The sequence below is a fragment of the Astyanax mexicanus genome, chromosome 6 (genome assembly GCF_023375975.1).
Source record: "Astyanax mexicanus isolate ESR-SI-001 chromosome 6, AstMex3_surface, whole genome shotgun sequence".
Lineage (NCBI taxonomy): Eukaryota > Metazoa > Chordata > Actinopteri > Characiformes > Acestrorhamphidae > Astyanax > Astyanax mexicanus.
Window position 1 is genome coordinate 34,565,259 of NC_064413.1, and position 72,089 is coordinate 34,637,347.

Consider the following 72,089-nt stretch of genomic DNA (forward strand, 5'->3'; position numbering starts at 1 on the left):
CTATTAACTCATGAGAGCTGACACCAGCGATGGCAGCTAGAGATGAGGCCATTACTCTTCCAGTGCTCCAACTGGGATCACACTATTTAAAATGTATGAGAGAATTTACCATTAATTTTTGTTTTGGGAATGGAGTGTTCATGTTTGCACAGATAAAGCATTTGATATTCCCTCCTGTTGAAATGAATGAAAATGAAATGAAAATTTCTTGCTGTGTTTGCTGAGTTTTGTTAGTCAAGCATTCTGCATTAAAACAAAGACTTTAGTGTGTTGAGCTGATTTTTTCAGTAGATGGTCATTGAGTGTTTTTAGTGGTGTATGTTTTTTTGAATAAATGAATGAATGTCTTTATTGTCATTATATAAAACAACAAAATTGAAGTGCAATTTCTTTCTTTAAAGTGCAAAAATATAAACTCTAGACAAAACAACTATAGACAAAAAAACGTGTATAAACATTAGACACTGCAGTACTTGACACATTTATATTGCATTGTTAAGTGCAAATATGGCTAGCATAGAAGCTATTTTTTTTGTTTTAGATAACCTTTTATAACATTATGATATTAATAATACACCACTTGTATTCAAGATTGAAGTAAAAAAAACTAAAAGATACTGGGCAGTTATAATCTCACCATTAAAATTGTAATATTCCAAATATTTCAAATTTTATCAAGCAGCAAAATACTTGATGTTGCATAACAACAGGTTCCTCATGTTCCTCCTAGAAATATATTTTGAATACAAGTAGGTGCCCAAATGCCAATAAATGCATTTATCGTCTGACACAGATGTGCAAATGCACATAGACTACTTGTCTAGTCCCTGTTGGAAAAGTATTTTAGACTATATTTTCCCTTCCCTGGAATATCTCCATTCAAAATGCGGTGTAGTCCAAGACCAGGCTTAATCAGAGTTTGTGAACCTGCCCTTATACTGACAATATTTACCGGTACCTTGTACTGTTTTGAGAGTATCCTGCCCAACTCTGCTCATCATCTGTTTTGGATGTGGTTAAAGGGATCGGATTCTTCTTTGTTGACTGAAAATCACACAAAATGACTTGATCTGTCAACATGACTAAACAAGCTGCCACATCTCTTAAATTTATGGAGTGGGTTCAGAGTGAGGAAGTTCAGCTATTCACTATGTTTGAATAGCATTGAAAACTTTTAGGATTGTGCTGGTAGGGAAGATTTAACCATTACAGGATTTTTGTGGACAGGAGTGAAGAACATGAAATGAAGCACGTTATCAGACCAGGCTGCCAGGTTGTTATTGTAAATAAGAAAATGTGTTCTTAATGACTTGCCTGGTGAAATATACTTAAATATACTTAAATAAAGAAAGCTCCCGATGAGCTGTTTTTTCATGGTTGTTTTCTCAGGACCTAATGCACCTATGCTGATGCCATAAAGTAATGATTATTTAAAGGATTTTTCTTACATATTTTTTTAATTCTTTGAAGTTAATAAGAAAATGAAGGATAAATCAACTAATAATGCACCTTCAACAAAACTGCATTTCCTCCTGAGTCTGTTATTCATTGTTCTAGCCTTCATAGTCATTGCCCTAGTCGTTTTTTTTCCTCTGTACCCCTGTGACATTATCACTGTCATTTGAAGTCTGCTGCACATATTACATGTCTTAAGTTGTCCTGACTGCGGTTATGAGAGGGCAGGAGTTTAGTTCAACAGATCCCTCTGGAGAACACATTTTCCGCTGCTGTGTGTTCAGGTTATGTCCTTTGTCGTAATGTTGTCAGGCTAAAAATGAATATTATAGCAGGACTCTCAAAGGTAATGCAGGATTCTGCGGCACCACTGGGCAGGAGACAGTGTCACTCCCTATTTCTCTCTCCCTTAGGGGATTCAGCGATGTGCTAGTGTTTCATTTGTGAATGGGATTAGAGGTGTGTGTCAGATCACATTAGTCGAAACTCTGTCAGCGTCTCCTATGTGTGAAAGAGCGCTGTTACCTGCACTCTTAGTTATTTTCAAACTCGCAGCCCTGTCTTAATTGAAGCCCCCGGGCCTTCCTCTGACAGCCTTGCATCTCTGAACATTCTGTGCATTTTCGGGAGGAATCAGCGCCAAGATCTCTGGCATGATAAGATGACTTTTGCCAGAGGCAGGAAGTATTAAAGACAGGCCAATCTGGGCCGATGCCATGAAGGGGTGAAATCGGGTTTCACCTACTCTCTGGAACATTCCTGATACTTGGAGCTGTGCCTTTGTCATTGCCATTTATTATTGGGAATGAACCTCATTAGGATATTTTAAAAGACCAATGCTCCAAATGAGTGATATTAGCGTAGTTTTCTGGTATAGTTGCTGGAATTATTAGTATGCAGCTGATTGAAATAGCCAACCGATGAGGTGCACCTCTTCAGGCAATTTTTTTTTTAATTTGATGTTTTTGTTACCCCCCAAAAAAACGATTTTGATAGTTTTTAGGAGATCAGAGAAGAACAAACGTTTTCATAAAAAAGGAATACAAATGAAACAATATGATGATCATATGCTTTTCAGTCTGCAAAGGACTTCTTCAAAAGCACAAAGAAGATAAACAAGTACAACACCTGAAGGTTTATACATGCTTGGTTAAAACACTGAAATGAACGATGCCTCCCGTCTGTACTCTGTGTTAGGCTTGTTCATATTTGGGCACATTCTCTAACATGAAACAGATATGGCTGGAACAGAGTGGTACCACAGGAAATCATCAGGGCAGTGTAGTTAATAGTTTAAAGTTAAACAGCCACTGTCATACAGACAAAACAAAGAAGAATCTTGTACTAGTTTTTTCTTTAGGTTGATACCCCTGTTTACATTGCTGCCTTTTTTGTCTTTTTAGTAGTAAGTACATTATCATGACCTCCTCCACCATTACTGGACCATCATCTAGTACCCAAGGTTCAAAGATTGGAACTTATATGTAATTTGTCGTGCTGATTCCATCAATCACAATCATTACCACCCACTGTGCTGTCCGTTGTGGGTGGTTATGTCTTCTATGACATGGCATTTTCCTGGTACACATGAAACTGTGGACTGAGGAATAGTAAATGCCCACAATTTTGAAAATGGAATATGGGCATTCCAAAACTCAAGCCGTGCCCTGAGGTAACACTTCATGATTTAGTTGCATACTGCTATGCAATGACTTTTGGCATGTCAGTGTAAGTTCACACTGTAGGCAGAGTGGTTGACAGATGGGCTACAGTCAGATAATGAGTCAAGTGAGGTACTTGGCAAATATAACTAATGAGCTGACACCTCTATATGGAGGAATATTATATAATGCTGCATATGCCTTACACTTTTAATAAAATACAAAAATACAGCTGCTATAAATGGTTCTTTGGCCATAGAAGCACCCATTCTGGGTCCATAAAGAGACATGTTTTTTGTAAAAAAAGATATGCGAGTGATTTAACCCTGACATACATCTGCTGACGGGTAGAGATGGCACAAATCTGGTTGGGTTGAGTTCAACACCTTCTTTATTAAGATACACTGACTTAATTCTGCTCTATCTAAAAGGTGGGTAGAAGTTAAAGGGTTAAGCCTGTCAATTAATTTAATGATTTACACTGATTATTAGGCTGGATTTGTTTAGATTTTAACTATTTGATTAAATTCTCACGTGGGTGCCGGAGTATATATGTTGTTGTTGTTGGAAAAGTCTTAATGATGAGACATGAATGAAATTCCATGATCCATTTTTGTCTCTCTGTGTACACACTAGCACTGCCCTGCTCTGAGTGGTGTGTTAGTGGCTATAGTGGTCTGCTGAGTGTGACACACTGTTCTGGGATCGGCACCAAAAGCCAACCCTCCTGCCTCTGGAATGTCTGGTATGGATTGTGTGAAGCACCCTGTCTAGTGGTGCTCAGATGATCACACATGCACGCCACAGCAGCGTCTGCTGAGATTATGCCCCGCCCACTTTCTGAAGCTCACTCCTCATAGCTTTGGGGGAGTGGCAATCATTTTACAAGCCATTTTTCTCGCTTTCCTTTCTCTCAGTCTCTGATATTAAGTGAACTGTTGGACATATAGTCTTCTCTGCCTTCTGACTCTTACTGACCTTTGATTTTCTTGTGTTCCTACTGTCCTTCTCCAGTGCCCGTTCTGCCTGAACCATGATACGAATGCCATTTCTGAGTGGCAGCACTCTGCAGACCAGCTCCTGGCTATTGCTTCATTGGAAATGTCATTAGGTGCGCAATGCAGATCGTGGTGTGCAGAACCTTGGTACCAAAATACCAGGAGACTATGTGTTTGTGAAACACCAGGTCTGCTGCACATGACTCATCAACAACACCTCACACGAGCACTATGTTTAGCATCTGCAACAACACAACTGTAACTCTACAATAAATGGCACCACACATGTTGAAGTTTCAGTGGGTGTATTGTGTAACATCTGAGTGTGCCCAAAAAGTGGGTGTGCTGGGTGGAGACAGGGGAAAGAATTCATGCTTGTATATGGACGTGTTTTGTGGATTTGGATTGTGGTAACTTATGTCACTCATGGAATGTCTCAGTGTATTGTGCTTTTTGTCGGCCTTATCCTTAAAAGACATCTCGTGAAGGAATCTTCCATTGTATTCCAGTGAAAGGCATCATTTATGCTGGAATCATATCTATAAAAAGACATTTTATATATAAAAAAAAAGGTTTGTCCATAAAGGTCTTGAATCTTTCCTGCACCATGTGCATTTTTGCTGTAGATTGAAATATAATATGTCAACATAGCATTTGGTGGCCTATGGAAGCTCTACATATCATTCACATATGCAGAGCCAGAGCCATTCATTATTTATCAGAAACATCTACCTAGTAGATGCAAGGACATAGGAGAGAGCTGGACATTGGAAGGGACAAATTACAGTATATATCACTGAGAACAGAGACATTATGAAAGAAGACTGGTTCACTGGTTATAAAGGAACTGGAATAAAAAGGAACACTTAACATAATGTTACTGGCACTAATACTAAAGATAATATATATATATATATATATATATATATATATATATATATATATTTTTTTTTTGTAAACTCAAAGCTTAGTAGATGCCACAAAGATAAACAACTATCTGTTGACTTGCTGCCTTTTTAGACGAAAAGCTTGTTGTTAATGACACTGTATTACAAAACATATTATTAAAATAGCTAAATATCCTCAACTACTTACTGTTATTCACTCCCAAAAATCATCACCTTCTTTTACACTGCAGGGCAAAAACACTGCGGTATTCTGAGGTGGATTTTCCATACAGATGTAATTCGGCACGAAGCGCTAACAAATCCAGATGAGTTTGGTTTCCTTAGTATGGTTAGCTATCTGTATTTGGGGTCACAAATCTATGCAGTGGGAGGGCTTAATACTGTACAGATCTGCTAATTGAATCAAAATTTACCTCAGCTTAATGCTGCAAGATCCGTGGACTTTATATTTTCAGCACAGAAAAAGGTGGAGACCATATTTTGGAATGTAGAGGAAACACTACCCTTCTGAAAAGAAAGTATACTTAAGGGTATGTTTAAATTAGGAAAAGAATACTAAAAGTGCATTTTTAAATTTTAGATATTTTCTCTGTATTTCCATAAAATGTATTTTTAAGCAATGCTTTAAATAATATGATGTGTTGATAGAAAAAATATGTAGTGGCTATAAATACAGTTTAAAGTGCATTTTAGTGTAGTTTTTTAAGGTGTACACAATATGTGCATCAGTATGCAAAGTAGTACATTTACAATACACTTCAAGTGTATTAAAAAACGTGTTTACAAAACACATACTTAAATCTACCTAAGTTCGCATAAGTTTTTACAAAAAAAGCACACAAAAGCACAATTTAATACTTTTACGTTGTTAAATTACAACTAAAATATACTTAAAAAAACTATTAGTAAAATAGTACGTTTAGTATGTATTTAAGTATCTATTTTAATATATAGTATTTAGTATGTACTTTTCCATGTTAAGTATATTTATATTAAACTATATAATTAATACACTTTTCTTTTTTTTTTACAAGGGTAGCTTTGATTAGCATTATCAGGGTGTAGTCTGCTTGCTTTAAATTTTGCATTTATAAAATATGCTTCGTTTTGTAAGTTAGCATGCTGTCTGTGCAAGTCTGTGAGCTTAGGGTGGGAGTGTGATATCTGACAGCCATATGTCCCATAATTATTATATCACACTGTACACTTACTCGTCCCGTTTTAGCAACACAACAAATGGAAAAAGAACCATAGCCAGTCTAATGGGTTCGCAGTGGCCGGAACAGTACGACACGGCCTATGTGTAACCATTTGGCCATCCTCTTCTGTTTTTAGTTTGAAAAGCCAGGACTTTAAAACCATAACTAATAACATGGAACCCATGAACCATCTGCAAACACAGTTGCAAAGTAAAACAAAAAATATTGTTGTTCTCTATTCCATTATACTGGTTGTGAAGAAGTAGCTTATTTGAATATTAAAAAGATCCCCCACCAAGTTTAACATCAACAAGTGGCTGTACAATTAGTGAGTGTAGCCCATGTGCTGATATGTACATTCTCGAAGTATTCATCAGAGGTCAGTTTTTGACCACACAGCTGCTTTTGGGTGAATATATTTGGCTACTCTCAACTTAGCAGTGAAAGTGATGTGTGTAAAAACCTCAGCAATGTTGCTGTGTCTGATAAATTCATACCAGGGAAATGCCCACCATCACGTCAATGTCACTACTGAGCTATGAACGGTCCACCTCCCTGTGGTCAGCTAGAACATTTCCAACACAAATTGTGCATGGCAGTAGATGGGCGTGAGAAGTATGTAACTGTGCATAGCTGATACTTCTGCTTAATTTAGAGCCTTTAAATCTTTAGTTAGATTCCTCATCTCACGTATCATTTTACTGGATATGGAGAATAAAAAAAATAATAACAACAATAATAATTATCATTTGAGTAAGATGGGCCTGTCAGCTGTCATGAGAAACCTCATTATTGAGAAAAAAAAAACACCCAAAGGACACAAACCATAGGGTTGCCTATGCCCAGTCATTGACAAGAGTAAAATGACAGCCTCTGTACCTGAACACTCAGAGTGCTCAGAGTACCCTGAGCTTGTTGAGCGCACTCTGAGCAAGCACGAATGGAGAGTGAAAAACGGTATGTCACGGTTTGTTTGGCCCTTGAAAGGAAAGCTGTTTCATTGTGTGTAGCTGTGCAGCTCTAGCAGTGCTGTTTCAGTTTATGGAACAAAGAACAAGTCTCTGCTATACAGCTCTATGAAACCCTCCACAGAAACCTCGCTTTACAGCACATATTGTATCAGCTCTACTTGCTGTTAAATAAGATCCTTGAATCATTAGGGAAGGATCGTTAAGCTGTATTATCTTGGAAGTCTCAAACTTTGACGGGAATAATTCAGCATATTTTAGGTTGCCAAATCTTTATATCGGCTCAGACCGAGGCGATAACTAATCCCTGTTAATCTCGCCTCTTTAATCTGTTTAATCGTGGCGGCAAACTGCATTTCCAGGGTGTTTAAAACAAACTGAACCCGCTTAAATGGCACACAGCACTGAGAAAGAGAGTTCTTGCAGACAGTTTCTTCCCTCTCACACATACATACCCAGTATATCGACAGCAAGACTGGAACACATACTGAATATCAATCACTGCTACTTCTAAAACCAAGGATATTAATAAAGAGTATATCCTGCTTTTGTTGGAGGGATTGTCTCTTCTATCCAGGGAAGATTTCTACCAAATGTTGGAGCATTGCTGTAAGATTTTGATTACATTCAGCGGTAAGAATGTCTTATTCTATTGGCAATACTTCTTAACGGGGACTAAGTTGTGTTTGTCAGAAATTCATCAATGGGTGCAAATTAAAGTAGCTAAATACATTCATAAGAAGTTTTTTTCACTCATAGTATACAGCATAGCATCCCAGATTGAAATTAATATTGAGTTATAGCTGTATTATCTATTAATGTTAATAATGAACAAATAACCTTTAAATAACCATTTTAATTTATCATTACTTTACCTTAGCTGTTTACATTCTGACATTAAATTTATATTCATTTAAAGACTTTGAATGGTTGGGGCTATTATACACTGAATATGTTAAGGTAAAAGGTGCTCCCCAAATAATAATAATAATAATAATAATAATAATAATAATAATAATAATAATAATAATAATAATAACAAATTAGAAAAACAAACAAGAAATTTATATTTGATTAAAAAAAAGTATAATACAAACAATACATATAACATCACATAAAAACCTATTGTTAAATTAATGCTGAATCTACCTAATATCTATGTACATAGTTTTGCTAGCTGTACACGACTCAGTGATAAAACTCTTACATACGGACAGCATTTGAAAAAACAGGAGGACCAGTGAGTTTATTGGCTTTCTCGGTCACATGACTTCCCGTTCAGTAGCTCCTCCATTTCCACTCGCTGTTGTGTTTAAATGGATCTCCCAGGAAACGCACACCCAAAGTGTAATTACGGTGTACGGCAGTGGACAAATAGCTATTTTAATAAGCGTGAGGTGATGAAACTCAGAGATGTGGATCCGGATGAGACTAAAATTACCGGAGGACCACGAGTTTGGCGAAAAACAGTAGATAATTCAACCTGTAATTTTCTCAGAGGACGTCTGAGGAAAAACACGTACATGGTGATTCCAGATGGGAAAGATACCCCAGAACCCCCTGAGAAACTAAGCCCATCCAGCTCGGGCTTAAGACACTTTATCACGTTACTGCTCTTCATTCACACTTATCCATGCTGCTATAGCAAACTTTGCACTTTGGACATGTTTATCCTAATATCTATTTTATTTTATTTTATCTTTATATTTATCTAGTTTTATCAATTGTTCTGTGGGGTGTAAATGGACCCTAAGAATACTATTTCGTTCCAGCTCATGTACCACATGTGATGTGATGAATGACAATAACGTCTCCTTAAATCTTTGAATCCTTGATTTAAAACTTATAATATTTACTAGTTGTGGACAGATCGATTTAAAATACTGATAGTATTGATTACTAACATTGGTATTGGGTATTTATTGATACTTGCATGTTGAAATCGATTCTTAAGTTTCAGTTTATCTTTGATACAACTCCAGACATTAACAGAGTGACCGACTGGCTGTACAACACTGCTCAATTAGCCCCTCCTCTTTTCTAAAAACTAAAGGAATTATTTCACTAAAACTGAAGAATAGATATTATACCTACAAAAAGATATAGTTATGCCTTACACCTGAAATATGAATATGGCTGAACATATCTTTTATGTTTACTGTCAAAGGAACTTTAGAAAAATATTGATCTTGTTAATTGTAAATGCAGGAATACCACCCCAACAGGGAAATTTAAGTTTTAACTTTTCTATAAACATTTCTGAGTTACCTAATAAAAGTATTTTTATTTGCCTGAAAACTTTGTCCTGTGTTTTATTATCATCAAAAACATGATGAATTAAAGGAAAACTTTATTAAATAATCATGAAAATTCAAGTTTTCATTTGAATTTGCATATTGATGATGCATTCACTTAATAAATTATGATATATTTCTCTCCCCTACACAAAAAGATGGTAGTAGTAAAAAATATCGGTATTGGTATCTGTATCGGCAGCACTGGACCTGTATTTACTTGGTATTGGATCGATACCAAATTTTGCAGAATCGTACAGCCCTAAAATGTAGAGTCATGTTCCCACACTTAGAAAAAACCTGAATGAGCTGCTCACTGAATTGATATGATTCAGTTTTTGAATCTGGTATCAATGTTCAGAAAGGTTTCTGGGCTCTTATGGGTTAAAGACCACCCCATTCAGGGTCTGTGTGCCACGTAGCCTATGAAGAAGCTGTGTCAGAAAGAATCTCTGTGTGTGTCTGTGAGAGTGAAGGGCTCCTGGGTTGAAGTCCTCCATCCACCTCAGCAGAGCTTCAGCAGAGCCTGAGCATGCTCTCAATGAGCTGCTGAGCTCCAGCTGAAGTGAATCCCTTCTCCTGGCCTGGACCAATCACGTGCGAGCTGCGCTTCTCCAGCGCGCGTCATCACGTTACAACCGGCGAGAGGGCTGAGCGTAGCGGAGCATGAAAAAGGAGCTCAGCGCGCGCGCGCGAGAGAGAGAGAGAGCGCGAGAGAGAGAGAGAGAGAGAGAGCTGGAGACAGAGAAAGCGATAGAGAGAGAAAGAGAGAGAGAGAGAAAGAGAGAGAGAGAGCGAGGAGCCGGGCGAGCTGCAGGTGGAGAGATGGATCATCAGATGCGCCATGCAAAGTGAGCAAGGTGTGAAGGACACGTTTGGGCGGATTTCTCTGGACTCCAGCCTCTGAGCTTCTCAACACACACACATTTATATATTTACACACACACATATACACACACACACACCAGCAGACCGGCAAGGACCGAGTGACTGCGCAGCACCTCACTGTGCTCTCCGGCTTTTCTTCTTCTTCTTCCTCTAATAAAAGGATTTTGCGCCTTTTTTGTGGAGCTACAATAACAGCAAGCTTGGACGAGTAGTTGTGTTCTATCCACTTTTGACGTTTTCCCTCGCAGAGATGGGAGTTTTCCCAGCCCAGGCAGCAGCAGCAGTACACGGCATGCTGCTGGGGGGCTAGGCTGAGATATCATCTGTTGCTGCAGCCCACTACACCAAGAGCGCGCGCGTGAAGAGTCTGAATCAACCCCACTCAAGCTCTCTTCTCTCTGTTTGGATCCACAATGCTTGGGGCATGTCTTCTTCTTCATCATTATCTTTATCTTGACTGTTTGATCTGACCACAGATGGAGTGGCCGGTATCTTGATGGGATCATGGGATGCAGTGGTCATTTTTCTTTTTTGCCATGCTGTGGATTGTGAAGATCCCAAGCTTCATCATGATCTGCTGTGATATTTGCTGTGATATTATTGATTAAAAAAGAAGAGATAAACACATACACACACACACACACTCACTCTGACAACACAACACAACACATAGCTTGGACAGGTAAGCCCCTGTTTATTTATTGTTTTCTCTTTTGAGAAGAAAGAAAGAATAAAATAAAAAGAGAGAGAAAGCCAGAAAGAGAGGAAGAGAGGGGGCACCTCCAAAATCATCCCTCCCACCCCTCTCTAACACCGGCATTATCCCACCCCTCTTGACTTCTTGCCCAGCACACCCCTCTTCCTGAAGCCCACCCAAATGATGATGATGATGGAAGAGGACGAGCTTGAGGCTCATCAGGTTGATGCTGACCCAGACCTGGAGCCCCAAAGCCGGCCCCGATCCTGCACCTGGCCCCTGCCCCGTCCAGACCCCTTTCCCGAGAATGGAGAGCTTCTGGTCAAAGCAGAGCCCGATAGTGTATCGTCCTGCCGAGAAGCGCTGCCCTGCTCTGCGCCCGGGCTGGACGTGGCCGGACAGTTGCGCAAAGCCAAGTCGTCCCGGCGCAACGCATGGGGCAACCTGTCATACGCAGACCTGATCACGCGTGCCATTGAGAGCACACCTGAGAAGAGGCTCACCCTATCTCAGATCTATGACTGGATGGTCCGCTACGTCCCTTATTTCAAGGATAAAGGAGACAGCAACAGCTCAGCTGGATGGAAGGTAAGACAGATAGAAGGTTTTGAGCATGCACACTTTTCATAAAACATGCCAATTGACGGATTTGAGTAGAGAATGAGTAGCCCAACTGGGATCAAGAAAAAGTTCTGTCCATAGGTTTCATGTGATGGGCCCCATAAGGTGATTAGTTAGGGTGATTTAACCAAGAGTGGTTGAACATGGGCCCCATCTGTGTTTCACACTGCACATGGGGTCTACATGGGACTTACATGAAATTAAGGTAGGCTGGTTGGGCAATGCATTTTTTAAATATCAATGCAAGATATAAAAAAACAGTGTAGTACAGTCCTGTTCAAATTATGTAGTAGAAACATTGTGGTTAAAGGAACAGCATGACAACTTTATCTCACCATCTTAAACGTTACAATTCAGTGCAGGCTGCTTAATCAGTCAAATAGCACAAAGAGAGCAACTGTCTTATTCTGTATCTGTTTATTATTATATATAAAAATATATCACTTAGATAAACAGTTATCCATGTTCACCATTTAAATTTAAAGGTTGTGCTTTTCATTGTTACAAATGAAAACTGACCCTTTAACATTATTCTTTGTTAAGATTTTTATCATATAACATTTTTATATCACCATTTTTCTTAAGCAAATCGAGGCATTTTTAGTTGTATCGTCCAGTTCTATTCCCATGGACAACATGAACAAACCCACTCAGAGTCCATGCTCACCTGGATCCCACCTAGCCTGCGTTTGACCCATGTGAGTCTCATACATGAGCATGTTGGCTAGGATCCACCTTAATCGGTTCTGCAAATCAATTCTTCATTCACATACTCAGAGGGCTTTCCCTCTTTAGAAGGCGCTTGTGCTTGGGATTGTCCAGCATGGTCGTAATAGTTGATGGTGCTGCGCTTAATAGCCATCATTGCACTCCATTAGAGTGCACTAATAGAGGATAGCAGCAGTCTTATGTTCTCGCCTCATGCATGATGAAATGCAGACAGAATTTGAGGAAACGTTGTGTGTCTACTCATTGTAGATCTTCTCCAACACTAAACACTATACATAGAATTGAATTTCCAAATGATTTGTAGAAGAATGGGTAAAGTCTGAACAACAGATTACCATTTTGAGCATTTGAGATGGCTCAAATTAACCTTGCTCTCTGACCAGTGCAGTGTTGCCAAGCTATAGCACTATACCAAGCTTTACTACTAACCATGGATCTCATTCCACTACCAAATCAGCTCAGCTGTAATATTGATTAGTGCCCTGTCTTATAGATATGACTGTACATCATTTTTCACTGGAATCTGATTGTTTGCTGTCTGATTGTTTGCTGTCTGGATTACTTATAAAGAGCATCAAGCTTAAATATACTTAGTTATTTGAATTAACATCAACAACAACAACAACAACAGTAAATTATGTATAGTAAGAATAAGTAATAAAAATAATCACGTCCAGTAAATTAGCAATAAAAAGACTGGCTTATGCTCAAAGCTAAATTTGGATATTGATAGGGATGGACCCTTATTTCTGTCGTCTGCTTTAATTTTGTCCATATTTATACACATTCTTTGACAGCTTATGGATTGGACAGAATGGACAGAATGGATGTACAGCTCTGGAAAAAAATAAGAGATCACTTCAGTTTCTGAATCAGTTTCTCTGATTTTGCTATTTATAGGTATATGTTTGAGTAAAATTAACATTTTTGTTTTATTATATAAACTGAAGACAACATTTCTTCCAAATTCCAATTAAAAACATTGTAATACAAATGAGAAATGGATGAAATAACAAAAAAGACACAGAGCTTTAAAGTTTTAAAAGTTCAGAAATCAATATTTGGTGGAATAACCCAGGTTTTTAATCGCAGTTTTCATGCATCTTGGCATGTTCTTATCCACCAGTTTTACACACTGCTTTTGGATAACACAAATTCAAGCAGTTTAGCTTGCTTTGATGGCTTGTGATCATCCATCTTCCTCTTGATTATATTCCAGAGGGTTTCAATTTGGTAAAATTAAAAAAACTCATAATTTTTAAGTTTTTTTTTTTTTGCCAGAGCTGTAGATGTTTTATAAAACCGTTTTGTTTGATCTTTTTTTTTTTTCAGGTAAATTAATAATGACCTCGTCCTCTGCCACCATCATGATGTTCTCAGAAATGTTTTGATTCTGATCTGCCCTCTAGTGGATGTATTGCTTAAAATGCATGCCAACATAAGATGCACAGAAGCGTGTGGCCAATGACGGTTACAACATTTAAAAAAAAAAATTAATTTATTATTTTACATGATTTGATGGTGAAAATATTTAAAATATTTACAGACACATTCCTTCTTGTATATAAAAGAGCAAAGCAGTAACAAGTGAGATACTTCTCCATTTCTCCACCAACTTTCCTCTCCTCCAAATGACTAGTGATGTGAAGGTGAATCTTACACTTTAAAAAAATGGCAACATTAAAAGAATTTAATGTGGGAACAATTAACTAAATGTGGTCTGTTCATTTAAAGTAAGTAATTAAACTGATTAGAGCCAGTTAAATTGATTATTAAATTGGTTATCACATGACATCAAACTGAGCAAGCTAACTATTTAGTCACGTGTATGAAGTGTATGAAAAAAAACATAAAACTGAGATGGAATGCAGTTAAATAAAATACCAGTGTCTCCAGACTGTACAAGCACCTGTTCAACCTGTGTATTTAATGGTGTATTGTTAAAATATCTTAGTAGCCTGTAGCTTATAATATATTTTGTACTGTAGTCTACAGTATTCTGTGCTGGTTTTTTTTTTATCCTCTTCTTGACACCTGTTGCAATGTCAATTGATCATGAAATGTTACCTCAGTGGAAGACTTGGAAATGCTCTAAAATAATATCACGATATTTCAGGGTATTTTTGCGATAACGATATACTTGGCGATATAGGAAAACTAAAATAATTCATTCATGTCAGGAATTTAGTATAATAGTATAACAGTATAATAATAATGTGGCAAAATAAATAATATAGCATAAAATAATATAATGCAGCAAATAATATTGCAGAATATTTAGTGCATGCATATAAACTGCAAACTAAAACAATTATACAATAAATACACCTAAAGCTTCACAGTAAATTATAGACTACTTTTAAGACAGAACAGCCCTATTATCACGATATGGATTTTTAATGTCATGATATTTCTGTGTCACGATATATTGTATACGATATAATATTGCCCACCCCTAATGTAAAGTATTGTTTTTTGAGTGAGGCTGAAAACTGGTCAGCATGCTCATGGCAAGGTGAAGTAAATTAAGTAAATTCCTTGATCCACAGTGTCACGTGTGTACCTGCAATGCTTTATAGAGGGAATTACCATCCACAGTGGACAGTGCAGTGTGCGATAAAATCATGGCTGCTATTGTCTAGCTAGGGCAGCGATTCTGGCTAAAATCACATCCACATTTTAATATAAAAAAAGCCCTTCATGCATATTCTGTTGATCAGTGCAGCATTAATAATTTTTAATGTGACATGGCAAAAGTCACTGTACAGGATATTATTTTTTTAAATAATTTTATAAGAGCTCCTGAAGTTCTCAAACCAGGAACACATATGAATTTGCTCTATCTAGAAGCTCCTGCATGCTAAGCAGCTTTCTAACTTTCTAATTGGCTGTAATAAAAAGCATATATGCAGATATCTCCTTTCAGAGGACTGTTTTGAGTTGTTATGTGAAGGCATATTTAGCCGTTCCATTCCTGAGTAGAGACAGTGATACGAGGCCAGGCTTACACACTGTCTCTTTTTACTCAATGTCAGTATTGTTGGTTAGACTGTTCTGAAAATGTCCACTGATGGGAGACAAATGCACATTGAAGACCCCACCATGACCACAGTGCTGTGGTTCACCACTTTGTGGGCTGTGAATAGAAGGGCAGAGTATAAAAACAAGCCCTAAGTGCTCAATGGAGCCTCAGTTTCCCCAGGCCTAGTCACTTGGACCTGGCGTAAGGCCTTCTCATTTAAGCAAGCGCTGCTGTCTACAGGTGTCTGAGCTCCATTATCCCTTCGCTGTGACAAGACACTGTGCTGCTCAACCACAGGATGGCTCCCATATCTTTAGCACCAGTGTCTCGCTGCAGGCTTACGTAAGGGCAAATTAAGGGGTTTGACACCAGCACTCCTAGTCTAGTAGTGCAGCGGTTATTTTCAGAGCCTGTCCAGACACAGCCTTAGCCCAGGTAATGAAGGTGATTAGGCATGCTTTTAAAAGCATGCTCATGCTCGGTTATAGCCCTGACCTCGTTTCCGGCAGACACAACATAAACACACACCCTGCCGTTTTAAAAAACATACCCTAAACTCAAGTCGTATACACTGCACACTGTAGCACTCACGCATACTGATAGTCCTTGAAGAAGACCGGTTTCATGAATGTGCAAGCACTTTTAAAGCTGTAGTCTGTTGTTTTTCAGTTGGTATCGTCTGATTTTAGGTCTTGACTGACACACAAGCAAAGCTTGTAGGATGAATACCTCTTCGGTGACTCATCAATGATCATCTATCTCGCTTAATCACCAGTCGATTAGTCCTTGGACTCCCTATGATGCAAGCCACATTTGTACATTTGGGTAGCCTTGGAAAAGACTGTATGAGAGGCAACAAGGATTTAATGTTTATTTACATTAGCTTCAGGGCTATAAATTGTACTAAACGAAACTAAATGATGAAATGCAGTGTAATATTAAATGCCTTGTTTTGGTAGGGGATGATCACACAAGTTCAAAGAAGACTGCTACAAAACACAGTTGTAAAAGCAGCCTGCAAATAGCATCACAATCTTCTCACAAGAGCAGGTAGTCTCAATTAAGGTGCTGGATTATTCTATTAGACCGAGTGGACGCTCCCACAGTCTTAGAGAGCAGCAGTAAGTAGCTATTAATACCTGTCTGTTTCTAAGAACTGTCTAAATCCGGCCAGAGGACCAACCTCAGCTTAAAAAAAAAACGAAATCACTTATATATAACATTAGCAGTAAAACTGCTTTCCCCCTCTGGTTCAAAAATGTAATGGCACTATTCCACTACATGGTACCTACGCTACTTAACTCTAATCAACAAAATCAATGAAATGTAGCTGGTGATGCCATAAAATACCTTCACCGTCCCTGTTATGTTTTAGTCCCTTCTCAGCTTGCTTGAAACCACAAGTGAGCAGGTTCTAAAAACGTACCTATTTCCAAGTACAGGGTCAACAGGATCAACTTTAAATAAATGGAAAAAAGCAACAAAGACAGTAAGAGTAGAGTTAAGTAGAGTACTGTAGGTATCATACAGTATAACACCATCATAAGTCTAACCATAAATCAAGTGCTTGACAATATAACCCCAATCAATATTAAGATTTATTGAACATTTTACCTCAATTACAATAAATAAATAATTATTTTAATAAAAAAAGAGGCCAACAAAATTTTTTCTTTGGTAAAAGTCAAGTTGCTCAGTTGGCTCAGTGTTTCAGTTCTCCTTTGTATTGAAGACTGGATAGGAGTGGAGTCATGTGACTTCACATGGTTTATGGGGACAGTAGACAAACACACAGAGAGCAAATAGTATAAACAGATTAGGTAGGAGAAAAAAATAGGCCAAAAATTTAGTCAGTTATGTAGATTATGCAAGATTAATTTGTCTTAAGGTTCTGGATGTCAGTTTCAATTATTTTTTGATTAATTGCCCATTGTCCAGCCATACTAAAAATATCTCTTCTCTGTTGCTTATAATCTTTGCCAAACCTAAACTTTTTCTCCAGTACATCTTGCCTAGATCCCCTCTTACACTGCTCATTTTTAATGTGATTTCATGTTGGTCTGTCTTCTCACAGTTGTAAGCATATGTGAATAGCAAGTAACATTTGATTCAATGTGCAGATGAGTAGCTGGTACCCTTTTTCCTTCTTTTTTTCTCTTTCTTTCTTTTGTAGGAAGGAGAAGTACCAGTTGATAATGTGTATTTTCAGATGCTAGAGGGCACTCATGAGCGAGTCCAAAATGAAGCTTTTGCAAAATTATAATTTGTAATACATTCATGTACTTTACAAAATTAAAGAATAGATCCTGCAGCCCATTAACCCTGGTTCAGTAATGACTGGCTCAGGAGAGCCCTCTAGCATTTTTTGTAATTTTTTTGTGATAATGGCAGGAAGAAGCCAGGTTCCTCATAAACTGGCTCTGGCCCAGGTGTATCATAAGACTAAAGATATGAAACAAATCTGTGTCAGATTGTCAAACAAATGTAAGTCCTAAAGAAGGAGGGAGACCATGTGTGTGTGTGAAGGAGAGAGAGGGAGAGGGAGAGAGAGAAAGAGTGGGCGAGAGATGGAGTGCGTGAGTGTTTGACCGCTGGTGCTCTGATGCCAGGGGATTGCGAGGCAGGTCAGAGCGGGTGCCAGGCAGTCAGTCAGACGCTCTAATCTGAAGTGACGAGAGCGTTATTTATAACGTGTCTTTAGGTAAGAGCACAGGCCAGCAGGGCAAAGGGTCAGTCGCCTGCCACTGCACGCAGGCCATCGAAACAAGAGTGAGCAGGAGAAAGAGAGAGAGTGAGAGAGAGAGAGAGAGAGAGAGAGAGACTCGTAGGGAGAGAATATGGGAAGGGAAAAAAGACTTATTATAACTGATATATGTATCTGAAAATGTTAAGTCTTAACTGCAGGTAAAATAAATTGTCAGATTGAGGTAGTTCAAATTCAATTGTCAGATTGAGGTAGATTGATACAGAGCTGCAAAAATGATCTTTTATCTTTGAGGAGATCATACTTTTGTAGTTTTTAGATGGGATGCCCTTAAGCCACAATGTTATTATATTATATTATATTATATTATTGGACATAACCTCAATAACTGTTGCGAATCTCAGTATTGTCTGTTGTGTTTTAGTGGTGTAAGAACATAGAGATACATTTAGTGTAACAGCGTTATGTTTTGCAATACTGTATCAATTATCAGAAATACAATACTGGTTTTGAATTAATAGTTTTTGTGTGATGATTTTTGGTAGACAGTGGTTAATTTTGTGTTCAAGTTTTCCTAAAATTTGCTTTGCTCAAAAGATTTTGCAATTAAATCCCCTGTATCGGTGTACATTTCATATCTCCAAGTTCTTGCTAATACACAACAACTGTTTATTATACAACTGTTTTGTTTATTTTGTGAGGAGAGCCTATTAGCATGAATGAACTGGTATGTTCTCTTAGGTTTAAAATATTAGTTTTATTTTATTTTTTATTTTATTTATAAAATATGTGTAAATGCACTATTAAGCTATTATTTTATCTTCATTATCTTGTGGCATAAAACGGTCTTGACAATAATGACAATAATTTTGTATAGCTCAGTTATTTCTGAGATGATGTATTGTCCAAAACAGAAATTGCTTATTGTGGCAGGCCTACCTACATGGCCTGATGTCCTTGTGTTCAAGGTGTAGCACTTACAGAAACTCTTATAAAGACAGTGCTTGTGAACGGGCTCATTTGGCACACTGAAGTGGTTACATGGTGTATGTGAGAGTCTCTAAGCACTAGAAAGAGCTCTTTTAAGGACAGGAGATAGGAAGTCACCCGAGGCCTTGTCTGATTCATATTTTATTGTTACTAGTGAGGGCTTTGCAAGCAATGAAGGCGAGGCAACAGAGAGAAAAGCAGAGTGAGAGTACTGCTGAGTGAGAGTATATATATTTTGTTTCCCGCCAGTTTGTGGTTGAGTGTTGGTTTCTTTGTATTTGTCCTTCTTCTCAACTGCTCCATATATTCACAGTATGACCTTTGCCGCTTTACATTTTAGATCTGTAGTGTAATCCAGATCAGCGACGGCTTTGGGTACAGCACAGCACTGGAATTTAAGCACCTTGTTCAAGGGGCAACAGAACTGGATACCAGAGTCAAGCTGCTGGTTGGAAATATGATTGGGATATTTTATAACTCTCAACATGGCATCTCTTTATGAATAAATTACTGCTCTTCAACAAAAAAAAATTAGGTTAGGCTGCGAGTGATGCTCTAGAGGGGAAGGTTCATTAAGGGGAGGTGTGGAGATCTGGCCAAGCGCAACTACTAAAACAGGTAAAAACAAAAGACGTGCATTATTGAGATAAAAGTCACAAACTTATCTTTGTGACTTTATCTCGTTTTTAGAATTTGATACTGACTTTATTAGACACAAAAATAATAAAAAATGGCAATACAAATATTTAAAAGATTGATGACTCTGTGTTGCTCAAACTGCCTCTTGCCATTGCAGCTCAAACCTTGGGGGAGAAAATGGAACCCATTGCAATGCACCTCTTACTTTTTGCATCAGTCATGTCCTCAACATCTTTCCAAACAAAGGCTGCATATCTAGGCTATAGTCAAAGGGTCCTTCACCTAGGAACAGCCTTCGGTGATGTACTGGCCGGGAAATACAACCTACCTCAGCTACAACCTATAAACCTTGGGATCCAACTTTATGTTAAAGGATTCTTTCTTTAAAGGGGTTAGCTCCTTCAGTCAGGAGCCTCATTGTTCAGTGGTCCTTATGTGATAAATGTACCAATATAATTTTTCCTTTTCAATACTGGTGCTTATATTTAAATATTAAGTATCACCTGGTACTGATCTAGTTATCTTTAAATACTACTGAACTCTAAAATGAATTATTTCTAGCTCTTAAGATTAGCGAGAAGTAGGCTATCATCTACAAATGTCTTCAACACTTAACAAGCTGCACAGTAAGTTTCCCAATGTTAACCTTTTTCATCTTTAAACTTACAATGGTAATTAAACACTAATAGTGTTAAAAAAGTGTTGTGTACTATTTAATCCTATATTTATTGCTGGACTGGAATCCTTTCATATTTTTTCCCTCCGATCCATAATTTTTCTGCCGTTGTTGACTCAGTACCAACACCCATCAATACTGATGTCATCTGTATTTGATAGATCAGATCATCCTGCAAAAAAGATGCTCTAAAGATTCAGAACAGGGAAGGTTTTGTCCTCTGCTGCGAGTATAGCATCTCATGCCAATGCACGGATCAGTTGTAAAAGGCTATGTGGAATGTTCTGCTGCTTCCTGATTCCTGAACGTTGGGCACCCTGTCATTTGAACAGATCCCATAAGACAGTAGGGCTGTATATTGACAAGAATCCAATACATATCAGAGTTTTGATTCAATATATGCTAATATATTGCAATACTTTAAACATAGCGAAATATTGTATTTTTTTTTTTTATCAAATTTTAGAAAAACATATTATAGTAGAAAACACACCATCAAATGTCTGAGAAAAAAGTTTACATTTTATCGAATTAGAATAGTAAGATCCCATAGTGCTCCAAGGCTGTATATGGGCAAGCATCCAATACATATTAGAGTACATGGGTTATGATATAATATATTGTGATATATTGTGATACTGTACACACTGAGCTATACTTTATCATAGTGTAAAACACACTATAAAATCTAAAGAAAAAAAGTTTATTGTTTATCCAATCTGAATAGTGGGATCTGAAGATGGATCGAGCAGGAAATTTGGATCTAAATGAACCCAGTCTATTAGCAAATCTGAAGATCGCACACACACACACACACACACACACTAGAGTCTCACCCTGTCCCCTTGAGCACATCTCTACTTCTGGGAGAACAGTCTGTTCTAGATTTGTGTCATCTCCCGCTCGCTTTTCCTCACTTCATCTCAGAGACCAGACTGTTTTGCTGATTTTTTTTCTCTTCTTCAGTCTTTCTGAAGTTTGACTCACATATTGGCTCCAGGCGGGGGTGTGTCATGGTGTTTTTGGTGTGTGTCCTCAGCTTTGGTGCTCTTTTTCTGGCTCCTCGGATGGGACTTCATGTGCCAGGAGTTTATGAGCACATAGTGGGAGGAGTAGTAGATGTCCATGCCAAGCCTACAGACCAGCCATGCTAAGAGCGTGGGGGGGAGTTGGTGCTGGGCAGGGCGGGAGGTAGTGCTGTAGAGAGGGCTAAACTAGCGCTGGATGTGGGTGCTAATGATGGCATGGGCATTGTTGTCGTCGTAGTATATGAAGTGCTATAATGTATGTGGAGAAAAACTTCATTGTGTGCAAATTCCAAAGAGACCGACAAATATGTGAATGAGAATGTGGTGGAGCCGTCCAACCAGATGGTTGCAAGCAGGCCCTTGAGGTGCGCTGGACCCACAGAGCCATAAGTGTAGGCCTAGGGTGCAACTTGCCTCTCAGCGCTTAACGCTGTTTTCCAAAGTTCGTCGCCTCGCTCTCTCTCACACACACACGCACACACACACAGACGGGCTTTGTTTACACGGATCACTCGAGCGGGATGCGCAGTCACAGAGGGGACAGGGAGGAAATTCCGTGGTGGTTGAGAGTGGTTTGGAGAGATCTGCCCAGAGTTATCCAGACCATCAATCAGAGCTCCATGATTCCAAACGCCTGAACGAGCCTGATTTCGTAAGAAGAGGCTGTGTCCCTGGAATAGATCTCCACTTTACCTTCTGACTGTCAGTAAACCGGGCCCTCTAAAAAGCTTCTATGGGCAGGCATCATAATGGTGCTCAGGAAATGTATTCAAATGGACCAGCACCAAGGACAGGCTGTTCTGCCTCTGAAGGTCTGCGAAAATTACACTCGACTCAATAAAGGCTTTATATACTCCTCAGAATATTTTCAGAGTGCTGGGTGCTACTTTTAAACTTTGTGAGTCACCACATTTTTATGAAATATGTGTGCATGAATCTACACAAAATAGGGCGATGGAGTGCTTTTTTTTTCTAAGCAGCCATGAAAAATGGCATGTGCAAGACAAATAACTGGGTTGTAAAAGTGTACGAATGCTGCTGCCTACATGAAATACGTGTGGGTACTTTTTGCTGTAGTGTGTTTGTCTTCCCATTGTGGGGCCTTTTCACACTCAAGGTCACCCTACATGTTTGACAAACACTTTGATTAAACGTGGAACTGACAGTTATGTGTTTGAGTCTTTCTCGATTACTAAAGTATCGTTATTTTTCTTAGCGCTTTTCTTTCTTATCCTTTTTGCTTCACCATTGGCCAAGAACAGATCTGTGATTTGTTTATGGCCTTGTATTCGGTGGGTCCTGAAGGTTTCTTTTTTGTCTGTGTATGTGCATGTGTGTGTGTGTGTGTGCATTCATATTCTGAAGGATTTGTGTTTGAATGCATTTGTGTGTATATTTGTGAGTCCATTGGCTGTGGAAGTGTACATGCCTATGTGTGTGAGACAGAGGCACTGTGTGCATGTGTGTGTGTGTGTGTGTGTGTGGGTGGGTGTGTGTGTGTGTGTGCGCTGATGGGCTCAGTGGGAGACTGGGTCCTGGGGGAATAACTCTCGTTAATAATTCAGACGAGGCTCATTATCAAGGCAGTGCAGATTTCTCCCTGATTTCACCTTAATTGCAGGCAGCCTGCTCCACTCAGGCAGTCTGTAGTCATGCTGTGTTCCCCCTCTCTTTCCCTCTCTCTCTCTCTTTCTCTCTCTCTCTCTCTACTTCATACTTTGTGTGACACACACTCCCAAATATATATATATACATTTATATGTCCAAATGTTTGTGGACACCCCTTCTAATGAATGTGTTCAGTTCCTTAAATTGTACCTATTGATGATACAGATGTGCACACACTCATACGTGCACACATACGGTCTAGCCCCTGTAAAGAAGTATTGCCAATAGAATAGGAATCTCTGGGGCAGATTATCATGGGCCTATTGGCATCATCTCTTATTAAACAGTAATTCTGCACAGTCTTTGCCTTGGTTGGTCTCTGGACTTCACCACCTGTGCACACTGAGCCAGTGTCCGTCAAGCTTTAAATACATAATGACTTATGCTTCTGTTTGGCCGAAATGCAAAACTACAGCCACATTGCACCAATGTGCACAGGTTTCACATTCCTGCATAAAGGCACTTAAACTTTAAAGGGGTACTTACATCTACATATAGCCATATACAAATTATGTTTATACATAGAGCCTGATTTCAGGATGCTAAATAACTGAACAAATAAGCAAATACGCTTAAGCAGTTTCAAGCAGCACTGACATAATTAATACCTCATTTTAAATTCCTTTGTAATTAATGGCTGCCAGAAGGCTGAAACCCACACAGTTGACCAAATGCTGGGTGTTCTTCCTGGTGATGCTCTGTCAGGTCTTTAATGCAGCCATTTGGGGCTTGTTTTGCCTTTTATCTTTTTTTTTTTATTCATTTATTTATTTACTTATTTATTTTATGTTAAATTTTATTTTATGATGTTCTGGATTCAGCACCCTAAAACACGTCGGAGTTTCAGGTGACATTTGTCTTAAGGACATCCGTCAGATAGAGACATAAATCCAGGTTTGAGAAATGTAAGCTGTTAAGATCCTTCTGTACACCTTACGGTTCACTATATTGTGTCAGACATATTGTTGATAAAGTAAAGTGAGCCATACTGTTTAAACCAAAGCCATTCTTTTTTACTACAGTCCTCCAAGATGAATTGTATACTTTATGAACAGTTCTCTCAGTCTTCCTGCGTCTTACCACAATAATTCCACAGGCTTGTTCAGTAGCTTTTAGTATACTCTATACTGACATGCCAAAGGTCAAGAGATAAAAGTATGCGAACTGATCATAAAGTGTCACTTCAGTGAATGGCTTGGGAATGGTCACATTTGTATAAACTGTGAGACACTGGGAAATTCTGTTTACAAAGTTGTGCAGGCACGTATCATTCCTCAGTCTACAGTGTCACATGTGTATCAGAAATACTGCATGTCATAGAAGGCATTACCACCCACAGTGGACATCACAGCGAGTGGTAATGATTGTGACTAGTGGCATTTTGAATTGTCCATGTGAACATACAAGCAACTGTGGAAGAAATCACATTCAAGGCGCCACATACATATCCCACTGGTCAATGCAACACTGTGTAGTTATTTAGCCTGATTTTAACATGATTTTTTTAATAGCAAAAGTTTTCGACCTGTCCTTGCAGTTTTGTCTATCTATATTTCTAGTTTCTGGTAGCAGAACCCCTGAAGAAAGCTCTGTATAGTTTTTTTATTATGCGTCAGCCAGCCCGCCAAGTTATACTCATTGATTAAACATATTCATACATCATTGCTGGTGCATTTCTGCTCTTAACAGTGTACCAAACAGTTGATTTTGCTAGGACTACTGTTTCGGCTACATCTATAATTTATTCAGATTTCTCAGCCTCACAATGGCCTGATTTTTTGGGTCCTTGTGTTGGAAGGCATTACCCCTCTAGATGCAAATGGCACGTCTAAAATCTAGGCTTTTTTTTTTCAGCTCCCGTGAATTTGTGCAATGATGCAATGCCACACAGCTGTAAAGAAACAACCTGAAAGTCAGTTGTGAGGTTAATAATGGTTCCTGAAGTGGGGGTGGGGGTGGTCTGCATCTCTGCTAATGAACTGTATGTTGCTCATTTAGTGTAGGTGTACACTGATAATAACACTGTTTATAACATTATAACCACTGATGAATGACATTGATTATCTCATTATAATGGTACTTCTCAATCGGGGGGGGGGGGGGGGGGGGGGGGGGTGGTTACGGCAGTAAATAGAAGGTGAACAGTTAGTTCTTGAAGCTGATGTGCTAAAAGCAGGACAAATGCACAAAACATTTTTTTTATATTGTAAATTATATTATACCCTGAAATATTGTGCCATATCACCCACCCCTAATTATCACATCAGGGTACTACTTTTTTGCTGTTTTTAGTAAAAGAAAAATTTACTTTAAAATTAAAAAAAAAAATACTTTACTTTAATACTGGATATATGGAGATATTTGGAGTGCATTATTAGTATCAGGACATTCTACATCACTGACTTCTGTTACAAATCTGATAAAATTCTTGTATTTGTTTTAATATCTTAGTTAGGGGTGTGACATATATTGCATGCATTATTATTTAGTTTTACTGCAGTAGTTTATTCATGAAATATTTTTTTAATTCAGTGTTTTGTAATACTGCCAAGAGTACCAAGAAATATTGTGATATTTTAGGGCCATATTGCCCATCCATGAAGTCCCAGCTAAAAGAGTCTTGTTGCCATTATCACAGGGCAACTTCAACAGGTTCTATTGTTAAGGCTGGTCACTGTAAATACCCATGACATTTTGCCCTCCATAATGCAGAGTCATAGTTATCCTGTAATATCCATTCAAGCAGAACAACAATTCTGCTGATTTGCAATTACTTATAAACCACATTATATGGTAATTCCTCATGGGTCCTTATATGCTGTATGTTTCACATAAGAGGTCAATGCTCTATCTTGGCCAACAAAATACATTTAGAACCATATTCTCAACTCCAGTGCATTGACAATGACCTGTATGTACAAGGTCAAACACAAAGGCAGAACTAATCAAAATTTCCATTTCCATGAACTATAGAAAAGAGTCCTTCACGACATGCAAAATGCTGAGTCCAGCATGTTCTCCTTATTGTTCAGCTCAGCTCTATGTTTCTGGTTCAGGTGTGTACTCTCCACAGTCTTCCCTCTGTTCCAGCTGGACAGATTTCTTTCAGGATTAGTCATCAGACTGTGGAATGAAAACTTGGACCAAGATGTCCAAAAGCTGAATATCATCAAGAAACTAAGCTTAGAGAGAGGACTATTTAAGACCTCTGTTCTATTTACCTTAGATACGTTTATGACTAATGGGCAATATTGTAAAAAAATTAAATCTCAAAGTTTTTAATATTTTTAAGCCATTTTTTGCTTACATTTCAGATTGTTATTAGTTTTTTAAGAGATTTTTAAGAGAATCAAAACCATGCAAGCACAACTAAATTGAAAAATGAAAACAATATAAAAATAAATATAAATGTTTTACTTCTTAAATCCCGGACAAAGGACCATATTTCAGATTGTTACCCTCATAACTTAATTAATGTTATAATTAATATCAGTTTCAGAGTCCCTAAAATAGAACCCTGGGGGACAAAAAATATATGCTTTAAAAATAATTAAAACTAGTGTTAAGATTAATAGCAGAATAACTAATTTAGGGTTTAGTGGATTGTTTTAGCTGTTTTCTTAATGGAAGCAGCTCTTACAATCCATTTATCTTTACAATTAGCTTTTATATACTGGTTTCTGACAGAAACACAATCCATTCTACTGTTTTAGGCTTAATGTATATATATATATATATATATATATATATATATATATATATATATATATATATATGCCATATGAGTGCATCTATATACAACAAGATGTACAATGTACAATCTACACTATTTTGAAAATGCCATTTAAAACATTTGAAAAAAATCGAATTGACCAAATTGTTTGTGAAAATCTGCTATCATTAGCTACTCCTATATTATAGTTTAATTCAGATGGAAACAAAAGGAACCTATATCTCCTTCATGTCATGGATAATGCTTACTCCATCATGTACTCCAGCTTGTCGATCAGCTCAGGCCCACACATGCAATATGCGGTATGTTTCTGCGTATTTTTCATAAGATGGTATTTCACTTTGATTATTGGACGTAATCACAGCTTGTTTCTGAACTTGTCTCCCCACAGAGATGAAATGAAGAGATGATTAAATGGCTCCATTCTTTTTTTTTTTTTTCCGGGCTCCTACGAGACGCTAAACAGTCAAACTACTCACGTGAGCTTGTGCAATGACATACCGTGGAAATCCATAATCTTTGGTTGTCCCCCCCCCCCCCCCCCCCCCCCTCACTGCATTCCTCTGCTCAGTCATTGTGCAATCTGCTTCCAAATGCCACCACTAAACCCAAGGGCATTCCAAGTTCAATCATAATGGTTGGGATTGTTCCATAAGTCAGATTCCACACAGCAGAAAATGATTGTGCTTCCCAGTGCGCGTCACCAATTACATTCTGCCTAATTATCACCCTGATAATACTTTCATGAACTCTGGCGTGTCACTGAAAGAATGTGGAAATCTCAGAGCATACGAGCGGATCGTGGCGGCTTGGCGGCATGCTTTTGGCAGCGTGCTGAGATGTGTGTGGATTGATTCGGAGGCAGCGACACAGCTTTCGCTCGTAGGCTGCTGGTGAGTGCTGATTGATGGCTGGTAATGTGTCTTGTGAGGGGCCTGAGGTGATGTACGCCTCGGAGAGTGCCGTATCTCATGCTGCTCTGCATTCTCTCGTGCCAACTGACGCACAGTGACAGGCTCGGGAGGGCTCGGCAGTTTCTCGCAGGGTTACGTGAGGTGCAGCTCTGGGCCTGTATTCATAAAGAAATCCCAGAGCAGAAGTGCTGATCCAGGGTCAGCTTTCACTGCGCCTCGCTTGGCATCTGTCTTTACGCGTTGAACAGCTGAACTGACCCAGAAACAGCGCTTGCGCCGAGACCCTGGGCTGCAGGTGCAGGAGTGGGAGAGAAATATGAAGTGTGACATCTCAATGTCAGGCTCTACAGTAGAGGAGAGGCCAAGGGAGGACATGTTGGCTGTGGTTCATGTGAGAAGTGCTTCACCTCGTACTATGCTGTCACTGTCTTCGTTTCACTCTTGGGTCTACAATACTGCTGGCTGAGGTTTTTACTGTTTTAATTTATCTGAAATATTTATGTCCGTAAAAGAAACATATTTAAAACATATTTATACATTTTATAATGATGGACCAGTAAAAAAGGTACATTAGTACTTAAAAAACAGTGGTTCTTTTAGCTTACCCTATAATTTAAAACACTGGTTCTTTAATGATTCTGATGTAAAAGCAATGGTAATAAAACAGTGGCATCCTTTTTAAACCAGTTTGATTTTTTAAATGTTGCCTAAAGGATACTTCAGATTGGTAGAAATCCTTTTTGCAGATGGTTCTTTAAGTAGACCACTGTCCAAACAATCCCCTTCAGCACTAGATAAAGCCCCTTTTTCTTACACCACTTGAACTACAGTGACATTGCATTAATGTACATTAAAGTTTTTGTCATTTCCTGGAAACATTACAATTTACAAAGATTCATTCTTTTTTACACTTGTGATTGTTAATAAGCATGGACAATGCAAAGTCTCTCAGAAGTGAATCCACTAGAGGTCTAGTGCATCTGCTAGCTGGTCACATTATGCTAAGTAGCTCCACTCATCCCCATATGTTTTACTGATAAAACAGACTTTTCTTTTCATCCCCAGTGCCCAAATCCAACAGTTGTCTCTGTGCTATGTTCAATACATGAAGCTGTCAGGTAACCAGCTAGTTTATTATTCTGTTATTATTCATGTTGTGTTGTGTTTTGGTTGATTGCATTAAAAGAAACTCTGTACTAATTTATTTGCAGCTTTTCTGGTAAGTCTGACGTTAGTGTAAAACGACCAGTATGATCTAATTAGTTAGCCAGACAGCTAACATCAGTGTATTTAGATGTGCTTCAATGTGCTCTTGGCAAATTTCGTTTCCAGTCTGGATTGAGTCTAAATATTGTTTAATACATTATTGTAGGTTTAACCGGTTTGTAGTAGCTAAAAAAACAGTTGAGTTGTAGTACCTTTCATTTTAGGAAAATGTAGATGGTTAGGTAATAAAATACATAAGCTGCATTATTACACCACACTGTAACATCATACTTACTGGGCAAATCCAAATGCTTCTGATCCTTTAGGCTGCACTGTACTGCAACTTAATAAAAGGTGGTCTAAGACACTTGGTTTGCAGAAAGTTGGCAAGGGAATCAAATAGTTAAGTGTGCCTGGGTCTGCATTTGGTCTTCACTGTCCAAACTATTGTAGCAAATTGTAGCAAACATTATGATAGTTTTTGATGCAATGTCTATGGAACAGACAGGAATGGAACCACAATGTCTATAGTTTCTACAGTCATGGGTTGAGACAGGTGGTCAGAAACGTGTAAAGATCTGTAGATACACAGGTAATAGAAGAGTTCTGGTCCAGGCTTTTCTGTTTCTCTGTTTCTGTCAGAATTACAATATTCATACTAAAAAGTGTTATTGTGTATTTTGAAACTGGCATCTTTCATTGTCTTTGTGAAGTTGAGTATAAAGTCAGAGTTCTAACTGCAGTTTCTTAAGCAAGCTACTACTGTTTGTCAGTATACTGTGGAGCAGTATTTGGCGTTAGGGGAGCAATATTTAGCAAGACCAGTGGTTTGTGGATGTGGCATGTGGTCAGCACTCGGTAAGAGTATTATATGAACATAATAGGGGTGAGTGCATGAGCTGAACAGCTTTCGAAAGATGCGGCGGTGAGGTTTCAATATTTTAAAGGGTTTGGCTCATTAAGGCTTAAGTGGGGTCACTCCTTGACAGGAATGTGTTGCTCAGGCAGGAGGTCAGCACCGGGCCAGGGTGAGGGAGCTGGGGGAGATGGCGGTGACTCGGGTGGGTGAAATGCGGCAGTCCTAAGTGGATTTGTGTGTCAGTTTGATTAAAGTAGGTCAGGACTGGAGCCCGTGTGTTTAGTATTCCGTCCGTGCGAGCGCTGAACTCCGCGCCGGCAGATAGCCCCGCATGAACCCAGCCTGTCTGTCTTTACCTCTCTGTTCGTCTCTCCGCTGCCTCTTCTCCCTCTCTTTCTCCTTCTCGCTATTCTCCTGTGCTTTTTCACCTCCCCTCACACTATTCTATTCAGAATCCAAATATGCATCTCACTCTCTTCTTCTCTTGTTCAGCATTCACCTCACTATGCCGGCACACTCTGAGAATCTTTAAATCCCTGACTCATCCGTCTTTCTTTCTTTCTCTCGCTCTCTGTCTCTCCTTCTCTGTCTCTCTCTCTCTCTGCATGGTTGCGTGCTTCGTAGTGTGCTAGCTCTCTCGACCCCTGCACCTCGTAGCGCTGCCACTGTCTCGCTGTTCTAACACCTCTCTCCATGAGTGACGTTTACGGACAGCGGCACTCAGTTTGGCACATTTACAGCTCCTGACAAGGAGTGTGGAGCCTTCAATACTCACTCTCTCACTGTCTCTCTCACTCTCTCTCCGTGTCTCTCTGTATCTCTCTCTACCCCAGAGACCCGCCCCGGTTGATGTCTTGTTGGTGGCACAGGCAGAGCAGTGTCTGACAGTGAGCAGCAATGTGTGCTGCAGGCTGAGAGAGGCTGGCTGCACTCTGCTGCTGTCCTGTGGCTCTGCGAGCTCGACAAAAGGTCAGAGCTGGTGGCCGTCTCGGCTGCTGCTCGGCCTCCATCTCAGTTCTGCCCGGAGGGGAGCGTGGCTCCAGAGCAGGGTGCTGGCCTGGAAGGGCATATTGATTCTTTGTGAGAGAGGATTGCAGAAGAGAATAAGTGTCCAAAAAGAGTGCATTCAGCAGCTCAATGCACTCCTGCTGCTCCTACAGGTGTACATACTGTTAGGTGACCTCAGTAAAAAAAACACTGGACATGGTCACTCTGGAGAAACCACACACACATGCCTGTAATCACCACGTGCAATGACAAACATCAGCTAAATGTGTGAACGAATGGAGTAAACGTTTTACACAGGAATCAAACTTGATCTGCCTACATCAGTACATGACTTCAGTAGTGATCTTTGACTGAATGCAATCAGTAGAAATTCCAGTAGCAATGTTCCAAGATTTAGTAGGAAGCCTTCTCAGAAATGTAGAAGCTGTTTGATAGTACTTTATTACTGTTATCACCCTCTGTCTGTCTATACACATACTGTTCATACACAAAGTATTCAGTTCATGTCCAAAAGAATCCATATATACTGCATGTTGTATACACATTAAGATATTTAAACAGATCAATTAGATTTTTAAACGACAGTCTAGAAGAATGGGCATTTTTTGTCTCCTCTACAGTCGGAAAGTGTGATTTGCACTCTTAAAGGACACATATTTCTGGACAAGCTGAGGGATAGAGGACCAACACTGAAAATGAAAGAAGCATGTGATATGCCAGGGTAGAGTAATATTACAGGATTGCTCACGAATATAACTTTGGCTACGCAGTTCTACAGAGCATTTTACTGGCCACTTCTCCAAAGTTATATAGTACATTTGGAAGCCTACCAACTATAAAGGCCCAGTTCTCATCACAATGATTTTGAAGCTGTGATATGCTAAGTACCTTTGCTTGACAGAAATGTCCACAATCCACAATATCTCACAATATTTACATTTTCTCACATCTGCAAGGGTAAATCAGACAAAGCAGAACCACTAAAAACTACTAAAAAAAAACAGTATCAGTGCCACATTTACATATATACACATATTTATATTTTATACATATACAAATAGTCTAAATAATTAAACACTGTGGAAAAATACTTTTTATGTAACCTTTCATATTACACTGTAAGGTATCCAAATAAAGATACCCCTTTAGACACGTGTTCAACTAGAGACACACAGGTTGTATAGTCTCCACAGAAAAGCACTACTAATAGATGGGATGTTCTGGAGCAGCTGCACATGAGCCCGAGGTCACCATGCCCCAAAACATTTGGGATGCGCTGGAGCGCCGTCTGTGATTGAGAACTAATTAGCCTCGGCTCTTGTGACTAAATGTAATGAAATATTCACACCAGTGTTCCTAAATCTAGAGAGTCAAATCTATGCCATAACCTACACATAACTACATACCATATCCCATAACTTGTACTGTAGCTTGTATTGTAGCATGTATTTTAGCCTGTGCCTTAGCCTGGCACTGCTGAGGCAACACTGACAGCAACAGCTGTGATTGGTCTGCTGAACATTGTATTGTCCACCTTTGTGTGCGGAAACAGTAATGCACAAGTATAAATGCTCAGAATGGCATGGGGCATGAGCAGATAAGCTCTGTGTTGCCTCGCTGCAGAATTATATAGCAGCCCTAAATGAGCCTTTACTCTGAGATAAAACATCTGATGAGCAGCAAGTGCCCTTAAACTTTTAGAATATACTACGCATGAACACAGATTGATAAAAGTGGTAGATGAGTGGAGAAAAAATATGGAGAAGAAGGGGAAGAGAGCACTGAAGACTCAGTTGCACTTCAGCTACTCTCTGCGCTTCAAATCAAGTGTGTATCCATTAGTGCGCTTGCACTCTGCGCGCACACACACACACACACACACACATTCTCTCACATCTATGGGGTTGTTCACATGCGGCCTCCCCCTGATGCTCACTCCCTGACTGATACATGCTCACTTTTCCACCAGACATCCAGATTGCTCAGCTTCCGGACTAAATAAATAATTAGATGCCATAGCAGCTTCCCAAAAGAAGGAAGCCTTCTGGATTAAGCGCAGAGCAGAATGGGTGACTGGGGTGAAGTGGTTGGGTCTACTGGGGAAGTGGAGGTATTTCGGGAAAGCATGCTGTGCATTACGCAAGGAAGACCACAACCCGAAAAAAGGGCAGCGTGCCGTTGCACTGTGGTGATTTGCCTCCCTCCCCTTAGCAATCAGCTTAGCGGAGTCATTCTCCATCCTTTGCAACTCATTCAGGGAGAAAGGCCAAGCGGACTGGTGTGTATATGTGTGTATATGTGTGTGTGTGTGTGTGTGTGTGAGTGAGTGGGGTGGTGGTGGGAGGGTTGGTAGTTGGAGTCTGTAAAGTCGGAATGAGCTTGAGATAGTAAACTCATTTATCTAATTGCATGCTTTGTGTGTGTGTGTGTGTGTTTTGTGCAGATGTGCGTGCTTGCCCAAGTGTGTGTGTGAGAGGGAGACAGTTGGCCGGATGAGGAGATATCATGGCGTATGGTGTGTTTGTGTGTGTGTTTGAGGGGGGGGGGCATGGGGGCAGGAAGTAGGTCAGGGCCGGTGTTGTGTGGGTGGGATCTGATGCAGCTACACACACTTAGAGGGCAGCGAGTGTTGCGGGCCTCAAGTGAACTCTTCAGGTCTTAAGGGCAGATGAGACGGGAAAGGCTGCAGATGAGACGGGAAGTTGACGGGGTCACCTGAAAGGTGTGTAAGTGTGTGTGTCTGTCTGTGTGTGTGTGGTTGGATTTGGAGGTCAAAGCCACGCCCTTACTTGCCCCAGTGTTGCTGTTGCACCTGTTAGGTCGCATGATGTTACCCAGGCTGAAAGGGCCTGCCTGTCTGTGCAGTGCGCTTTTGCTTTATTTATTTATTTTTTTTGTCACTCATCATCTGAGCCCTCAATCTGTTTTTAAAGCACTGCTGGCGGAGTGCCATATTGCATCACTTAGTCTTCTTTTGATCCTCTTTTAGGGACCGTGGCTGTGAAAAGAGGCAAAACTCAAATATTGCAGAAATGGCCAGAAATATGGCAGCTACATATACAGTTATGTGTCATGACTTCTTCCTTCCCTTTTTTATTATTTTTCTTACATACACTATATTTCCAAAAGTCCAAAAGTATCTGCTAACTCATCCAAATCATTGAAGACAGGTGTTTCAATCCCATCCAAGGCTGCAGATGTATAAAATCAAGCACCTAGGCATGCAGACCGCTTTTAGAAAACATTAGTTAAAGAACGGGTCACTTTCAGGAGTTCAGTAAATTCCACTGTAAAATAGTGTTAGGATGCAGCACCTGTGCAACAACTCCAGTCATGAAATTTCATCACTACTAAATAATATTCCATCGTCAACAGTCAGTGCTACTATAACAAAGTGGAAGCGATTGGGAATGAAAGTAACTTGCTCTGTCAATGTAAAGTAACAGAGTGCGGCCAGCAGATATCGAGGTGCATAGTGAGCAGATTGTGTTTCTCAGTCAATCACTACAGACCTCTACAAACTTCACGTGGTCTTCAGATCAGCTAAAGAAAATATAGCAAAGAGAGCTTCATAAAATGGGTTTTCATGGCCAAGGCATGGCCTTGCATCACCAAAAGCAAGACAGACAAGAACTTTTTAAATTTCTAATCATTTAGGTGTCACATGACAGTAACACAGGTGTATATGTAGCAAAAAAACTTTGGTACATGGTCCCAACAGTAGCAGAAAACACAATACAAACAACAACACAATTCAAAAAACAGAACTCAAGAACCTATAGATTTACACACAAATTCAAGACTTCAAGATAAAAAACAGAAAACACGAAAATGCAACATTTTTGTCTGGCAACGGCAATATGGACATATAATCATACTTTTAGCATTATTGTTACATAAAGATAATATAAATAAACACATTAATCTGAAGAAAATCAATTAGTAAAATTTCTTCTTCTTTTATATAAGTGCAGTTTTCTTGGGATAAAAAAGTAAAAAAGGATTTTCCCCACATTTATTGCTATACAAAATCCAAATGGTTTATGAATGAAAATTAACATCGTTACAGAGCAGTCTGTCTTTAAAGATTAAAAATCAAACATTAACACTGACATGCCAAAAGTCATGGAACACAGAACTGGTTCCTCTCCCATGACTTTTGTCTAATTCTTTGTTCTGTCTGATTCTTTGTTCTGTAAAGCTGCTTTGTGTCAACATCAGTAATCATAAATTAGATTAGATTTGATTTTGCCATGTCCCATTGAAGCTAAAGACCTGCAATGACCTGTGGGACACACGTGACACAGTGGATCGAGGAATGTGAGGTGTAATACCTCACAACCTGTACAGGTGTGGGTGTTTCCAAGCCATCTCCTGAGGCAACACTTCATAATCATTTACACACTGCTTACCCATGACTTTTGGCATGTCAGTGCAGTTTGTTTTGATCTTGATTTTTAAAGTGAGTGGATCAGCATGATGAGATCAGATCCAAAGAGCTCTCTGAGGCCTTCAGACAGAAGGTTGTAGAGGCAGATGAATCCAGGAAATGTTTCAGAAAGATGCCCGAACAGTTAGAAATCAGCCATTTCACTGTCTACCAAATAATAATTTGCCATTTAAAACCACTGAGAATGCTGCCAGATCAGACATTTTTTTATATGAGTTAAGCCCAAGATCAGACTGCAAAATGTGTTAAAAAAAAGGTTCAAACAATCATAATATGTCACTAAATGACATACAGTTATAGTATATAGACTATACTACATAGTTAAGCTATGTTAAAGTACAGCATCAACTACTTGATGCTGAAGAGGTTTTAAAGGAAGATATTCATCTATCCAGAAACACTGTTCCAGTGCTGCTCTTTATCTACGGTAGATGTTCTCTGGCAAATTTTAGTTTAGTTTCTTTTAGACTAGGACAAGTGAATATGTCTCCTTGTGTGTTTAATGGCTGAACACTGTCCTGTTCTCAGCATACTTTGATAGGTTTTGACCTCAGTAGAATGGTCATCTTAGCCCTTCGTGTTCCATGTTCACTGATATAAGCCAACATTTGCCATCATATTCGTAAATGTCAGATATATTGATTTTTATACTTAGCCCTGACCCTTCATGTTTTACTGAGGTGTTGGAAAAGAAATGAATGACAGAGAGAGACGAGGGGAGGAAGGTGACTCAGGCAGGGCGGTGTTGTGAGTGTGTGTGTGTGTGTGTATAACTTCACAGAACCATAGAGGCCAGAGAAAGAAGGAAAGTTAGAAGAGAAAATGTGGCTGAGAGAAAAACAGGAAAGAAAAAGAGGTACATTTATATAGAGAGAGAGAGAGAGAGAGAGAGAGAAGAGGCTGTGATTTGGCACAGGCTGGAGACGATGATATACGAAAGGATAAAGGGATGAAGAGAGATAGGTGGCGGAGGCAGGGGAGAAAAATGGAAGGAGGAGAGAGCAATGATTGCGTGACTGAGAGGAAAGTGCACTGCTGTGTGTGTAATGCTCTCAAGACGGATATTAAGAAGAGCTGGCCTCCTCTCAGAGCTGCTCCTTTCTTTCTCTCTCCCTCTCTCTCTCTCTCTCTCTGCTCCCTCTCCATCTGCACTAATGATCCTCGCGCCCTGCCACACGGCCTGGCTGAGTGATGCCCACTGACAGTACCACTCAGGCAGAAACATTGCAGCCCCCGCCCAGGAGACGTCTCACACACACACACACACACACAAGCACGCACACACAAACACACACAGACATATACTCACACACACGTGCAGTTTTTTTCATACACTATTAGGATTTGAGGTCATACATATGTCTCACATGTATTATATAAATGTGTACATATATATTTGTTGCTTATTATTTATTTTATTATCATTTAAATGTAATTGTATAATGATGTTTTTCATTATATTAATAACTGTATATATACAGCTGAATATATGCTTTTACGCTGTAGTTGCCGTATGCAATCAAATCCTCACAGAAAAGCTCCAGATTCTAGTAAAAAAAAAGTTAAAAAAAAAAAAATGAGACAGGGAAAAATCTCTTAATATCCCTGATTTCAGAAGAAACAGTCAATAAGCTGATGTCCCAATATTTTTGTCACAAAATATGAAAATGCATATTGTTGCTGTCAAGCAAATTTACAGAAGGACAAATGTAGTAAATAGTAATTAAAAAAAAGTAATTTTGGAGCATTTCTATTAGTCCATGCATCATTTACTGTAAATTTAAATAAGTGCTAAAAACAACAGCTAGAGTCAATAATCAAAAACTGTAATCTGTTAAGATAGATAGATAGATAGATAGATAGATAGATAGATAGATAGATAGATAGATAGATAGATAGATAGATAGATAGATAGATAGATAGGAAAAAACAGATTTTACAGCAGCACAATTACAATAAGTGCAAGGAACAGTAATCAAAAAGCAAAAAATGTCATAAATAGAATGAGACATAGGTTATACAACAGTGTAAAGATATAAGTAATTAACAAAAAAATTATGTAATTAACAAAAAAATACAACTAAGAGGAAACGTATGATGTGCAGATGTAAGAGGTAAAAAGCATAATTATTATGCAGGTACTTGTGCAGTAATGAATTCCACTACAGGTAAATCTAAACCAGTAGTAATTGTAATATTACTATAAACTATTTTTGTAAATATAGAAGATAATTTATAAAAAAATTAAATATTCAGGAAAACCCAATAACCCTGATATCATAGTTATTAATGCACAGTACATGTTTAGCCAAAAAAGTGAGAGATGAAGATCATGGCCTCACTCGTTCCCCCTGATGAACTGCTTCTTTTACTGTAATCCTCAGTTGAGGAGGTGAGCAGAAGGTTAGGATTTGGGTCACGGCTTCCCACTCTTCCACAGAGAAAGAGTGTGTGTCTGTGTGTTTGAGGATGATGCAGTGTGCCCTGCGTCTATACGCCACTCTCTCCTAATCCTGCGTCGGCCTTTATGCTAATGGAGAGACGTTGGAAAGATGGCATAACCCACATTCCCATGCTTCTGCCATTAATCCAGAGCTGTTCATCCTTAACACATGGCCCAGCTGTACTATTGCCCTCATCGGCGCAATTTAGGACCATATGGGTCAGGGACCTCCTATGCATGGCTTAGTTACCTTCAGGGTAAATCTAAGGGTGTGATTTTTTTTTTACTGAGCTTCTTTTGGACTTTCTCTTCATGGCCATCTGCTTTACTGTATTATGCATGGTAAGATGGGACTCACATACCAAAAACCAAAGGACCAAAAACACAGGTGAAAAACAGTGTTTTAAAAAAAAATCTAAAATGGAAACTTTCTGAGAGAGGGAAAAATGTACAAAGATATGCCTAAAGTCACAGGATAGCAGTATGAAAATGTATCATGAGGCATTACCTCGGGGGACAGCTTGGAAATTCACTTGTATAAGTTGTGAGGTATTATCTTGTGAGTAACACTCGCCTTATGACAATATTTATGTGAATAAACAAAACAAATTATCAAGGGAGTCCTGATAGTGATAGTGGGTGTCAAATTGACTGGACGTTCATTTTCTGAAGTTGTGCAGGAATTGAACATTTAAGGAATGTGAGGAAGAGGCTCCACACAAGAGGTATCCCACAAGTCAGTGCAGCGTTCTTTAGTAAGTGTATAGTTATGCACTAAAGAAAGTGTTTTTTAAGTAATGTGCAAGTTCCATTGGTCCATTAATCAGGAAATGTTATGGATGATTTATGGATCTTATTAAACTTTTTTTTGGAGTATGGCTTAAATAGGCTTAAAAAGTAAAAAAAAGTTTTTGGAGCTCTGCCACAGAAAAACTTTTCAGAAGCTGGTTTTGTGTTGAACCATTTTATTAATGATATATACAAGTGTGGGAAGAACGTTTTTTTTTTACTTTTAAGAATTCCACATAATATAAAAAAGTTCAGTTTCAATTAAAGGTTTTCATGGAACCATCTGTCAGAGTCAGGAGTTATTCAGGGCCCTTTATTTAAACAGCACTAAACAGAGTTTACTTATCAACCAGTTCTGTTCTAAATCCATGAAGTTTAGATTTTAGTCAGAGAGAATCGACATAAATAGAGCACTCGTCTTCGTTCTTAAATCTCCAGAAACTCCTTGGCCACCTTAATAAGATCTAAAATCAAACTGCACACCTTTGATAGGTGAGCTAATTAGCGTCTGCATTCAGACTCTGCTGCAATAATTCTGCTGCAAAGTGAAGAACTGGAGACTATTTTTAACTATTGTTTTCAATGCGTTCATTGCCTCCCTTTTTGCAGTAATTAAAGAGTTTCTTCAAGGACAGTTTATTAACTCTAGATCGAGTGTTCACAGCCTGCTTACTGTGGATTTCTATGGTGATGGGCCACAAAAATTACCTGCTTCTAAAAAGCAAAGGCTTTTTAATGAGCTTTTTGTGCTTTTAGGTGCCGTCAGAACAGAGTGTTTGAAACTGTAACCTCTTAGCTCTTGACTGATATCTTTTCATCAAACGTGTGGGAGATTGAGAGCTGATGCTGATGGAGGTTCAGATGCCCCTCTCTTAACCAATCATGTTTACTGTCAATCAAAACAGAAACAGTCACTGTTTATGTGTATATATATATATATATATATATATATATATATATATATACCCACCACTTTAGCGTCTGAATCAGTTTCACTGATTTTGCTATTTATAGGTATATGTTTGAACAAAATGAACATTCTATATATTCTATAAACTATGGACAACATTTCTCCCAAATTCCAAATAACAATATTGTCATTTAAAATATTTATTATTGCAGAAAATGAGAAATGACTGAAATAACAAAAAGCTTTTAGAACTCAAATAATACAAAGAAAACAAGTTCATATTCACAAAGTTTTAATACTTCAGAAATCAATATTTGGTGTAATAACCCTAATTTTTAAAAAACTGTTTTTAATCACAGTTTTCATGCATCTATGCATGTTCTCCTCCACCAGTCTTACACACTGCTTTTGGATAACTTTATGCCACTCCTGGTGAAAAAAAATCAAGCAGTTAAGTTTGGTTTGAAGGTTTGTGATCATTCATCTTCCTGTTGATTCCATTCCATCTCCCTTTTTTTAACTTAAGTAGATGAAAATGTATTTAAAAATTACAATAGTAAAGGAAATAACTGGTTTCTTCCAAAAGTCTTCATGGAAAGTGAAATTTGAATGGTCTAAATTTCTTGTTAGACAAACAAACATTACAAGCCTTATTAAGCAATTCTGATTTTATTTCTCTGTTTGGATTTGGCAATTATACCTTGATGGTTCACATTCATAAATAAAGCTGAGCTGTATCTGTCTGTAATGAGACCAAATCTGTTCCAGAAATGGCCCTGCTGGTGACTCCCAGCCAGAATTTGACTCTGCTCAAATGATGTACTCTTGGTTGTTGGAAAACTTATTATTAATAGTTTCCATAAACAGAAACAATAGAAGTAATGAGCGTAATCTGTTGTATTGTATTTGGCGCGTCCACAACTCTTCAGCCTGATAATGTAAATGTAGCCTAAAAGCCTTTGTCCTAATAACGGAGTAACGGGCACACAAGATCTTGAGGGACAGCAATGACATCCAGACTGTATGAATGTAGTGTGTGTTGGTGTGGGATTATGATAGTTTCAGGAGGAGATGGAGGGTCAGGGTGAAGATAAGACTATAGCGTGTACCCACTCTCTCTCTCTCACACACACACACACACACACACACTCACACAGGCACACACACACAGACACACACACACACTTACGCAGGCACGTACACACAGACAGGGCTTGGGCTGCTCTTATTAAGTTTTCAGGAGATTGTAAAAGGTCAGAACGTGCCCCAACATCTATCTCCCACCCTCGGAGAACACCACCCAAATCTTCTTTACCTCCCCATCGGGCTCTCCTGTGGGGCCATTAGCCATTCACGCTCCCTCTCATTAGAGGCTGAGTTTTACTTAAGCCATTGGACTCAGCAGTCTGTGGCCGCAGTCTGTGTTAATATTTTAGTAGCTCCCGTCGAGGAGCTGAGAGCCAGTTGCCCCTTTTGGAGTCTAAAGCTCTTTCTTTCTCTGTCTGTCTCTCTCTCTCTCTTTCCCTCTCTGTCTTTCTTTTTCTTCCCGTCTTTTTTTTTACTGTCTCTCTCCCTTTCTGCTTCCCCCACCCCCTATTTTCCCATCTTCCTTCTCCCTCTTCCATCTCAGACATCCCCCCCCCCCCACCCCACACACACTTTTTATTGCTCCCACACTCTTTTGCCCCTCTTTCTATTTTTCTCCCTCACTCACTTTCTCTCTTGTGTACTCCCACCACTAGACCCTAACTCAAAGTGACTTAATTGGGCTCTTTTTGTTTCGGGAAATGGCTAAAGGGGGCGGGGTGGGGGGTATCTCCTCATTTTCCCGCATTTTTCTGCCTTCTTTCTTTTTCCCTACCTTTAACTGTATAAAGAGATGGAGCGTAATCACTCTCTTTGTCTATTCCTCTCTCTCTCGTTCTCTCTTGTGTACTCTCTTTCTCATATATCTGTATTCCAGCTAATCCTGATACTGGCTGGTTGAAATCTGAGATTTGATCAAAGCACTTAGACTTAACAGCCAGGTCCGGCATTATAATCACCAGCTGATTAGAGCTTGCTTATTGAGTTTTCGAGAATGTGAGAACATCAATGAGACAAAAATGTCAAAATGACAGGGGCATTGTGTGAGAAGGGCAGAGCAAATTGACAACTGCCTGCAATCAGTGTCCAAGTCTGATAAGAGCAGGACAGGCGAAAAAATAAAAAAGCCTCTCCTGACATATTTTAGACATTTCATTAATTCCTTCATCTGATACAGCCTGCTTTTTTTATTTTTCAGGCTTTCCGACCTCTCAAGCAGCATCACGTCACGTTTCGGTTTAACTGGGTTTTATTTGCGCTAAGCTTTTACAGTGTCATTGTCACAGAGCACTTAAAGAAATCCTGTCTCTGAGGCATGAGGAACAGAGATGCAGAGACCAACAAGAGTTATGCTCTGAATACTGCTGAGCTCAGAGAGGATCACATCAGCCTGCTTCACAGCGGGATAAATGCGTAGACTGAAGACGCATGCACTAGGACTTGATGTATGTGTGTGAGCAAATGAGTGGAGCTTCAAATTTAAAAGTGTCCTTGGTATTGACTGGAGGATCCCATGTGTAACAAATGTGTTGTTTTTCAGGAGCTAAATTTGATATGCATTTTAAATCCCTTTATAAAGGTCTTGATTAATAAGGGAAATACCTGACTACTTACATAGTTGCACCCAGAAGGAAGTGTTGGATTGCAGTGAGCTGCACATACAGATGTAGTGTGTAATGCATATTTAACACGTGTGACCCAACAAGCCAGACATCTCGGCATGGAGTTGTAGAGGTTCTTAATGGTGTCTTGCGATAATCAAATCACATGCAGCTTGTCTCCACCAAGACAAAACATGACTTAGTGAAGACGACCAATGGATCCATGTGTGCGAAAGCACTGTGGTCAGTGGCAAGATGAACAGTTTACTATCACACGTCACATGTCAAGAAGTACTGGTGTACTTTCGTACAACGTCAGATCATCTTGGTTCTTCAGGACAATGCTTGTCCACATACTGCTGCCGTATCAAAAAGACAAAAAATCTTAAAGACAAAAAATGCTATGCCATGGCCAGCTGTATTGCTACATCTATACCAAATTTAAAATGCGTTGGATGTTATTTGACGCACTATGCAGGAATGTTCCAGCTGCATTGGATGGATTATTGCAGGACACCATTAGGAACCTCTACTACTCCATGCTAAGAGACACCTCGTGTTGCAGAACATGTATTACACACGCATTACACATTGTGTCTGTGTATGTAGCTCAGTGAATATGAGCAAGAGTTGCCCATATCAGTCTAAAATTTTAATTATTTGTTTCTTTCTTGTGATTAATATCTTCAGTCTAAAAAGCATTGCGATTTGTCACTTCCCTTTTTTTATATTTACAAATTTACATGTGCTGTATTCTGCTCACATAGTGGAGTTGTTGGGCTGGAATACTGATGCATTTTCCAGTATGTAGTTATAGATGATGGTTTTATATATATATATATGTGGTGGTGGTGGGGAGGGGGGGGGGGGTAACGAGAGAGAGAGAAAAGCTAGAAAGAAATAAAGAAGAAAGTGTATATGTATATATATATATATATATATATATATATATATATATACATATACACTTTCTTCTTTATTTCTTTCTATCTTTTCTCTCTCTCTCGTTACCCCCCCCTCCCCACCACCACCACCTTTACTTCAGTCAACTCCCCCAGTTTCCCTCCCTCCCTCCCTCCCCACCAAACTCCCCCATGTCACTCCCTTGGGGAGGGATAGTTGGCTGGGAGAGAACGGGTTGCTATAGAAACAAGAGCCCTCCCTTTCCCATGGGTCTCCTTAGCAACTGGTCGCTTGGTACCGCTGTTCGGAGAGTGCCCAGTGTGCCAGCCGTTGATGCGTGCGTGCATGTGTGTTGCGTGACTTGGTCAATGGCATACATGTGTGGGCATGCCTGTGTGTACGCCTTCTCCTCCAGCTTTCTGGGCTTGAGTAATTCATAAGATTTGGACTTTTGAACTGAGCTAGTGCTCCCTGACTGTGTCATCAGTATGAAGCGCATGCACATGCACACACTGACTGTAATTGGTGTAATTGGTGTGTAAGTTCCTAGGTACATGTATGTAGCTAATGTATTACAGTTTATGTCAAAAGATTAAAAACAAATAATCAGATCAATCACAGCAATATTCAGGAAGATAAAGTTTACCAACAACTTTAAATGAGTAATATATTTTTTAGATCATATTTATTGAACTACACACACATGTAACTCTACATGACAGACATCTTGGTAAGGAGTTGTAGAGGTTCCTAATGGTGTCCTGCAATATCCCATCTCGTACAGCTTGTCTCCAGCAAGGCATGGCATTAAGATACATGTACATGTACATATACACACTGACTGTATACCTGTATATGTATCTGTCTGCATCTTTTATTAGCAAGTGTGCAGGGCGTATGCCTCCGTGTGTACGACAGTGTACGAGTGAAGGGGGTCTATATGCCCACCTGCTTGCCTGCAACTATGTTTCCTTGAGCTCTGAAACTGAAACAATTAAAGCGATGATTGTGTGAATTTCGCATGCTGAACACACGCCTCGCAAATGAGTTTCCTGCTCTGCTGAAATTAAATTAAACCCAGAGAATGATCTGTATTAAAGTCTGATCAGAGGTGTGCGCTGACCTTTAGAATGTGGGAAATGAGATTCTTATTACTATGAATGAGATTATGGGGAGAGAGAAGAAAAAAAAGCCGCTGCCTGCATTTGTCTTATTGTTGCTTGTCCATCTCATTTTTTTTGTGTGTGTATGGCAGATGGAGGTTGCAATATAATCAAATCCACCGCACGCTGCCTGTGGGCTATTAAAAAGACCAACTTTACTTTCTCTTTAATTCTCTCACACACACAGACAGACCTAAGCGCAGACATGCTTACAGCCTCTCCTTGTAAAATAAAAAATAAAAGGCCGCAGTTAAAGCCCGCTTAAAAACGTGCACGACTTAATGAAGTATATGGCAGGCACTGTGGAAAATGTGAGTCTAGTTCATGAAGAAGGTGCTGGTGCCGGTGTGGGTGTGTGTATATGTGTGTATACAGTATGTGTATGTGTGTGTGTGTTTATGTGAGTGTGTGGTTGGAGCAATCAGGAGCTCCCACAGGTGTACCACTCCTGCACCTGTTGTGTGAACGCTCCCTGGGGGGTGGAGGGAAGAGTTGGAGTTATCTGGCAGGCCGGCGTCGAAAAAGCTGTCCCCGTGCCGCGCTCGTGACGCGCGCCCAGCAGCTTTTGAGTGGGCTGGAAGATGTGAGGATCCCAGGCCGCTCACTGCCCTATACCGCACAGAAGGCAATGGCCGCTCTTGCACTGGGCGGCGGATTTTCCGATCCCCTGTCCGGCACTCAGATGCTCGGCTAATCTGGCGCCGCTATTTTTATCCCCCTAGCCCACGCGTGCCCGCATCCACACCCAGCCACCCGCCATCCTCCCAGCCTGCAGGAAGCACAGCCTGGGCGCTGCAATTAGCACACATCCATGCAGGAATCACCCACCAACCCCATTACCCTCCCAGCAGAGCGGCCCCCACTTACTGGCCAAGGAGCCGGAGACAAGACATGAGCATCTCTTCTTGCTGTGTGCTTTTAATTTCACTCCACACAGGGAAAATCATAGGTTCTTGTCGTGTTACTGTCTGATGACGGGGCCCTGGTGGTTTTAATCCTTCCAGATCTTTCCCTTCTCTGACGGCCAAAGCAAAACATGATTTAAGAGAAATTTGTTTGATTCAAACGTATGTATTATATCTATTATATATTTATTACCAGTGCTTAAGGAACACTGACCAACTGCACAGAAAGAGTTTAATTTGTCCAGTTTAATTGAATGAAAAAAGGCAATAATTCTCTTAATTAACCCTGGGTTTGTTTTGGGTGTAACGTAAAATAAACCAATCGTAGTGTCACTTGCTAAGATGGTAATGATCGTTTGACTATAGTCAGGGTTTAAATCAGTCAGTGGTGCATCTGTGTTTTTCGCCACCAAGATAGGAACACGCCAGAAATTTACCTAAACACACCTCACTTCCAGACCACCACACCCATCTGCATAGATATACGGGCACACGGCATAAAAATAGGCTGTTCACAGGGTGTAATTTATTTTTGGGCCAAATATTTCCGGTTGCCAAAAAAAACAGTGTATTTTTCCATATAGTAACCATTCTCTATATGTGTACAATATGCATCACATCAAAATCAAAGACAACTATGTGTTGATCTATTTTTTTTCTTGTAGAAATGATGGACACTTTCAAATCAAGTAAATACCTAGTAATCTTTCTTTCGATGCACAGAATCACCAGCCAGCATCATTTCCTAGTTCATCTATTAGCTAAAGGAAATCTGTTTTCGCTCTTTCTTCCGTAATTACGACTATGCTTTACATTCTCATTATGCTCCTCTATAGCTTGGTCTATCTTCTCAAATTGAGAAGAGCCAGATCCTTTTATTTTTTGTTGATAATGTGCTAACTTCATGTGCTAGATTCTGTATTTCTGTGCTTTAAGCTGTACCTCTGTGCCAGAATCCCCCCTCCCTGTGAGAACTGTGTGAACACACCTACCCCCCAGTTTCCATTAATCTGCGCGCCTCTGCATTCTTTATTTCCCTTCAAAGGGACAAGCCCAGCCGTGACATCAATCACAGGATGCGAATATTTATCCGCTGCTAATTTCCATCAATAGCCTGGAGACAGGCTTAGCTGACAAAACTCATTCCCGTGCCGAACAAAACCTCTTGCATCGAGTCGCTCGCCCCTCCCCACCTCTGCCTGTTAAAAGAAAACGTTTCACAATAAATGCAGTTAACGCTTCCTTCGCTACCCCACCAAAACCCCAACACCCCCCAACACACACACACACCCCTTGGTGCTTATCAAATTAATGCAATGTATAAAGTGATACTCATTGGCGAGATATAATGGCTGCTGACTGCCTGAATGGCTCAATAATAACTGGTTGAGGACTACTGGTCTTGTGTGGCAGATGCTTCTCTCCGTAGTAAACTTATTTGAATTGGATGAGTGGTTTCTTCCTTTTGTTCCATCTTGCTCTCACCAGCCAGTTCTTTTCGTGATTATGCACCTGGCAAGTTGGGCCTAAATAGTTTGACCTGTTTCCTCGGCTCTTCTTGCGACAAGTCTCTTGAGTTAGTGCTGGGGGATAGATAGTTTTGATGTGTGTGTGTATGTGTGTGTGTTGGAGGGGAGGTGTGGTGTGTGTGTGGGGGGGGGGGTGGGTTTGTGGAAGTGAACTCGTTCATTGTGTTGTTTAGATGGTTCTCACAGTTGAGGCTCAAGCCATGCCCCCACATTCCCATCCCTCCCTCCCTCCCTCCTCTACCCAGACAGCCAGCCAGCTGCCCCCCATGCCAGTCTGTGGAGCCCAATCTCAACCATGGCTCTTGGGACCCCACGCCTCCCTCAAGAGCCAACCATAGAATGCCCGCCTGGGAGCAGCTGGCACAGAGCCAAGCTTGTGCACTGGGCATTGTGACGGAGCTCACGCAAAGCTTCACTCTGTCTATCCGAGTGGATGAGGCCATCATTAGAAGTGCCATTTTGGAGATGGAATTTTGGTTCACACCATTAATCATTGTTAGTTTAATCATTGTTACCACCACTATTGTTTTAGACCAATGTAACTTTGTGACAGACACATCAGTCAATAAGTCAATAATCTAGAAGTAATTTGACCACAGGAGGATGGGTCCCCTCTTAAGAATCTTAGTTCTTTCCAATGTTTCTTCCTCCAGCTCTGATTAGGCCTGGGCCTAATGTTCACAATGTACAATATTTACTCCCATACAAAGTCAAAATGCATCAGTGAGGACAGATCCTTAGAATCAAATTCAAATATTATCACATACTTACATAATATACAGTGCTTTATCCAATTAAACAGCACTCATCACACTTTCTGTAATGAAATGCTAATGAAGTGCAGGTCGTCAATGTCCTGTCATCTATGATGCCATTCTCAATATGCTTAAAAAACTATATTTTCACTCACTGCAGGTTCTATGTTTGAGCTGCTAAAGCTAAATTGGTTTTGATTGGTTGATTGTAACAACCAGACAAACCTGTTTTCTAACCTGTGTCAAATTGGTCTTCAGTGTTGTCGTATCCTTGTACGATCCCACTGGGTGGGAGTACATGCCATTGAAGCGGTTTGCACAGGGGGCACAAAACAGTTGGAAAAAGCAGGAGGAATAAGCGATGAATCAGGGAGAGATGAATCCTCTGTTGTGATAATAGGTACAAAGCAACGCTGCTTGAAACAGGAAGTCTAGGCCTTTCGGTTCCAAACATATGCGTGCTCTTGGAAAAGCCCATTCAGTGCCAAGGCCACCTGTGTATTGGAAAAAAGCGCAAACTTGTCAGGCTGGGGGGGTTAGTAGACCTTAAGCTCTTAATCTTGGGACAAAGAGGACTCGGGTGAGGAGGCGTGGAAGTGGAAGCTGGATCACTAATAGAACTATCTGGATTGCCGTCCTTAATGAGTGCTGAGTTCAAACACTTTGGCCTGAAGGGCTACGGGGATGTTGGACTCTCTTCCGTTGAGCAGGAGCTCTCCTCCTGTCTCTTTGTTTCCTGCTCACTTCATTGTGTTGTCAGGTCTTGGCGTAAGCATAGTGATGTGTGTGTGTGTATGTGTGTGTTGTATGTGTATGTGTGTCTATGTGCTCAAGTAGTTAATTAAAAGTGTCTGGAAGTGTTTTAGTGGTGGGAAAGGAGGGGAGCCTGATTTTACGGCCTTTGACACAGGCTCTGAGCTCTGTTCTAATAGGAGCAGGCAACGTCATTGCTAGTTAGCTTAGCTTACAGCTGCTCCCTAGGGGATGGGGATGGGGTTGTAGGGGGTTATGGCAACCCTTGAACAGAGACTGATATTGTCACGATAAACTGTTAAATCAGACTTAATTTCGGAATTTTATTGTATCAACATAAATATATTATGATATCATTTTTGGGCCTTATAAATAACTTAGACACCCCACCTTTTCTGCTGAAATTGCTTAACAAGCCATATTAGAACAACACTGTTTCATTCATTCTACCCATTACAGACTCTTCCCCACAATATGCTCTTGTCCCAGAAGTAGTAAGACGCGCACCAATTTCATCCCTACTCTAACAATGGGATCCACCCAGCTGGGAGTGCCCATGAATCAACCGGGATTAGCCTGGGATTGTCTGGGATTATGTGGAATGGAGCAGGGATTAGCACTGATTGCCAGTTTCTGGGGGTGTGAGGGGCTTGGGCAGCCCATATAGCCCCTGACTCATCCTCTGATTCAGGCCCGTTCAAACAGGCACGCATATGCATGAGAAGCTAGCACAGAGAACTACACAACTGTAGAGCAAAGATGTCAGACAGGTAGAACAGGAGTACATCAGTTTGGCCCATGGTGGAGAATACTATGATGGATGGAGAAATGTGGATTTTTAGTCATAGCGCACGCATGCACACACACAGTTACTCATCATGAACAGGGTCCACAGAAGAAGTCACACTTATTGTATGTCTAGAATGTCAATGGCATAGTGTTGATTAGGGGTAATGTGCCGTATCATGTAATATACTAATATGGTTATAATTTTTTAAACAACAACAAAAAAAAATCCATATTGTGATCCACTATAGAGGTATTCTAATTGAAAGCAGTCTATTACATATTTGATCTGTTAGTCAATGTAAAGCTTTAGGCTTAAATGTACTAAATATTCTTTACTTTAGTAGATTTTAGTAGATTTATTATGTTACATTATTATAATGTTGTCTTGGTGTGTCACTTGTTTTAATAGATACAAAAGTTTATAGATTTTTATTGTTTCTATGAATGTTTAAAATTGTTACACGTTTGTACGATTGTAAACATTTATTTAAAAAATATGCTGCAGTACTAGGGGCCTGGCAATATGACATGCATCAAGATACAGGGGTTACTATTCAATATATCACTATATATTGCGATACTGCAAGCAAGACGATATATAGCGATTATTTTGATAAAATCTTAAGAAAGCTTTCACTATAATATTTGTAAACCTAAGTAAAATAAAAGTTTACTTTTTAGCCAATTAGAACAGTGGGATCTAAAGACAGTATAACATTTAGAAAATCACATGTTCAGCTCTCAGTGCTAGGTCTTGGGTTCAAGTCCCTATCTGTGTGGAGTTTTTATGTTTGCCCTGTGTCCAAAAACATGGAGATCAGATTAACTAAAAATTGCCCTGGTGTGTAAGTGTGAATGTCTGTATGCCTAGATATGGATTGGCAGGCCTAGGTCAGATCCTTAGTGCCCGATACAGTCCATCAGGTAGACAGTTATTTCTGGTTAAGAGTATGCTGTGTGCTGTGAGTGATGAAGGTAATGTGTGAGTGTGGTTGTGTAGTGTGTTGAGTGTAACCTTGTGTTCAGTGAAAGGATCTATACATTTAATGAAAATAATTATATATTCTAAAAAATTAAAAAAATACTGTTAGTGTTTTGTAATATTGCCAAAATTGTTAGTATTGTAAGCGCAATTTTTTTTGTATTATTACTTTAGGGCCATATTACCCACCCCTACTGTAGACAAAATCATACATTTCTGTCTGTAGTGAAACAGGAAGCACATATTTTATTGAGTCTCGTGAGGCTGGTGTTCTGAGCGTCCCCAGCAAGCCGAACCCCAGGCCTAGCAGCTTGATGAAAGGCTATGGGGAGTTCAGCTGCAGCTTCAAAAAGCAGCCCCCCCTTCTCCTCCTCCTCCTCCTCACCAGCAAACCCCACAACAGATTCCTGCTTTATTTTGCGTTCACGTTTACCCTGTTGCCATGGTTACCCCTCCTTACAGGAGGTGCTACCTTGAGGAGCCATTCTTCGATCACCTGACTGGAGATGCAAACGTTTCATTTCTCTTTTCATTCAACATCGTAGTTCCTATACATCATACACAACCGTCTCTACACACTGTAGGCTGAGAGGCTGGCGACTTTTGATGTCAATCCCAGTTGGCCTGACTGATTTTTTAAGCTGTAGATAATATTTTAAGCTTATTGTCTGCATTTTATTATCTCCTAGAAAGAAACAAGGACTTTCCCTCACAACATAAGTCACTTATCTTTTAATATAGCAATATTAATATGTATTTGAGCAGCCCGAATGAAATTAGTCATGCCTGAAGAGAAAGAATGATGGATTGAGTGTGTTCCTCTGAAAATGAGTGGCTAGGAGCAGTCACTGAGCCCGAGATAAAATGAGCAATAATGTTAGCATCTGCATCTTTTTCATTTGATTTGGCTCTGGATATAAAAGTAATGAAATGCAATATAGTCATGCGTGAGTGAATGGAAAACAAGACTCTCTGGGGTGAGCAAAGGTTAGGAAGGAAAAGAGAGGGTAAGATGAAGAATATAGAACCGTGAATGCAAGTGGGAGGCAGATTCATCTGACTCCATTATCTGTGCTTACTCCCGGCTCAATCACTCGATACGTTTCCTCTCTCAGAATGGGAGAGGAGACTGGCAAGGGGCCAGGCTGGCACAGGCTTCAAAAACAGCCCAAGCCAAGTGCACTGAACCTGGGATTAGCCGACATCCACACCAGGCCAACCGAGGGATCCCCCTGCCTCAAAAAAAAAAAAAAAAAAACACGAGCAGGATTTCTTGGCTCGTGGCACTCTTAAAAAGTGACTGCATTTTTATGATAAATATAAACATATTGTTTAGCATTTAAAATTTTCAACTGTAGTTACGTGCTGGTTGTTATAAAATGCATAAAAAAGGAAATGTACAAATTACACAATTATACTTTTATGCACAATGGCTGCCTGTATAAAAGTACACTGGAGGAATAGAAACCAGTTGCCTTAAAAAATAAGAATGACTACACACGGACAGTGAGTGTCAGTGACTAAAGGACATACATTCAGTATGCAAACAGACGGTGCCAGGAGCCAGTGGAAAAGCTCCCAAAACAAAATTTTAACTCAATTATTATAAACTGTTTTAATGTAGTTTAATGTAAGATCTAGTTTGAATGTATAGTAAACACAAATGTTCAACTGACTTATTTAAAACTAAATTAAGATTTACAGCATAGATGTAAAAGATTCCTGAACCATCCTTAAGATTTGCTAACAGTCTGTCCTTTTTGTCTTTTTTTTATTCACAGAACTCCATTCGGCATAATCTGTCCCTTCATACCCGCTTCATCCGTGTGCAGAATGAAGGCACAGGAAAGAGCTCCTGGTGGATGCTGAATCCTGACGGAGGAAAAGCAGGCAAAGCACCCCGGCGAAGGGCTGTCTCTATGGACAACAGCACTAAGTATCTAAAGAGCAAAGGTCGAGTGAATCGCAAGAAGATAGGCGGAAGAGCAGGATTGGCCTCTGTGACCCGAGTGAGTTTTCATGGTTCCCCAGAGCAGACAAGCCCAACGGGGAAGCCTGGGACAGGAGCAACAGGTGTGGGGGAGGATTTTGAGACGTGGACTGACCTCCATTCTCGAGCCAGCTCTGCAGCTTCCACACTAAGTGGTCGTTTGTCCCCTATTATGGCAGAAGGGGAGCTGGAGAACCCAGAGGAAGGAAGACTGTCCTGCTCTACGTCACCACACCTCTACCCTAGTCCCTCCAGCACTCGTTCCCCTGCAGCACACTGCACTCCGGTGGAACTGCCACAGCTAGCAGATCTCACTGGAGCAATCAGCCTGGAAGAAGGGTACCACCACCATCAGCCCACACGCCACAAGCGCCCAACCTACCACTACAACAGTGGATCTAAGGCCCAGGGATCCTACTGTGGCCCTGTGTACAGCCAGCCAGGTGTGGGCATGCTGCGCCATCACTCACCCTTGCAGACCATCCAGGAAAACAAGGCTGCCAGCTTTTCCGGCAACTTGCAGACCTATTCAGGCACAAATGCCTTGCAGAGTCTACTTACGGGAGGCCAACAGTACTGTGCCAAGGACTTGATGATTGGCCAAGAGCACGAGGCCATGATGGTTCCTCCTAGCAACGGAACCCGTGGCCACCATCATGGCCACAACAACCACAATGGCACACACAATCACAACCCTGCTCACAGCCACAACGGCACCCACAGTCACAACCAACCACACAGCCACATCTCTGCTTCGAATGCAGCTGCCAATCCTGCTCACAACCACAGCATGAGTCACAGCCTGGGCCAGAACCATCGACCTCATGGTCCTGCCACCCACGGTCAACCCAATGCTGGCCACATGCAGCCCTACAACCCTAAAGCGCCGTACCTGTACAGTCCCCCGGCTCATGCACACCTTCCTGCTTCCACCACACTTCCCCCAAACCCTGCCGGCATGCAGGGTGTCCCTCAGGACTCCTGCCACTTGGCCACTGCCCCACACCCGCACCCTCGCCACAACACCTATCCAGGCCCACACCAGCAAGCCATGGCCGACGGACCATACCATCAAGCTCAGGGCATGGGGGGAGGAGGAGGTAGCGGATACCAAATCTACCACCATCCTCATCACCCCTATCCTCATGAGCGGTTGCCGGCAGACCTGGACGTGGACGTCTTCCACGGCAGCCTGGACTGTGACGTAGAGTCCATCCTCCTCCATGACATCATGGACTCAGGGGAGGAGATGGACTTTAATTTTGACTGCTCCCTGGCGCAGGGCATGGGCATTGGAATGGGCATGGGTATGGGTGTGAGCATGGGACTCACTGGCCCACAGCAGAGCCACAGCAACCAGAACTGGGTGCCTGGCTGAGACCCATCCTTACAAAATGCCATGAACAATCTCAATGACCAAACTTCCTACAGGCCTCCCTGATACATAGAGGGGAGATGCACTGTGCTTGATTCACACATTCCTCAACTAAAGGACAAAAAAAATCCAGAAGATAATCTTTACTTTCAGTTTCAGTTCCTGTCTTACTCTGCCTGCTCATCTCCCTTTGTGCTGTTCTGAAATGTGCGTTCTCCTCTCATCCAGTACACATCTGTTAGACTCCGCTTAACGTCAACCCACTATGCTCTCGCTGACAGAACCGTGATGACAATCTCGACTGTGTTGCCCAACAATGCCTTCTTCTCCAGTCAAAACTAAACTCTTGAGCACTTTAACTGCGTAAAACAAATCCGTATCTCACTTTCACAATGGGGAGCTGGCTCCCGGGTGGCAGGAGCTGTAGCTGGCATGTTGTTGTTGCTGCACAAGTGGGAAAATCTCACACCCATGGGGGTCCTGTACTTAGAAAAAAAAGATGAAACAGATTTATCTGCTCAGAGAAAAGTTTTAGAGGCACTTCGGTTTGCTTATTGGGGTGACTGAATAACCTCTATAACTTTATTTCTATTACGCAAACATGCATTGCTGGAGAGTTGAGCATTTGCCCTGTTGGGTTGACCTTTGTGTAACTGGAATTTTGTTTTAATTGTGAGATTTATTTTATTTAGTTAATTGTTTACCATTAGTTATTAGAGAATCAATATCATTTGGCAGCTCAGCAAACTAGTTTACAGTAATTTCACTATTCTATTTAGCGCGACCTTTTGAATTGGGGTGCTTTAACAGCTTTTTCTCTGGTCCACATTTAAGGAGATGTTTTCAAAAAATAAAATCCCCAAGTGCACCAAAATGTATCACAACAGACCACATAAATCCCCCACTGTCTGGATCAGGAGCAAGAAAGTAAATACAAGAAGAAGATCCTGTGTTCTGGACTAGTGCAGATATCTGCGCAATTTAGCTTGGTGAAATTGCACATATGGCATTCGTTCATAGCTGTAGTAATTATCTGGTTAATATACCCGGTTAAACTGCACCTGAACAGCTGTTTATCTCAAACTTGTGGAGTACAGTGTACGGATGGGTCAGAACGAGGTCAGATCACATTCTCACCACAAACAAACCGCTCTTCAGTTAATTTTGAACTGGCCCGACATCCCTTCTTCTTACAAGTCTCAGTGTAGTTGTCTTGGTCTGCAGCCAAGTGCAGTTAATATATTAACAAAATGAACCAGAATCCGTTTTTAACTGGTCTAAAAAGGTCAAACACTTAAAGATTACTTTGAAGAGGTTCTTTATATATCTAAACTTTGTTTTGAGTATTCAAAACAAAACTTTAATGGCTGCCCATATTATGTGCCCATATTTTGGTGAGAAATGTAAATAGCCTATAGTTTAACATAACATCATGTTTTAACAGGCTTATTTATGCTAGGCCAAGCTGGTCCAAAACTGGACAACCGTGGACATCTTACGTAAGTTAGTGCCGACCAGGTTTAGACATGTCCACTTCTATTGGAATTAGAAGTCTATCTCTCTGACTATCTCTCTCTCTCTCTTTCTCTCAGCGGGGGGGTTATATTAGAGCTCACCTTGTCTTCATGCCGATAGCTTCAGCTCCTCTGCCAGCCCAGACCGGCCCATCATCCTTCACTGGCCCATTAACGGTGGCTTGATTGAAATTCAGCGTCTTGTTTTTAATCTCCAAAGTGATGCTGCAGTGATGCATCATTATTGCAGATTGAGTACAACCCCCCTCCCCCCACAGACTAGGCCTCTCCTCCCTCTCTCACGTAATGTGTTGAGTGATGGGCATGATTAACACACAGTCATCCCGCACTCAGGAAGGCAGTAGCATTGTCCGTAGGTCCGCGCTAGGGCACGCTCATACATGCAGAAAACATATATGATGAAGGAGCTAGGCTTTGATTTCTTGTTCTTATAAGCTAAATAGTTTTTTTTATCCATAATACAAGTTGTCTCTTTTGTGTGTGGCTGAATAATTGGGAAGTGATGTGTTACCTTTTCTGTCCTTTTTTTTGAGGTGCCATAAAGCAGGTATACATATGACCAGTTGTTTTTTTTATGTCAGCATTTTCTTTGTTTTTAATTTCTTTTTAAAGTAAGGCAAAGAAAACAAAAAGGGCTTGAGCAGAGAATGGTTTGTTATATTGGCTACATCTGTGAAAGAACCACTGCCTCTTCCTCAATTCCTAGCCGTGTGTGTGTATGTGTGTGTGGTCTCTATTGCTACAGCCCCACGCTCCCCTTGAGCCCCTGTTTCTCTCCCCCTTAAGCACGGCTCTGCTCCATAAAGCAGGCGGGAGGGAAATGGGGCGCGTCATTATGGCAAAAGGTCAAGGATAGCTCACTCCATCAAACCTCTCGCTCAGATAAACGCTACTCAGCCGGCCCGGCTTTTGTGATGCTAATCTGTGACGCAGTGGGAGATCCTTCATACAATTTTCGATGTCATTATTTAATATTTGTCCCAGTCTTCTGATAAGTCAGACCACACACTGCGTCCCCTGCTTCGCCCGTTAACCACAGCCCCGCGCAAGCTCCGTCACCGCAGCACCCGCCACTCCGACTCCGACTGACTCCACGGACGTAGTGCATAAAAGAAGACGTGTCAGCGCTGGTATCAGAATAGTAAGCTCTAATATGAAATATTTAATATATAACAGCACACGTATAAATGTCAATGTTGTACGGAAGCGAGGACTGACTTACATGTGTCCCGACTCCCTCGTTCCTCTTGTGTGTTTATGGGATTTACGTCTTTCTTTACTGTTCCATGATTCCTTTTATTTTGTACAAAAATCTATATATTGAGAATAATGTATTATAGTTTTTAAAATGGACAAAAAATCGAATATCACTTTCATTGTTTCTTTTCTTTTTTAAGAGAATGTATCTCATCATTTGGTGACTGATAAATAAATGAAAAGAAAATGCTAACCATTCATGTCCGAGATGTGATTCATATCATGTTACATTATGGCTTTTTTGGGTGTAAGGTACTGACATGCCAAAAGATCATGAAGTGTTATTTCAGGAGGCTTCAGGGGCACATTCACACTGAGTGAGAACGTTTAATATTGTTATTATTGGAATTCATATTGGATGCCAGACATTCCGTTTACAATGTTGTGTAGGAAATTAACATTTTTGGATCCACTGTATCACATGTTTTTATGAGACATACAGCTCTGGAAAAAAATAAGAGACAGCTTCAAAATGATAAGTTTCTTTGATTTTACCAAATTAAAAAACTTTTGGAATATAATCAAAAGAAAGATGGATGATCACAAGCCATCAAACCAACCTGGACTGCTTGAATTTCTGCACCAGGAGTGGCATAAAGTTATTCAAAAGCAGTGTGTAAGGCTGGTGGAGGAGAACATGCCAAGATGAATGAAAACTGTGATTAAAAATCAGGGTTATTGCACCAAATATTGATTTATAAAATGTATAAACTTTAGGAATAAGAACCTGTTTTCTTTGCATGATTTGAGGTCTGAAAGCTCTGCATCTTTTTTGTTATTTCAGCCATTTCTTAGATCTTTCTGCAAATAAATGCTCTAAAAGACTGTTTTTAATTGGAATTTGGGAGAAATGTAGTTTATAGAATAAAACAACAATGTTCATTTTACTCAAACATATACCTATAAATAGCAAAATCAGAGAAACTGATTCAGAAACTGAAGTGGTCTTTTAATTTTTTCCAGAGCTGTATATTATAGAAGGCATTACCACACTGTGCCACACAGTGGACAGTGGATGGTAATGATTTTGACTGGTGGCATTAGGCTAGAACTGTGTGAACAGACAAATGACTCTGAATGAATTTACATCCACATTTAATGCAGGAGGCCCAACATGCATTCCATGGGACAGGACAAAGTTATGGGACACCATACTAGTCTTGTGTTAGATGACATTTGGCATGTCTGTTTATTTGTTAGATGATTGTAGAACAGCACTTTTTTCAAATTCCTAGAAATGGTTCTTTGAGTGAGGCCATAGAAGAACCTCTTTTGGTTCTGTACGCTTGCAATAGAGAGAGATGTTCAAGTGTGAAGAACCTCTACATCAACTGAAAGACTTTTTAAGCTTTTAAAATTTTTCATCTCTATCACAAGCATGCTTTACATTACGGAACCAAAAACAGATTTTCTATGGCTTCAATCACAGAGCCATTATAATTATTTAATTAAGTGTGCAAACGTGTATCACATGCTGACAGTGACTGTTGCTTTACACAGTGAGGTTAGGAGTTGTTTACATATTTTCTATAATGGTTTTAATGTGAATAATCCTAGGACTCAGGTGTAGCTGTGTAGCCTTGTTCACATTTGAGTGACAGATCGTCTGTTGGAAATTAGGTCTGCATATACGGCACAGGTAACATACGCGTGTGTGTTGGGGTGGAGTGGGGTGGGGGGGATTGTACGGTGTTCATCTGAGAGAGAGAAAGAGAGAGAGAGAAAGAGAGAGAGAGAGAGAGAGAGTGAGAGAGAGAGAGAGGGTTTGGGGGTGGGGTGGTGAGTATCTAATAAGGCTTGTTATCGCCTCTGAAGCTGTAGGTTGGTCACAGCTGTCATAGTCCCATCTGAGGCGTTTTCACAGAGGGAGAGTGCCTCTCTGCACAGCCATACTGTCTGCCCCCCAGGGAGCCTCCCTCCTCCCACTCCGGCTGAGATGCACGCTTTTAATTGACTCAACTCTGCCAGAGCCTCACTAGAGAGAGGGAGCAGGAGAGAGAGAGAAAGAGCGAGAAAGGGAGAGAGCACGCGCGAGAGAGAGAGAGAGAGAGATGGAAAAAAAATGTGCAGAACAGGAACACACTACAGATTCATGAAACAATAGGTAGTGGAAAGGTAGACAGGTAGATGATAACTATTTCTGCTTCTCCACAGCTATTCATCTTACATGTTATATCTGTCATATCAAAACTATACCATATTAATAGTACATGTTGTTCCAGCTTTAATGCCAGCTGCTTTTCACACAGTATATGAACATTTCATGATGGATGTACACAGGAAAACATTGGCCACTATATGTGGGTTCGCCGCTATATGTGTGCGCTGTGGGGGCGGGGGGTTGGGGCAAACTACACAAAACTCCAGAATATATTAAATATATTTCTCAGTCCAGCCCTGAATGTACCAACCTCTAAAAGAAATGCTGTTGCACAGTTAACAGTTATTTCAATTTGGACTTAAAATATGATTCAAAAAAATTCTGAGATATAATAGTAAGCGAAAGTAAGAGATATTTAGTGAAGCTTCAATAGAAGCTAGTATATCACCTATCTAGAGTTTGAATACTTGTTTGGACAGACAGCTTAAACGCATGTTTTTCAATGCTAGTGAGCACAGCATGGCCCAAAAGTCTGAGACCACACAAAACACCAGAGACTTTCTTTTCATTTAAGTCAAAATACATTTATAATAATATGGGTCAAATTGACCCGTAGAGAAAAAAATAAACCTTTATTCTACATTCTCAGAAACGTTAGGAAGATAAAATATTTTCTGTACCAGTCAAATGTTTTTAATACTGAAGTCATCCAGAATATGAAGGACCACATAAGGAAAAGTGTTAAACAAACCAAAATACTATGTAAAGCAGTTAAGTGGCTCTTATTTGAAGTGCTTTCTGAGGCTGGTAACTCTGATATTCTTATCCTGTACAATAGAGATAACTCTTGCTCTTCCTTTCCTGGGACAGTACTGATGAGTGCCAGTTTCATCATAATGTTTTGATGGTTTTTGATGGACTATCAAACTCTTGACAAGCACAGTTGTTAACTGAAAGCCATTCCAGATGACTGCCTTTTAAAGCTAACTGAGAAAAAGCAAAGCTGTCACCTAAGCAAGCACTGCTACTTTGGAGAATCTCAAATATGAAAAATATTCTGGTTTATTTAACACCTTTTTTTGCTTACTGAATAATCCCATATGGTTTTGTTCGTGGTTTGAATGACTTCAGCATTAATTTACAAAGTAGATTTTTTTTAAGAATGAAAAACCACTTAATGGGTGTGTTAAGTAGTTAGTTCTTTTTAGTTATAATCTTTTTAGTTATTTTGTATGTCTTCCCTTTAAGCTCAAACTCAAACTATTCTCAGGTGGATTTGATCTTCTCATCAGAGGCTTTTGCACAAATCTGTGCAGTTCAGCTCAGGCATCCACTGTCAGTAAAGTAAGAATAGGACATAATAAATACTAAGACATTCAATAATTCATATAAATACTTAACAAATTTCATTTTCGACCCACATTCCTATGCTGATTTTATAACATATAAAATAAATATTTAATTAGAAAGGATTGTATACTTAACACATACTACTTCTACTTATAAGTGTATTTGAATGGTTAATAACTTAAAATTCAAAGAAGAAGCATTTAATTGATATTCTACATGTGAGGGGATCTTTAAAGCTGCAGTTCCTAAGACTCATTTTAAATCCCTAGGTCCTATTTATTTTCTTTTAAAATTGAAAATAGTATATAGTTACAGTATATAATATATAGTATAGTATATAGTATACAATATAGTTATTTCTTACTGTTTGACTGTTTCAGTCTTGTGAAGGAGTGGACCAGGAAAAACTACAGGATTTCAGCTCTTATTTATGAATATTCATGACATGCAAACGTATCACTTCTAATTGGCAAAGTGACAAAAAAAAGTCTAATATATGGCATAAATGTGAGTCTGCTGCCATCACGCAAAACCAAGTATATTTACTCTAAAGACAGGATGTCTCTGGTAGGTCTTCCTACAAATTTTTCTGGCCATGACAGCATTTTGGTGGTTACTGTTAAGTTACCGTGGCGCTGGTAATAGCATTGATACAAGAGCTATTGTGAACTACTGTCTACCTGCTCTGAAAAGGCTGCTCAACAATGCATGTTAAAAAAATACTTTTTGTGTGGTGCAATTACACATTCTAAACAAAAAAGTTCACGACAGTCACTTTAAACTCAAACATTTGATTTTAACATTGTGTACAGTATAAAGAACTCATCAGAAACAGTCACAGAAATATTCACTGAAAGGTTTTTACAAACCAGTACGTATGTGCTACATGTAGCTTTACCTAGATCATATTCAGGGCCTCACCCAGGGTGAAGCTTGCCTGAAGAATATATAGACCAAAGTTTAAAAATCTTTTGAAAATGTTTTACATAGAACATACTGTATATCAAATTTTTACCTCTATGTATAGAAACAGTTACAGATTACTGATAATATGCAGCCTTGAAAAAAAAATAAGAGACCACTTAAACCAAATTGATATACATTTTTACCAAATTGAAAACCTCTGGAATATAATAAAGAGGAAGATGGATGATCACAAGACATCAAATGAAGCTGAACTGCTTGAAGTTTTGCACCAGGAGTGGCATAAAGTTATCCAAAAGCAGTGTGTAAGACTGGTGGAGGAGAACATACCAAGATACATAAAAACTGTGATTAAAACAATCAGTATGTGGTTATTCCAAATACTGATTTCTTTATGAACTTTATGAATATGAATTTTGCATTATTTGAGGTCTGAAAGCTCTGTATTTGTTGTTATTTTAGCTATTTTTCATTTTCTGCAAACAAATGCTCTAAATGACAATAGTTTTATTTGGAATGTGGGAGAAAAGTTATCTGTAGTTCATGGAATGAAACAACAATGTTTATTTTACTCAAACATATACCTATTAATAGCATAATTGTCTCATTTTTTCCAGAGCTGTGTTTTTGGATGTTGCCAGCCACCCTTTACCCCATTCTTCGGTCGAAGGGATTCAATTTTATGACATGAATGTCTTACTGTACATTTACTGGATGAGGATTATATATCGATAAGGCCACATGGAAATTTCAGTATAAATGCAGCCAAGATTCATTTAAAACATCAAAATCAGTGTAAACACATCCATCCTTCCAAGAGGCACTGAGCAACCAAAACCATCTCCAACTGAAGTACAAGTGAAACATCAGTATCACTAAGTGGGGACACATTTGTCTACCTAGTGTAAATGCATGTGCCTAAAATCCTTATCCAGATACAATTTGGAAACTAGTCACATGAAGTGATCATCTGTAAATGAGGTCTTTGTTACAACTTGTACATACTGCCTTTATATTTGTGCTTACAAAACTCAGACCACTAATACCAGCACAGCACCATCTAAATGTATCTGTCACCCTAAAAACATTAATATTCAGAGGCCCCCACAAAAAAATAATATGTGATGGTCCTATGATGGTCTCTTTCCACTGATAGACATGACAAAGTTTGCTGATAAATCATGCGGCACCTGACGGACTACAGTCACCTTCTGTAAGGAAGCCTACTAATTAATTGTCCAGTGAGTGAGTATTGAAGGTGTATGAAGTCTGAAGTAAAACATGATTCAGTATTATTAAGGATATCTCACAGGAAGGTGTTGAACGCTCCACTGAATATTTATTCCCCTTGCTGTTAAACATTCACCAATATGATGGAACGGGCAACACCTCAGTGTGTGTGTGTGCTGTCTCCAAACATCAGCTCTGTAGTGAGACAAGGTGAGAAAATGTTGTTAATGCTGTTTGGTGTTGCTCTCATGTTCACAACACCCCCCTTCCCACCACTACCACCATCACCACCCCCAGTAATCTCTCTCACTCCTCCCTTCTTCAATTCAGAGTCTTTAATCTCAACATCTCACGTCAGGCCACGGATCTCTCCGAGTAACACACACACACGCATACACTCTCTCTCTCTCTCTCTCACACACACACACACACACAGGCTCGTTAATTCGCGGCAGTCCGACTGGCACTCTTAATTACTGGCTGATAGTAAAGAGTAATTAGTGAGCCGGGCTAATGGCGGGAGCTTGAGAACGTTCTGGATCAGGGAAGATAGTGTTGTGGCAACAGGACTCCAGGGACGGCCGGAGGGAGGGCTGGGATGGCACAGACTCTGTGATCATGCTGGGAGATGCTAATCTACTCTGTATGGATCAAAGAGAGTCAGCCACCTATAGAACAGCTTTGCACTCGTGCTTTTAGACTGAGGGCTGCCGGAGATTGGGCAGTATGGCGAGGCTATTGGTTTTGAAGGCCAGAATAATAGAACTGTTCAGCACTTGTCAGTGTCATATCAAAACTCGTCAAAGTGCCAGATGTCCTTTTTATCGTGCTAATAATATATATCCAGCTGCAAAGCCCATTGGGCATGATTCTTAAATAAAGGAAATAAAAGGGACGTTTATATTGCCTTTTATACTCCCATTTATACTAATTCAAAGGATGTGACCTTCACTGCACACATGCTTCTATGCGTCCTTGATGTTGACATGGATGTCAAGCAATATGTCCGCGTTTCTGTCAACAACATACATTTGTGATTTCTGAACTGTGTTGCCAGCTATAGGCCTGAATTTCATTCTTATAACAAATGAAAGATCATTGTTAAATGGTATGAGCATCATATGTAACACTCTCAGATCTACCAGAGCTCTAAGATGATCTGATCACCTTTACTATCGGCATCAGTTTCACTGGTGCATTGCTGAGAAATAACCAGTCAGACAAAGATTTTTAAAGGATTCTGCAAGGAGCTTTTAGCAAAAGCGTTTGTAAGATTTCCTGTACAAACAGCCATGCACCCCTTTAATTTTTTTGTATTATATTATGACTTCAAGCAAGTCCACAGGGAGATTGGCCTCACATCATCAGAGCAGCAAAAATAGCAGCTGGTGCACCAAAATATGCCTATGATTCCTATAGCAATAGCATAGCAGAAGCATTTTTGTATTGTAAAAATACAATATAAAAAACAGTATTATAAAAGAGATATGAAAAAAAAATAATTTTTTAATTGTATTTTTTTTAATTTAAACTAAAAACCTTATATACGTATTCAAACCATATTCAAGCATTACAGACATCTCTTTCGCAAAATGGTCTTTCAATGTTTTTTTTATTAACAAAAAAATCATGTCTTACAGTCATTTGCCCACCATGGGCAAAACAGGCTGGGTTTGTTCCTTTTATATACCCTGATTTGAACACTTTGATTACTAGCTGCAGAACTAAACTAAATGATGCACTGTGAAAGAAAAAGGTTGAGTGCAGCAGATCCCACCCTCTGGTAAAACCTGTAACAGTAAGTCTACTGAACACGTAGACAGACCAATCAGGATTTTCTCTGTGTTACATTTTCCAATTACACCTACACCTACCATCCATTCTGTCTCACTTTAGCTTTCCAAAAAAAAAAAAGTGTGCGAGCGAGCCTGATATGATATCCCAACTTCTAGATATTGCATATGATTTGCGGGCATGTCTGAGCAGCACTCAATTCCAGAGGAAACTTGCATTTTCTGTTTCGCATTATGCATACCCATAGGCTATATGCACCTATAGGCTATGAGTACCTGTCTACTCTGTACGACTGCATGCTTCAAATCTTGATGTCCGTACCAGGAGAGTTCCACTCTAATACACACAGTGTTCGACACCTTCCTCAAATACAATATCTTATATATCTTTTAATCGTCAAACAAAATAATTTTAGGAATTTTAGGATGGTAACTTTCTCACCTAGAAAGTTACCATTTCAGAGATACACAATGTTCCTTCCAATGCAGAGGAGAGCGCGTAGAGCACATTGCAAAAGTGGAAGTAAATGAGAGAAGAAAGCTGGAGGTGAAAATAGGCAGGTAGAGGAAAGCAAGCTTTATAGACCTAGGGAGACTGAGAGTGTGTATGTGTGAGAGAGAGAGAGAATGTGAGAGAATATCTGTATATGTGTGTGTCTGTGTGTGTGTATGTATGTGTGTATGTGTGTCTGAACTCAGGGCACTGGTGGTGTGGCTAATGAGGCCTGGAGTGGTAAGCGTGTGTGTGTTGCCAGGATGTGTGTGTGTGTGACTGAGGTCTATTATCCAGTGTGCAGTCTACCCTGACCCTCAGCAAGTCTGTCACCTGGAACCAATGGCCCTCTAGAGACACACACAGAAAGAGAGCGAGAGAGAAGAGGAGAGTGAGGAAGAGAGAGGAAGAGAGAGAGAGGAAAAAGCAGTCTCTCTCATTCAGCCCTGTAACTTCACCCGTGCTTCACACTGTTTGCTAACAAGCTCTCTCTCTCTCTCTCTTTCTCCCTCTCCTTTTCTGTCTCTCTGCCTCTTGCTCACTCCCCTTCTCTCTGTCTTTTTCTCCAGACTAGTGTGCCACCTTAATCACTTCGGAGTACATACACACACTCAGAGAAGCAGATTAGCGCTGAAGAAGCCTCAGAAGACGGCAGCTGATTAAAAGCGGGAGATATCCAGTGAAGCTGTCCCCCTTAGTTAACGAGCTATAGCTTAGCAGGGAGACACTAGTCTTGTCTACAGCCTGTAGACCGGCTGCTTCACTTGTCACGTACGCATCCTATGGCGTATTGCTTAATTGCAGCACAGATAGCAGACATTAAAGGAAAAGTGAAATATGACCACATACAGTATGAGCTGTAAGAAAGGTAGGATTTAGGAGGCCGCTGTGTTGTTTTACTTTGCCATTGGAGAGGTGCTGAAATGTCCTGCTGGATGTTTGGCCGCACTGTGAGAGGAAGTACAGAGGATGAGGAGGCGGGGGAGGTACTCCAAGAATCTTTGGTAACAATTTTTTGGAATGTCATATCTCTAGGACATTATGAACACATTCATAACACATTATAATGCATTCACATGTATAAGGCACCAAAAAAAGGGCTATAATTATTTATAAAAATGCATAACTTTATTTGCAGCAGGAGGATGCGAGGCAGACATAAACGCAGGGTAATTTATTTACAAGAAAACAAACAACAAACCAAAACTAAACTCAAAACAAGATTTAACACTAAATAAAACAGAAAACAAAGAAACAACAACCTGACTGATGTATAACTCGCACACGAACCGACCAAGAAAAACAGGAAACACTGAGGTATAAATACACATAGAGGGAAATGGAAAGAAAAGACACCTGGGGAATCAGGTAACGAGGGGGCGGAGCTACAGATAACAGTCACGTGGGAGAACACAGGTAAGATCACACAGACAGTATATATATATATATATATATATATAAATAATAATAATAATAATAATAATAATGCACAATGAGCTGTGTTCTTTATACACAGTACTAAAAGTAATACCAAGAAACTACCAACAAGTCCCAGCTTGCATATACAGCATTATGACTATCAAAGCTGCCAACTTCGAAACACACACTGTGAGTCATGTAGTAATTACTTTTAACCACTCATGAATCATACTTATCTGAAATATTATAATAGTTTATAGTCATGCATAATGTACTATAACATGTCTTTGTACACTCCAAGTATAGCGATAGACCAGGGGTGTCCAAACTTTTTTTGTTGGGGGCCAGAAGGAGAAATATATTTGAAGTCACGGGCCACAGACTCTGTAATAAAACAAATAATGAAATATACCACTTTAAATAATACATTTTCCTGATTACTTTCAGCGCACCCTCTCCGCTTCTCTTTGGCTTGTTTTTATGCGCTACAACTGCGCACCCTCTCCGCTTTTAGACTCTTTGGCCCGTTTCTGACACCTACCGTTCAAACTTTGAATCTCACATTATAAAAACCTGCTTACCAGTGGGCCAACTTCTATTTCTATTCAACATTCTATTTCTAAAATACCTCGCGGGCCGCTCCAACAAAGGAAACGGGCCGCAAATGGCCTGCGGGCCGTAGTTTGGACACCCCTGCGATAGACTGTTGTTAAAGGAAAAGATCATTAATTGATGATACTTAATATGTTATGCAATATATAATCATCACAATGATTATAATGCATAATAAACATAACAAAACATGCGTTATGCATTTTTATGAATATTTACAGTCATGTACATTTAGGCCCATAAATATTTGGACAGTGACACTATCTTCATGATTTGGGCTCTGCATGCCATAAAAATGAATTTAAAGTGTAGACTTCCAAGTGTAATTAAAGAGAATTAAGTGCTTATTTAAACCATTTTACTATAAACCCTCCTTATTACAGGGGCTCAAAAGTAAATAGAAAAATAATTTTTTACCATAAATAAAATGTTCCATATTCATAATACTTTGCAGGTGATGACTACCTGAAGTATGGAACCCATGGACATCAACAAACACTGGGTTCCCTACTTTATAATGCTTCTTTAGGCCTTTACTCCAGCTGTCTTTAGTTGTTGCTGGTTTGTATGTTTTAATACCTTTATTTTTGTCCTAAGCGAGTGAAATGCTGCTTGATCAGGTTGAGATCTGGTAATTGAGCTTCCACACTGTGTTTTGGGTCATTGCTCCACTACCAGATCAGGAGCGTCCCTTGCCATCTTTAATAAACTCCTGAAGACAGAGCTCTTCAAAGAGCATTTACAATCCTAACATCTAACAAACTAAATACTTCTAAACTCATTTCCTCCTCCCCCTTCTTTACTCCTCTATCCCATTATTTCCCTTTGACATTCCTTTCGGCCCTATATAAAGATGTTTTTACCTTTAACTTCTATTACTTTATGTACTTCACTACTGTAAGTCACTTTGGACAAAAGCGTCTGCCAAATGTAATGTAATGTAATGCTGATCTGCACTGAACTCAACCTTGCTGCATTTGGTTAAATCTGAGCAAAAAGTAAATCCCTGTGCACCTCAGAATTAATCCTTCTGCTTTTATCACATCATCAGTAAACACTAGTGACCCAGTGCCACTGGAACAAACTAAACTTCCAATCCAGAATTTATTAAAGCATTCAACAAACAGTATTTTTTTCTAGTGATAAAAACATTACACTGCAGAAATTGTTTATGTTACAGGCACGTATTAAATAATATTAATAAATTTGTCTTTCACTAAAAATACCAATTAACCACCTTCTAAAGAAGAGGAACTGTGTCTATGGTTGAAGGCACTAAATTTTAAAAACATGCAATGACATCCACCCTCAAATTTCCCATACATTTGCTTTTTGTGAGTCTCCAATTTGTTGAGAAAAACCCAACACTAGAACACTAGAATCCTTAACTAGGGAAATTGCTTGATTATGAATCTTTGTTAAAGAAGATGCATTGGGTGCTTGTGAGGATCTTAGGTTAGTTTGGGTAAGGCTAATATCTAACCAAATAGCCTCGCAAGCACCTGGCCAAGAAGCCAAGTTAACCCTTAAATAGTAATAAAATAATAAGAGCAGATGATTAAATCATAGTTGGAGGTTCATTTCTTTGGAATGCAGTGGGGATAAAGTTGATGCCTTACAAAACAACAATCTTTCTGTATTGTGTTAGAAAGCTAGTTAGCTATGCTCTAATTTACCACTTGAAATCACATTAAATAGCTTGTAAGAATGTTGGGCTAGCATAGTTCAATGCCACAACAGAATGACTAGGGGCAGAAGAAACTCTGGAAAGTGGGCATGGGGAAATGGATAGGTGGATAAAAAGAGCCTAATATACTGTACAATCTCTGCCATCTCCAGGCTGACACAGTCTTGAGTAAGTGAACAAATCAAAAGCCCTTAGACCTTTTTACAATACATTAGTGAATCGCCTTCTGCTGTAGTGGACCCTGACTGAGTTCAAGATCACTGACTACAGCCTGGCTGTAGTGGGTAGGAATGGATGGGTAGATGTAACAAATCCTGGCTGCCCAGAGAAGAAGGAGTGTGTGGTCACTGTGAGAGTGGTGAGTTCCAGACAGAGCTGCACTTCTTCACTGTCAAAAATTCAAAATGATATGTGAAAAATTCCTGTAATCCATCCATCTTTTTTCTTATCTGCTTCTTCTTGGTCACTGGGCACAAGGCAGGGTGCCAGTCCACTGCAGCATGCCAAGCACACCCAAAAGCTAGAGGCAATTTAGCATAGCCAGTTCACCTTCCATATGGAGTAAAGGAAGGAAACTTATGTGGCCAGAAGGAGACCAAGCTCCAAAGCGAGGATCGATCCTACAATCCAAGACCACTGGAGCTGTGCTGCACATACACTACCTGTTGTGCTACTATGCCTCCTATATAGGATTAAACATAGTAACAGTCAAACACACCCTAAATTCAGTGCATTTTCATTATTTTAAAATGTCCTGCACTGTAGATTAATACTAAACTCATCCAAACTATGAAGATTTTCTTTGTTTGTGAGTATCAGTCGTGTTGTGAAGAGGTAGAGTTTGTGAATACAGTGAAAAGCCCTATTTAAGTAATGTTCTAATCCATATTATAGCAAAATCTACTCAACCAAATAAAGAAAAAAAATACTTTAAGAAATGGAGATCTTTAAAAAAAATTATCCTCAAGTGCAGTCAAATACATTACGATGAAACTGGCTCTCATCAGGACCACCCCAGGAAAGGAAGACCAAGAGTTACCCCTGTTGTACAGGATCAGTTAATCAGAGTTACCAGCCTCAGAAACCGCAAGTTAAGAGGACCTAAACGCTTTACAGAGTATTTCGGTTAGTTTAAGGCTTTTAAGTTACTACATGATTTCTTATGTGTTCTTTCAAATTCTGGATGACTTTATTATTAATTTACAATTAATTTGTTTATTAGGGGGGGCATGAAGTTGCAGCAGGTAACATACGTGCCACATAGCTCCTGGAGCCATGGCATTGTGGGTTCAATTCCTTATCTGGTCACTGTCTGTAAAATTAATATAAAACCACTTTTCTTTCTTATGGTTTGAAGACTTCTACAGGACAGAAGCTGCCTGTCCACTCTCTACTCTACTTAATAAATACATTTATAAATAGATATAAAAACTAGACAACCGTAAAATAATGAAAGGTTTTAAGGACATGAAATGCTTGATTTACATTCACAAAAATATTGATTTTAAAATGAAGTTTAGAAAGATTTTACAATTTTGTACAAGATTGTGTACAAAAATGTACACAAATGCTGGGCTGTTAAGGGGTTAAAGGGGTTCGATCAGTGCTGAATCAAGTTTTGACTTCATGTTTTGAAGAGGAATCAATGTTAATACTGCAATGTTGTTTCAATGTTTTTTTAAACATTAAATAAACTATAGATTATATTCCCGTTTTAATTCTACATTGTACACTATTACAAATTATGGTTCTTTAGGGGTATAGAGTAAAGACAATGGTTACATTGCCAAAACATCTGCATGCTGAATAACTTCTTCCGATTGGAGCAAAGTCTGTTCACAAATTTTGCTTTTATTTTTAACACATATAAATTAGATATGTGAAGTTGTCTTATGATCAAAATATTTAAAAAATGCTAATAAAGTCATAATAATGATCATATTTATAAAACCAATACATTTAGTTCATTTCATCAGCATTATTATCAGCGTAAATAAAAAAAAGGTTCACATTTTCAAACCCATTTAAAATATATATATTTTTTTATACAATTTTCATCACTACAAATTCTAATGACATTATTTCAACCTCATTTCAACCTTAAAGGTTGGTCATGTGGAAGCTGGGCTATTCTAACAATTATAATAATAATAAAATAAGTCTTCTTCTTATTATTATTATTATTATATACTTTGAATTTTGAATTTAACATGAGTGTGTGTCGGACAGAGAGAAAGATAGAAACACTGATAAGAAAGAGTGTGATAAAGCTAGCGAGAGAAAAGAAAAGAGAGGGAGAGAGAGGGAGCGATGGGGATGAGATGAGATCTCAGGCCTTTGGGGAGGTGGCTAGCCATCCATCATGATAGTGTGTGTGTCCTTAAATGCTTTATTCACACATACCCCCGTCAAGAGCACACACACACACACACACACATACATACGCTGTTACAGAATATCCATCACACACATACACGTCCAAAAACATGCGTTAGCCCTAACTGGCTGTGCTTGGGTTGGGGCTCTTTGTAATTCCCGAGGTGTCACTGCACTCCTCCACCGCAGCCGGCCGGGGCCGAGCAAGCCAGTCTAGACTCAGGCGATAGACATCTCATTAGGCTCTAACACATCACCACCGGCAAGTATTGAGCTAGGCGAGCTCGCACGAGAGAGAGAGCGAGAGAGAGAGCACGAAAGAGCAAAGTGAGGGAGAGCGAAACAGAGGGGAGGGGGAGTTCTCTAACTCCGGGATGGAGAGAATGAGATGATGATAATGGCAATAATAGTGTTGAAGGAGGGGGCTCTCCCAGAGGCAGACACCACTCCTCCGCCACCGCTGTCGTTTTCCAGTCTTAATTAATTTCTCACTCAGTGCTGGAGCCAGTGGTGCTTCACCCTCCTCTGGAACTGGCCTCTAGTCTGGTCGGCTCTATAAAACCACTTCCTCACTGAGAATTCACCCATGCCCCTCTTAGCCTCCATTCAGCCATCTCCCCTGACCTGTGGTCAGTCCCTCAGTGATGATAGGGGCTGTTTGAAAGGCATGTCTTAGTAGGAGTGCGGTAAAAGTCCGACCCAAGGTCAGTACTCCAACAATGCGCACACACACACAGCAAGACCAGACCCCAGAGCCTTTCGCGTGCTTGACTTCAACTCTAGCTGTAATTGCTTGTTGAAACCGCAGTGATAAGGAGAGAATGTGGTCACCTTTTCCATTTTGAAGGTCTCGTAGTGGTAGAGATACAGAGAAAAAGAGAGATCCTCCGGCCTTGACCACCGACCCGCAAATGACTGAACAGCAGAAGAATTCAGGCACAGGTCATCCGCTTTTTTTGCGATCCACTGAAAACACTGAATAGAAGTAACATTTAGGCATGTCTGCATTTCTTTTGCTGAAGACTTTTGCTTCACTTTCTTAGAAATAGTTCACGATGCTGTTTAGCTTTGTACCTTATGATGCACCCTCAGGACCTTGACCTTGGCTGTATCCTAAGAGCCTCAGAAACAAGTAACATGTCTCATGCCATGACATATGGAAGCTACAAAACACAGCAATGACCTGCTGGATATGCATGTGGAGTCTCCTGCATTGAATGTGAATGTTATTTCTGCCAGACTGACTTGCCTGTTTGCAATGTGGCATTTCTAACCAGATGCCGCAGGTCACAATTATTACCATCTACCACGCTGTCCATTCTGTGTAGGGCTGGGTATTGTTTTAAAATTTTCAATACCGATGCAATACTTTGAATTCGATACTGATCCCAAAACAATACTTTTTTTCGATACCCCTTTCTTAATTATAACAAACAAAACACTAAAAGTGCTTATTATTTAAACACAATGTGTTTATTTAACAGTCAACATGAGTAATCTCATTTTCATACTTTTCATACACCATGAGAGGCTACCATCTTTTTGGATATTGTTGACACAAAAACAATGAGCAAAAACAACAGCATTACTTGTGCTTAAACTATATTTATTTTCCGTAAGCATATTGTTGGATTTAAGAAAAAAAAATGTAAGCATAAAATGCTTGCTCTTTCCTAACTATTGATATCCCATGCTGTGGGAAAAAAAATCAGCTCCAGAATTGTATAAGTACAAATCACACACCCGCCAATAATACAATTAATTCACAATAATTCATATAATTTTGATGACAATAATAAATTATATTTTCCGATTGAAAAAAAAAAGTGTTATATTGTACTAGCCTTCAGTTATTAAAAATGAATAAAAAGTTGCTCAATACACTAATATAAACTATATATTTAAGGCATTTTTATTACTTTGAGTGCAAATATCAAATAGTGCTGTGCTTATCATTGTGTATTTATATGTAAATAAAAGAATCCACATTAGACTGGCAAAATTAAATGTATATAAGTGGTGTC

General features: G+C 39.7%; 2 protein-coding genes across 3 annotated transcripts in view; both read left to right on the forward strand.

Moving 5' to 3' along the window:
- The window catches only part of med18 (mediator of RNA polymerase II transcription, subunit 18 homolog (yeast)), a 4,649-nt gene extending 4,384 nt beyond the window's left edge, over window positions 1-265 (forward strand). For both annotated transcript variants that reach the window (XM_022673734.2, XM_007249596.4), the window contains exon 3: window positions 1-265. This exon is cut by the window's left edge and continues 1,485 nt beyond it. The gene's annotated coding sequence lies outside the window, so the exon portion shown is untranslated.
- A 9,936-nt stretch (window positions 266-10,201) lies between these two features.
- Window positions 10,202-54,830, forward strand: foxo6a (forkhead box O6 a). The gene is made up of 2 exons (XM_007249597.3): window positions 10,202-11,656; window positions 51,705-54,830. The coding sequence occupies exons 1-2, from the start codon at window positions 11,249-11,251 to the stop codon at window positions 53,289-53,291; spliced, it is 1,995 nt and encodes a 664-aa protein (XP_007249659.2). The 5' UTR covers window positions 10,202-11,248; the 3' UTR covers window positions 53,292-54,830.
- The last annotated feature ends 17,259 nt before the right edge of the window (window positions 54,831-72,089 follow it).

Excerpts from the sequence above, each read along its gene's own strand:
- foxo6a (XM_007249597.3), top strand. The coding sequence starts at position 11,249 with ATGATGATGATGATGGAAGAGGACGAGCTTGAGGCTCATCAGGTTGAT. Across the intron at positions 11,657-51,704 it reads ACAGCTCAGCTGGATGGAAG|AACTCCATTCGGCATAATCT; the intron begins GTAAGACAGATA and ends TTTTATTCACAG.